Genomic DNA, 72,089 nt, shown 5'->3' on the forward strand with positions numbered 1-72,089 from the left:
CTCAAGGTACAGATTCCAGGCAGTTAAGGGCCAAACTCTCTCAGGTCCGTTGTTTCTGTCTGCTCTTCTTCTTCACATAGATTCCATTCTGGAAACTAATGTCCTCCTCTTTCTCCTCCTCCTCTGATAAAATAACTGCCGTTCTGTCATCAACATCATCCCAAACCTTTGGTCTTTGATTTCTCGCTCAACTTCCACATCTAATCAGTTGCCAGATCCTGCGCACTCTTCACACTTCTTATATTTTTCTTCGATTTCCAATGTATTTTCCCACTTCCATTTACTCTTACCTGGACATGTCAATGGTTTTATAAGAGATTTCTTAATGTACATTGTTTGAGTTTGAGCTTTTGAAAAACAATGATTGGATGATAGATCCATGGCAGATGCTTGCTTCTAAGGCACAAATGATTGGGAGAGTACTAATTGGATAAGGACACTGCATTATAAGGATGGTCTAAGAAGGTATGCTTTCTTGAGTGTATTCTAGTTGGTTAATTTACACTTCATTTTTTTTTAAGTTGATTAAAAAAAAAGCCCACATGGGTTTAGAATCCAGAGAATGTCAGTAATGTCGATGTGGATCAGACTGAAACACCTTGATCAGCGACTTCTGATAGAAATGATATGCCATCCAAAAAAAAGATTCTTCGATTCCAGTTTTTGCTTCAATGTTGTTTGTGGCTTGTTTTCTTTAAGCAAGAAATGGTTACATACACTTGTGTGCTGGTAGGGACCGGTACGTGCACACAGCTGCTTCCAGAGGGAGGATGTTCTTCATGAAAGTCATGATGTATTTTCAGGCAGGGGGGTGCAGGTCATGGGCTGGTTGGTGAGGGTGGCCTTCATGGCCTGCTTCACACAGTAATCAGGCTTCAGACGGGGCAGAAAAGGCTCAATTTCTTTACTGATTCAGCAGCCTCTGAACATGTCCGTGTCTACAGGGTTAGGGCAAACCAACATTGTTTTAATTCCATCTTTTTTAGCAGCCTTTAACTCATGGCGCAGGGATTCATGAATACCCACCACTCCAAATTTACTGGCCCAATAATCCTCAGCTCCAGCAGTGCTGAACAATCCCAAGGAACTTGGCAACTGTCACAATATGACCATATTTCCTGGGTGTCCCTTAGTATAGTTCCTTGGGGTCCCTTTGACCCACTTCGGTGCCTTATAAATAAATTCATATGTTTGACATCATGCTGTTGGTCTGTAGCCCATTTATATCCACTCTGTCCAGACTTTACTTTTATATGCAGCTATTTATAACTCTCACAAATTACAGCATAAAAGGAAACTGTTTGTACTATAGATGCACACAAATACATTTACTTTACTTATGATACAGACTGAAAAGATGTTTATCCCTCTTAAAGGTGCCTCTTAGAAATTAATGTTTTATGTATATAAATGTGCATGGATGTGTGTGCATATATATAAAATACATAATATATACATATATATATGTATGTGTGTGTGTATTATATCTTCACATCTAATCATTCCACACTTTGCTGAACGATGGAAATTCATCAAACACAATTCTGATTGACACTCTTCATTCTTCATGGAATGGTCAAGAAATCCTGTTGCCTGAAGTTCAAGGCCCTACAGTTTTATCCCAATATAATATTCCAATATGCTGCCACAAATGCTTTTTGGAAGAGACAAAATAAATGAACAAATAATTTATCAACATTCTTTGCAAAGACTTCCTTACCATACTTAGATCATGGTAAGCTCCCTTCTATTTCTGTAGCTCTTTTTTTTTTTGTCACAATGCCCACCTCCTTCTTTATGAATTGTCTTTAAGAACTAGGCTGAAATTCATCTCTTTCTTCAAGCATTTTCTGACTGTCCCAGCCCATCATATGACTGTTAAGGTGGTACAAATCTTTATATTGATTGCAACCGTTGTTATCCCTCCTATCATTCCCCAAGTTTTAATGAATCCCTTGTCACTGTGTCCAGAAATTACTGGGCCATAGGGAGTTTTTATTACTTTTACCCAGATGACCCAGAGATTTGAAAGTTAATGGCATACAGCTTATTCATCACTGAAGAGTTTTACCTTGGATCACTTGTATTGAGGTCTTAGTCATCTCAAATCATAAAAGGTCAGCAAAGCAACTAGCCATCACAGGTTCATTCCCCTGCCCTCCATTAGCCAGAACTTTCTTCTCAGAGGTGTAGCTATGATAGGTATCAGAGTTTTTGTATCAATCTCATTGTTGCTACCAGCTGCATAATGTTACTAATAGGCTTAGATTGCTGAAGAGAGCCATACACATATACCACTTGGGATTTAATTATCTCAAGTGAGCATAAGGAAGTGAGTCTAATCAGAATACACAATAGAGAAATCACAGCACTGTTTAATGATGGATGGAGGTGTAGGTCTATAGAACCATCAAATGGAATTTACCAGTAGACACACAGTTGCACATGTTAAGTTCGAATGAGCAAGGATCATGTCAGATCTCGTAAATTTCAAAGTTGCACGGTGTACGATACGATTGCAGAGGCGCAGGGCCCTGTACACTCAGGACACTTAGCCCTGAACATCTATGTATCATTTTCAACCTCCAGAGCTATTCTAGCGTGGGCCAAACACATTCCTAAGTTAATTTCTGTAAAGCTATCACAGAAGTCTACTATCCAGATGTCTTTGGGAATCTGGAATTTGGCAGGCCTTTAGAACGGCCACCGGGTCCATTCCGTGTAAGATTTATGGATCTGTAGCAATTTCTGTTTGTACTTTTTCCTGTGTCACCCAGGTTTTGACACCTGATAGTGTCATTTGTATTTTTATAAGATTTACATGATCAAATCAGTAATACATTTTTATACATGTTGTATCCATAATGCCTAACTCACCGTATTGCACTTAAAAATGTCATTTCATCAAGCGTTTGTTGTGTACTTATTGAGTTTTAGGCACTATAATAAGTGCTGAAAATATAGATAGGTCAGGACATGATCTGTGGCTTGGAAGAATTCAGCATTTTAGCAAGTCAGACTGGGATAGCCATGTTGGTGCACTTCTCAGCAATCCCTTTGAGACAGAACCTGTAGCTCCTTACAGTTACCTAACCATTCCCGTGCTTTTGGGATCTAAAGCAGTATTAGAGTTGAGGTCAAACTCCCCACAACTAGCTCCCAGTCAATGATTGAGAATGGTAGGGGTGTAGTTCCGACCATTTTGCCTAAAGCAGGAATCCTTCAAGGGTAATCTTTATGCCGGATTTCCCCTTTTGCCTGGCCAAGACTTTCTTAGCACTGCCCAGTGGTCTGAAACTCTTCCTACCCAGGCCTGTTTCCCTCTCCTTTCCATTCACAGATGTCAGCCGTGCATCAGGCATAGAAGCTGTCCCTATGGACTCCTGCACCTTCTTTATGTTTCATAAATTTTACCCCCAATAAATTTCTTATATTCCGTCTTGGCACCTGCTTGTCAGAGTGCTTGAACTGATAACACAGACACACACACACACACACAGACACACACACACACAAATTATAAAAAACCTGGCAATTATAATTAGGAAAATGTGTAGACTGTTAATGGGACACTTTTCCTGCCTTCCACAAAGAAAGTAAAATAATTCTTCCCTTATGTTTGCTACTGTACCTTGTTCAAACTCTGCCTTTATTATGGAACATCTCATATTGTATTATAATTGCTTATTTTTATGTTTGTCGGTCTATAAGACTGTGAGCTCCTTGAGAGACATGACATTTTATCTCTGTATACTGAAGGTTTTTTGTTTTTGTTTTTAATCAAGCTCAGTATCAAAAATTCTTATTGAGAAAGGGGTAAGGATGTGAGGAAAGCATCACCAAGGAAGAACCAGTGATCTGTGTGTGGAGAATGGGCTGGCACTTTCCAGGTGAACCAGGAGAAGGATGAGTATTTGGTAGAAGGAACATCGTCTGGAATCATGTGCTACGCACAGAGGCATGAACAAGTATTCAGGAAGTGGCAAGTCGCTTGGAAAGTCTAGAGCTTATTGTGCTTGGGGGTGTTGAGTAATGGGAGACGATGATGGAAAGATAAATTAAGCTTGCACAACACAGTTCCTTGCTAAATGTTTGTATATATAAACCATATATGTCTTTTCTCAAAAAATGTTGTTTGAGGAATTGCATGTGTAGTGAGATGATGTGAGGTGACTGAAACAAAAAGTTCTGGCTATATTTCGTTCTGCATGAAAGGCAAAAGAAAATTATGATGAAAAATGATCTGTGACCCTGAATGTTTCAATTTTCTATAATGAGGTCAAGACAAGAAAGTTTCAATTTTCTGTAATGAGGTCAAAACAAGAAACAATTTCTGGTTGCTTATGCTACTATAACAATGAAAATTCATTCTCCAGTCTCAATCTCAGAGCTATTTCTAACTATTTCTTCTTTGGCAAATGCATCTATTATATGCCAAATACTGGGTTTTCGTTTAGATTAATTTAGGAGTCACCCTTTCTTTCCCCAGCCACAGCATCACTCTTCCACAGGTGCAGTAAGCTTCCTATGAAATCTCTATATTGTGTCTCCATATCTCTCATTCGGGCATTGCAGATCCTTGCTCACTATGGCAAGAAAAACATCCCACAAGAACTGTTTTTATTTCATTGCTTTCCTTGGTCAAGGACTTAAGGTGGTTTTCTGTTATCACCTATGAAATACACAAAGTCCTATGTATTTACTATAGTCAATATAAAGGCCATAGAGTCAATAATTATTTATTGTTGAGTTGAGTAGGTAAATTGAAATGATTTAGGAATTGTATCTCACATTTGTTAGTCAGCATCTTAGATAACTCCGGAATTTGGAAAATCATCTCCTCTGGTTCTTCTAGTTGTTCTCTTCCCATAATTTCCCATTACCTACCTTTTAAAATGATAAGGATATTATATCTTGTCTCAGTTACTCTGATAAGTTTGGGGAATCTATAGGTTGTTTCTGAGATCTTGATATTCGTTAGTTATATAGTAAAACAGCCCTAGATTTATGTTGCTAAACTTTCAGAAAAGTCCCACATTAGAAGTTTAAAGAATACAAAATTAAAATAATGGGAGACTGCTCTGAACTAAATTTGTAAGCTAATATTGTTCATTGGGTTCATTTGCATAATTAGTCTTTGGTTTGAAACATTTCCAGTGCAGTTTGCTCGGGTGTGATAACTGTGATAGACTGTTTTGTTGCCTTTTACAATTTAGTAAGGAAGAGTATTTTCTAGTTTTGTCATTCTGAATTATAATCTATAAATATATATTCTTGGGGCGCCTGGGTGGCACAGCGGTTAAGCGTCTACCTTCGGCTCAGGGCGTGATCCCGGTGTTCTGGGATCGAGCCCCACATCGGGCTCCTCTGCTATGAGCCTGCTTCTTCCTCTCCCACTCCCCCTGCTTGTGTTCCCTCTCTTGCTGGCTGTCTCTCTCTCTGTCAAATAAATAAATAAAATCTTTAAAAAATATATACATATTCTTTAATAACTCTAAGGTAAGCTAGAGTTTAGAAAGGATCAATTCTGGGTACATTTGTACAATTGTGTTCCAAGAAGAATAGAATAGAGAATACAAGAATACAAGAGAGAGGTCTATAATAATTCAAAGAATTTTTCTGTTTCTCTTTTTTTTCCCCTCTATGTCCTCCCTCCTAACCTTTGAGGATACTGAAGTTCCATTTCCTTGGCAAAATAATTTCAAGGAGATCTGGAATGAAAGATCACTTATGTTTTAATGGCTCTGCTGTCATCAGCTGACTTTCTGTTAGCAGAACATGCTGTATTTGCACACAGAAGGGAGTGCAAAACACATTCCATGATTTGTATACCTTTGGGGACATCTGAGTTATTGATTGCCAACTTTAGAGATGTTGACAAGTGTAGACAGAAGTGCAAAAGATTTTTTTCATGAATTTTTTTCTTTGAGTTGTCAAGGAAAACTATGATGTCTACACATTGGGATGGAAAGGATTTTTTTTTTAAAGATTTTATTTATTTATTTGACAGAGAGAGACAGCCAGCGAGAGAAGGAACACAAGCAGGGGGAGTGGGAGAGGAAGAAGCAGGCTCCCAGCGGAGAAACCCGATGTGGGGCTCGATCCCAGAACGCCGGGATCACGCCCTGAGCCAAAGGCAGACGCTTAACGACTGCGCCACCCAGGCGCCCCGGAAAGGATTTCTACTTACTTTTCTTCATGATACTTTTTTTGGTCCGGAATGATTATCTTTCATTATAGAATTATAGAAAAAAAGATGACATGGCAAATACTTTCTCTATTATTTCCTTAAAGGCCATGACCTAAAACTAAGGACTTTTGATATGATTAGTACAGTTGAGCCAAAGAAAGCATTTATAGAAGTTTGTGTGGATAGGGAAAGCCCTGTGAGGAAATAATAATAGTAATAGTAATAGTGATATAATAATAATAATAAAAAATATGAGAGGTGTTTATATTTCAGGTATCATGCTCAGCATTTTATATCTACCCTTGTTTATGCAAAGATAACTATAATCCTTAGTTGCCTGTACTTTCCTTAGGAAACCAGAGTGATGAGAATGGCACCAATAATCTAGGGAAACCATTTAAATTGCCCCTAATTTCATTCTAATAGGGGAAGAAAAGTTTAAAAATTCAAATCTTTAGTCCTTAGGCTTTTCAGTTTGAAGTTTACCTTTCACTGTTTTCATTCCATTATCCCCGCTGAAAATTTTTTTTCGCCAAACTCTGTATTTGAGAGTTTTAAAAATATAGACAACCACAGACTGACAGAGCAACTCTGTTCCGTAGTACTTACATCTTTGTAATGAAGAAATTTGCAGTGGGATGGTGGGGACTTGGTAAAAGAGAAAGTCCTATGGAGAGGGTCAGCTGTTTTCCCTTGTATCTAGGAGGGAAAATGAAAGGAGAGCTCTTCTCCCAAAGTTCTAGAAGAATGAATCATCCAGCCCTTTTTATGTTTTGGCTTTTATTTATTTATTTATTTATTTATTTATTTATTTATTTTTTAAAGATTTTATTTATTTATTTGACAGAGATAGAGACAGCCAGTGAGAGAGGGAACACAAGCAGGGGGAGTGGGAGAGGAAGAAGCAGGCTCATAGTGGAGGAGCCTGATGTGGGGCTCGATCCCATAACGCCGGGATCACGCCCTGAGCTGAAGGCAGACGCTTAACCGCTGTGCCACCCAGGCGCCCCAATATTTTTTGGCTTTTAAATTTAATCTCTGTGGTCCTGGGGAAGGCGATTTGGTTTCATCCTCACATGGTGAGCCACACAGGCTGCCTGCCCCACTTGGGAATTTTGCACAGTGTCATGATGCATGGATGGTATCCAAAGGCAGAAATGAGTTAGTACATTTTATTATAGGATGTTGCTTTTAAAAAGTATTTATTCCTAATGGTTCTTTGTCAAGACAGAGTATGTGTGGAAAAACTGAAGGTTTCAGGGGAAGTGGAAAGACTCAGCACCTGCAGAGTCCGATACTAGCTCTGTGTAACCCTGTGGACATCTGTCACAGGGCTTTAGGAGATAAGATCTGATTCCTGGAAGGGGTAATGAAGAGGGCTATGTGGTTGTTTGTTCTTCATGTTTTTACTTTTTAGAATTCAAAATGTATTGTAAGAATTAAAAGTTATGTGAACAGAATGTATCATTGCATCATCTTCAGGTTCCGAAGATGACATAATGAGGTGCCTTTTTAAGAAGATTTGTCTACAAGGGGGAAGTTGAGACTTGAAGCATGGATGAAGTAACTTTTTAGATGTGGTGTCTTGAATTGCTGGGTTCTAGTACCTTCCTGATATTTCACAGAACATGGAAATAGATTGTGGTTTTTCCTTTAAAAATGAGGCTTCATTCTTTAAGAACATATGAGGAAAAAGTCTGCATTTTGTTTCTGGTGGTGTGACTACAAGGATGTTTGGTAAGATTTAAAGATTCTTGTGGGGGCAGGAAACAACGTGTCCACTGGGATAGATGACAGGCCCAACTCTGTTATTCATAATTGCTGAGGGAGAGAAGGCTGCTCCTGCACGGGGCCACACAGGGGACTGCACCTAGCGACAGGGTCACAGCCAACTTGAACCCTGGGCAGCTTGTGTGGTAAGTTGGGTGGGGTAGCTAGGTTTCCATGGCTCCCCGTGGATTGTCTAATTTAAATAATTTCAGCTGACTCTGGGTACAGCGCTGTCCCTGGTTGTCTGGTGCCTGGCTCTGCGGTGATTAGTGACAGTATATGGTGGGCCTGAGTGTGAGAACTTGTTTGGGGGGGGTGGTTGGGGTATAGACTCAATTGATGTTCAAGAAAGGGGAGTTGGGTGACCAGGGCCTTAAAGCTGGTTCAAGACAGCATTAAAACAAGAAGACCTCTATGTTACAAGAGATGGCAGACTTCCCATTTTATTTTATTTATTTAATTAATTAATTAATTAATTGGAGCCTGCTGTGGGGCTCGATCCCATAACGCCGGGATCACGCCCTGAGCCGAAGGCAGACGCTTAACCGCTGTGCCACCCAGGCGCCCCCAGACTTCCCATTTTAAAGTGGTTTAAATGTTAGTGTGAATTTAAACAAATAGGTTACATTCGAAGCCTAGGTTCTGCCTACGCATGTACCCAACTCTTGTCAGCACCACAGAAATGAGCAGATACAAATCAAGTCCCGGGAGTTGATGGCAACAGTAGAAAGAGTATTAGGCTCCCACATGGTTTCTTCCTTCTGTCATTTGTTTTGTTTTAGTTACTTTTCTAAAGCAGCTTGGAATGGCAGGGAAGGTGGACGGCTCTGTGCATGGGAGTGTCAGGGTAGCTGGCTTCGAAGGTCATGGTGCTGCTGCTGAGTTAGGGATAGAAACTCAGCTCTTCTCGAGAACAGCCTTCCTCTGGTGTAATTGTGGGGACTGAGTCCACCCCCCCCAATTTAGGATTAGAGAGGAATTTGTGAAAACCTAAGAAGTGAGCTGAAGGAATATTAAGTGGCATATATCCATGACCAGGTGAAAAGAATGGGGTTTTCCATCTCTGTTTCTGGTTCTGCTTAGGGCTTTAGTTGGGTCCATTCCGGCCTCAAAGGACCTGTCTGGACTGTGGGTAAATACCTGATTTACCACAAATGTTCAGCATGCTCATTCAGACCCATGAACTATATTCCAAATGCCCTGATAAGAAGGTCGGGCCCAGGCAAGCAACAATATTTTCTTGGACTGTTATAAAATAGGAAGGAATCTAATGGGGAAGCCCAGAGCTAGTGTGATCCTCACAGATTTTCACCAATTCTCATTAAATTTGGCTCTGTACAGAAAATATTATATTGTTGTAAGGGTCCAGGGCCTTACCTCTTAAATTTAGTCCCAGGCAAGCTGCCTACCCAGTGGCAAATCCTTGCACTTAACATTTAAAGCTTTCTCAAGGTCCCTATGAAAGAAGAATTAATTGGACAACTCCAGGTTTAACATCATTCTTCTTCTCCAAATATATTCTCAATTTAGTTCAAGGACTATGGTCTTTACTCTGGTAGTGAGGTATTTGGTGACCCCAACCACTGATTGAGTTATTAGGGATGGCTTAGGGTAGAGCTTCATTCTATGGGTATATGTAGTTTTTGTTGATGACAATCACATTTTTATGTTTCATCCCTTTGAATCATGAAGTTGAAACCAATTTATACACAAATAGTAAAAACAACATGTTTTGCCTTTTCTCAAATTATTTATGAAGCTTTATTGCTACCTGAGAGTACATTCAGCATCTCTAAAAATTGTTACTTGTACAAATGAACTCTGATAAGTACCGTTTATTACCAGATACAAAGGCATGGAGATCTTTTGGATAAAATGCTGCCCTTTGGAAATGCTTCACAGGAACCATTGAAATGTGCCAGAAATTCAAAGTGATGCTAATTGAACCTCCTGATCCATCTATGATGCTGGGTTAAAACTTTAGTAGTAGAAAACCAGAGAAATTATTGGAGGATTTTTCCTGCCCTAATTTAAAACCTGGAGCAAGAGGAGAAGGTAGAGGACAGACGTTTCATTGGCAGGGAAGCTGGAAGGAAGTTCCTCATAGGCTACTTTGTGGCATGCCGGTATGCTGGATGCTTCTTGTGCGCAGTGGTACCTCTTTCCAGTTTCATCCCACAGACTAATCATGGCTGTGGTTGGACTGTCTTTGACTGCCTCTGAGGCTGTATTCTGACGTAGGCTCGCCCCAAGCCCATGTTGTAAGTCTCTCTCTTCCTGCCCTGGAGCTTCGCTGACACTGGGGTTTGGGGACCCAGAGGAACCGTCCAACACTCAGGCATACACAAATGCCAGGAAGTGTGGGAGAGTTCACACTCAGCAAGACAACCCTTGACCAGTCTCCAAGCCTAGAGATAAATGCTTCCTCCTTCCTTCCTGAGACACATTCTGTAAGATTTAGACAATCTGTGGATTTCTTCCAGTTGCAACTTGAAAACTGGTCTTTGTATTGATGCTTCCTTCTTCCACATGTATTCTCCTGTCACTTATCCTTACTTTCTGGGATTACATTCCTGATAAACCATGCCTACATTAACCTTTTTCTCAGGGCTTTGCTTTCTGAGGATCCCAGGGAATGATTATTAAAAATCTCTAAATCAGTGGTAAGTGAAAATTAGAACACTAGAAAGATGGGCAAAGGGCCTAAACTAGCAATTTCACAAAAAATATGTTAATTTTAATTAGCAAGAAATGTAATTTAGAACCAAAATGCAAAGCTTTTGTCTTAATAACATTTTGGGATAAAATTTTACCTTATAAAAATTTATTAAAATAAAATTGATAATGTTGTCGTAGATGTTTGAGGAACCAGTTCCAAACTTAGTGGTAGGGTTGCTGAGTTGGAGATTAATTTGCTAATATCCTTTTGGAAGATAATTCTCCATGTATATTCTCATAGTTCTTCATGGTCTGGTCTTTCTGAACAAGGGACATATTTGAATAGCAAAGGTCTCAGAAGCTAGAGGTCGGGGAGACATTAACTTACCTTCCAGGGTCTTGAAGTTCTCTTTCTCTTTCTTAGCGGAGGGGGATAGGAGCATATGTGCCAGCCACCCTATATAAGCTATGGATCTCATAATTTGAAGGATCCTCTCTTATGGCACGAACCATGATGCATGTGTGGGTGAACATCTGGTACCCACTGTATTACCCTGTGGGAATTGGGTCGAGGGGAACCGATGCATGATGCTACTCTGGATGCTGTTTTTGCTGTGAGTAATAAATGTCCTGTTCTCTGATCCATCTGGTCTTTCTTCCTTTTTCTTTCTCTCTTTCTTTCTTTCTTTCTTTCTTTCTTTCTTTCTTTCTTTCTTTCTTTCTTTCTATCCATCCATCCATCCACATTTACATACACATGTATGTATGTATAACCATGGCAGGCTAACTTGTAAGCTTATAAAGTAGCATAAAATCTCTGACCTTTTGCAGGTTTGGACTTAACATATCACTCAAACCAAAGGTGAACATAACCTTTGGACTTAGTTTTAAACCCCTACAAACTTATTTTATATGAGTATATAGGGGCACATATGTTGGGTGCCTGCCCGGCACCATACCTCCCGTTTGCAACACCACTTAATTTCTTTTGGAGAACTACCCCCTCTAATGAGTAGCAGCTATGCAGTTTGTTTGTTTGTTTTTTGCCGGGGAGGGGGGTTGAGTGGGTGGGGAAGGGTATTGACTTCATCCCAGTTTCTAGAGTGAGTCTTCACAGGTCTAAGCAAATCTGCCTAGTATGATATAGCTGCCATGATGACTGGATCGGTAACTAGTACTTTGACTCCCAGTTCATGTCATTTACTTGGGCATTATTATTGCTTAAGGTGGATTAGGCCAAGCAGGGTGAAATAAGTGAAGTAAAGGACATTTATTCTAAGGTAGAATGAAGAGAAAAACTTTCTCTGAATGATGTGGGGTACAGGTCCAGAACTATTATAGCCATTTGTAAACGTTGAGATAAATTAGGCCAAGGGTTAAACTGTTAATAGAAGACTGTGGAAGAATTAGAGAAAAGTAGATCCAGCATCCTGATTAAACCATGCCTGAACTCCTACTGAATTTTCAAGTTATGTAAATAAATTAAATCCTTTGTTGTTGATGTCAATTTGAGTTGAGTTTTCTGGTATGGATAATGAAAATCTAACTTACTGTTAAAGGCGGTAAAAGGGAAAGGGTATGAGGAGGCCAGTACTCAGCCTACCTCTCAACAGACTTTCTATTACTTGACCTGTCTAAAATTCCTATCATCAAAGATACGCTTCTGTATTACACTATTGATCTAGACCAGTGCCACCTACAAAAACTTTCTGCCGCGATCGAGATATTCTACACTTGCACTGCTCAGTATGGTAGCTGTTAGGCATGTATGACTGTTGGGCACTTGAAATGTTGCTAGTGAGATTGAGGAGGCAAATAGTAAATTTCATTTAATTTTAATTGATTTGAGTTTAAGTTGAAAAAGCTGCATGCAGTTAGGAGCTACTGTATTGGACAGGGCAAATATAGATTGCCTTGTTAAAAGCAGAGTGCCTAGAAGAAAAATAAGTCAGTCTTGTCAAATTTTAGTATGACTTATTAAAAGCTTCTTAGAAAACTTAAACTTGGGCCTGGAACGCAGGAGGTTGGGTGTATTTGATAATTCGATTTTTATTTCTTTTTGGGAGGGGTCATGTGGAAGAGACCCAGAACAGGGAAACACTTGTACCTTTTCTCCTTTTTGGAAGTCTTACCTTTCAAGGATCCAGTATTCTGTAAAATTATTATTATTATTATTATTTTTAAAGATTTTATTTATTTATTTGACAGAGAGAGAGGCAGTGAGAGAGGAAACATAAGCAGGGGCAATGGGAGAGGGAGAAGCAGGCTTCCTGCTGAGCAGGGAGCCCGAAGTGGGGCTTGATCCCAGAACGCTGGGATCATGACCTGAGCCGAAGACAGACGCTTAACGACTGCGCTCTGTAATATTATTTTTAAAAGGGAAAATAGTTGCCAATTTTTCTTGATATGGGTAGTGTATTTTCTTACAGTTTCATTTCACATCAATTGAAATATAAACAAAGGCAGTATAAATAAATATATTAGGAATTCCTTACAAACGAGGTACATAATATGTTCCAGATGTATGAATTTTGAAAACCAACTATATTATATCAATGAAACTTTTTTTTTTTTTTTAAAGATTTTATTTATTTATTCGACAGAGAGAGACAGCCAGCAAGAGAGGGAACACAGCAGGGGGAGTGGGAGAGGAAGAAGCAGGCTCATAGCGAAAGAGCCTGATGTGGGACTTGATCCCGGAACGCCGGGATCACGCCCTGAGCTGAAGGCAGACGATTAACCGCTGTGCCACCCAGGCGCCCCTATCAATGAAACTCTTAATAAAGAGATAAAGGGGAAGTCCTAACATTTTCCCCCTCCTTTTCTCTTTCCTTCCTTTCTTTCCTCCTCCCTATTTGTATTAGTCTGCTAGAGCTGACACACACACCACAGCCTGGGTGGCTTAAACAACAAAGATTAGTTTTCTTACAGCTCTGGAGGAGGGAACTCTGAGATTAAGGTATCCTTAGGTTTAGTTTCTCTCAAGGCCTGTCTCTCGGGTTTGCAGATGGCCACGTGCTTGCTGTGTTCTCACACGGCCCTTTCTCTGTGCACACACATTCCTAGTGTCTCTTCCTCTTCTAAGGACACCAGTTTTAGTGGATTAAGTCTCCCTCCTTTTGACTCACCTAACCTTAATTGCTTTTTTAAAGGCTCTATTTCCCAATACAGTCACATCGAGGGTTAGCACTTCAACCTATGAATTTGGGGTGAACAAAATCATAATACTATCTTCCTGACTTCCACAAGTATTTGTTAGGGACTTATTTTGTGAAAGACACTGAGATTACAATCGGAACAAGTAAAGTAGGGTCTCTGTCTTAATGGAGCTCCAGTCTCTCTCTGGAAGAGAGAAATAACAAGCAACCTCATTAAAAATACAATATGAGTTATAGTGGGGAAGTATAGGGCATTATGAAAGCATATGAAAGGAGCATCAGACTTCTTGGGTGGAATGAGGGAAAGCTTCTGGGAGTTAAGTCATTCAGCTGGCATCTGAATAAAGGGTAGAAAGGAGTCCAGGAAGAGGGTGTGGAGTTGGAGGAGGGAGCTGGAGGGAACAGAACAGGTGAAAGCCCGAAGGTGAGATTGAGCTCAGGGAGGAGAGCATGTAGTGATAGGTGGAGGAAACAGAATTGCTAGACCTTTGTGATTGTTTAGATGAAGATGGGGGAGTGTAAGGGAAAGGGACATGGCGAGGACTGCCATAACTTTCTATAATTCTGGGAGAGAGAGGGTGTGAGCAGGGGAGAGAGAGACAGGAAGGGAGGAGGAGAGAGGCCATGTCAGTCATGTTATGTCATTTGTGGGATCATATGTTGGTAACTCAGTGCTATTTCCCCCTTCACTTCTTTCCCCTATATTCAGGGACTGGAATCCTGAAAATCACATTTTCTAGACTTCCTTTCAGCAAGTTTCCTATTTGGATTCTGTCAACGAGAGGCACTTACATTAGATTTGGAAGTCGAGGAGAAGTAAAGACCCTATTTCAGTGAGAAAGTAATGGGTTTTGTGAAGTTTTGTGTCCTGAGAATGACCCCTTTCACTGCTATCAGCAGTTGAGCTCCTCAGCGCTGTCTCCCTGCAACTCTTACACTTCCTCTGCCTTCCAGTTTACGTCTCTAATTTCTAGATTTAAGTCCCTTCTAAAATGTTCAAAATACTTAAATTGATTCTTGCTTTTCTGATTCCCCGCTGAGCATCCAACTTCCAGCATTCAAGCTGGGCGTTCCATGTCAGCATGCTAGAACTTCCAGATACTTTCAGAACTTCCTCCATTTTTTCTCACATGATTGGCTCAGTTAGAGGTCTAGCGTCCCTGTCAAACAGTATTACCAGACTTTCCTTCCCACCTTTCTCTAGCCATCATCCAACTGAATCCCCTCTGCTTTCCTTTCCTTTTTACTAAACCTGTGTATGTACCTTCTGGAACTCTCCACTTCTGTTTAGCAAACCCCACTGCATCTTCAGCTTCTCCTCTGAATGCTCTTTTTAACCTTGCCAAATTAAAATTTGGATGTCCTTGAGGGCATTGCTTTCCCAGAAGTTATTTGTCTCAGGGCCATGAATTGGGCAGTTTTCCTTGCTTTCCAATGTTTCAGTATTTCATGGCTGTTTCTAAATTATTTCTCTTCGTTTCTTTGAAGCAATTATTATTTTTTATTAAGTTTTTAATTTTAATTCCAGTATAGTTAACATACAGTATTATATTAGTTTCAGGTGTACAATATAATGATCCAACAATTCTGTTCATTGCGCAGTGTTCATCACAATAAGTGTACCTTTTATTCCCTATCATCTATTTCACCCATCTCTCTACCCCCTCCCCTCTGGTAACCACCAGTTTGTTCTCTATAGTTAAGAGTCTGTTTCTTCATTTTTTTTTTCTCTTCCTTCTTTTTTTCCCCTTTGCTTGTTTCTTTTGTTTCTTAAATTCCACATATGAGTGAAATCATACAGTATTTGTATTTCTCTGACTGACTTATTTCGCTTGGCATTATACTTTCTAAATTCATCCATGTTGTTGCAAATGGCAAGATTTCATTCTTTTTTATGACTAATATACCTCTGTGTGTGTGTGTATCACATCTTTGTTTATTCATCTATTGATGGACACATAGGCTGTTTCCGTAATTTGGCTATTGTAAATAATGCTGCAATAAACACAGGGATGCATGTATCCTTTTGATTTAGTATTTTTGTATTTTTCTGGGTAAAAAGCCGGTAATTTGATTGCTGGGTCATAGGGTAGTTCTGTTTTTAGGGTTTTTTTAAAAAAAATTAGTTTCAGAGGTAGAATTTAGTGATTCATCAGTTGCATGTAACACCCAGTGCTTATTACATCAAGTGCCCTCCATAATCCCCATCACCCAATTATCCTTTCCCCCCACCTACCTCCTCTCCAGCAACCCTCAGTTTCTTTTCTAGAGTTCAGCATCTCTTATGGGCTGCCTCCCTCTCAATTTTCATCTTATTTTATTTTTACTTCTCTTCTCCTATGTTCATCTGTTTTGTTTCTTAAATTCCACATATGAGTGAAATCATATGGTATTTGTCTTTCTCTGATTGACTTATCTGGCTGAGCATGATACCCTCTAGTTCCATTCATGTCGTTGCAAGTGGCAAGATTTCATTCTTTTTGATGGCTGAGTGATATTCCATTATATATATCCATTCATCTCTCTCTCTCTCTCTCCATATATATATGTGTGTGTGTGTGTATATTATGTATATATATATATGTATGTATATACATGTCTATATCTTCTTTATCCATTCATCTGTTGATTTTTAGTTTTTTGAGGAATCTGTATACTGTTTTCCAGAGTGGCTGGACCAATCTTCATTCCTACCAACCATGCAGAGGGTTCCTTTTTCTCCACATCCTCACCAACAGTTGTTCTTTCTCTTGTTTTGATTTTAGGCATTTGCACAAGTGTGAGGTGATATCTCATTGTGGTTTTGATTTGCATTTCCCTGATGATTAGTGAGTTGAGCACCTTTTCATGTGTCTGTTGGCCATCTGGATATCTTCTTTGGAGAAATGTCTGTTCATGTCTTCTGCTCCTTTTTTTAATGGGATTGTTTTTTTGGTGTTTGAAGTAATTATTATCTGTTGATACCATACCCCCACCTTCTCACTGCTGATCTACAGTGATAGTCACTTGGTTATATGAGCTATTCACCTCTCTTCTCTGTCTTTGATATTTGATTTGAAATGTTGCCATACAGTGTTAACATTCATTATATGTAAAACATTTAGAAAGGCGATACAAAGTAAGTTCTCAATGAGTATTATTATCATTGTCATTATCTTCATTTTTCCCTGCTTGCACCAGAACAAGTAAACATTGCTGAGAAAATCACACACTGGAATTATTGGTTTTTCTTGAATTCATGGTTACAGCCCTCAAATTGGCCCTCAACCCTGCTCAGCAATCATTATTGTTCTTTATTAAGCTTGCTTTCCCACTCAGGGAGATGACTTATTATACTTTCTTCTTTTTTCCTATATCCCACACCATTTCTCTCTCTCAGCTGATGATCTCAGCTCACACTTCATTAAGACGATACAGATTAATTTGGAAACTCTCTCATCTTCCCTCCACCACATCATTTCTCCTTAGTACATCGGCACCCATCCTCCTCCTCCCTTCCTATTTCCATCAAGTAAGTGGCCTTCTTTTGATCACAGCCTGGTCTTCTAATTGTTCTTTGCACCCCTTTCCCCATTCTTTCTTAGGATCCTGCTCCTCGTGTTGTCCACTCTTCTGTTCGATCATTACCATCAACCAAAAAAGCAAAAAGCTTCAAAAGCAAACAGCTCTCTACAAACATCCTCTCTCTGTTTCCGTTCATGGTAAAACTTCTAGAGTAGTATCCTGCAATTACTGTCACCACTTTTTGACCTCCCATTCACTTTCAGCCCTTGCCAATCTGGTCCCACACCTCTGCAGACACCAAGATGGCTCCTGAAGAGGTCGGTGTCTCCATGTAGTTGAATTCAGTGGCCCCTGCTCTGTCTTTGTGTTTATCAACCTCACAGTAGCAATCAACTCAGTTGAACCATTCTCTTCTCCTTGAAGCATTTTCCTGTTCTACTTAATATGACCCCGCAACTCCTTGGTTTCATTCAAAGTTCTGTTATTTTCTACCCAATCTTTGCACTAGGGCATATTTCTGAGCTATATATTTAGATCTTATCCTTACATCATCTCTTAACATCTTGAGTCTATGAATACTAATATAAAGTAGGGAATAAGAGCCTGGGCTCAGGAGCCATACTGTCTGCTCATATATCCTGGCTCCAGCATTTATAGCTGTGTGACCAGGCAGATTACTTGCCTTTGTTGGATCTCAGTTTCTTTATCCCTGTAATGAGGATAATAGTGCTTTAGTTTCAGGGTTATTGTGAAGATTATATTAATAGTGTGCAGCTTATAGTAAGTACTCAATAAATGTTAGCTGTTATTATTATATGCTGAAAATGCTCAAATTTATATTTCCTGACCAGACCAAAGCGAGGGTTTGGATTCACATGCAGCTGCCTAGTTAAGAACTCCACATGGATGACTAGTAGGATCCCCAAATTAACAGGTTTAAAACAAAATTTAGATCTTGATTAGCCCCCAAACCTGTTCTTCTCCTCAGTCTTCACTCTCTCACTAAATGGCATTGTCTTCATCCATTCAGCAAAAAGTAATTTTTGAAACTGGAGGTGCCTGTCAATGTTTCCTGTAGTTTTTTTCTTTTTCTTTTCTTTCTTTCTTTCTTTCTTTCTTTTTTTTTTTGTGGTCATAGAAACATCTTATTACGAGTGTTCTTTAAAAATTCATTACATGTAGTACAGAATGGGTATAACAAATTCACTGATCTAAAAACTTTGCCTATAGTTCTTAACAATCTGAAATTAGAAAATTGAACTATAAGTAGGTAGAAGAGTTAAAACCATTGTAGTGTTTCTTGTATTAAATAATTTTACTAATAGCCAAAAGCATCTTGTTGAACTCCCATGATACAAAACTCTCCACTCTGAGAGAGAGAGAGAGAGAGAAAGAGAGAGAGAGAGAGAGAGCGCACGTACATGTGTATATTGGCATTGGTGTGTTTGCCTGCTAGAAGTTAGGAGAAAAGTGACATGCAGCCTAGAAAGAGAAGCCCTGGTCCCATGACTCCTATTCCAGAAGATTAGTTTAAATTACCTGGGCAGATAAAAACAGAGTATATACTGAATCACACATATCTTTCAAACACTTATGATAAAACCATATGCTATCAAAATAATTGGTAAATATCTGTCATGTCTTCGTGATTACATTTGTCACTTGTTCCACTTATAGTATTTCTTCCAGTGTTATTATGACATTTTCTTTTAAGTAGTTATTTCTTTTCTATAATACTTAATTCCACTAGTCTATGTTTTTTGACCACTTTTTTTTTTGCTTTCATAATGACTCCAAATATAAATATGATATTCTTTTCTGGTGCAGTTATCAAAGGGAAGGAGGTTTGAGTTCACAAGGAAAATAAATGCCCTAGAATTTCATGGTGTTAGAAATTCAATGATCTTTTAGTGACCTAATGGTCACCAGCTATCACACAATATCATTTACTAAGCACATACTACATTCCAGCCACTTGACTAAATAGTTTTCATGCATTATATCATTTAAGCATCACAATAATTCTATCAGGTAGGAGTATTATTAACTACAAATAGTAGAGCAGAAAATGGGCTAAAAGAGGCTTATTATTTTGCTTGCGGTCATATAGCTAGTAAATGACAAAGCCAGCATTCAAGCCCATGTCCTCCTATCCCCAAAGGCAGTGCTCTTCATCATTAATTTAATTTAAACCTTTTATGTAGCAATTACAAAGAAATAGTTTATTCCTTAGTATGCCCTAATAGTTTATTAAGTGGCTTATTCTTTCTATGTATATTTTGTCTTTCTCCAGTTGATAAGTTCCTAATTTTTTCGAGATTTTTCATGTGAACAGCTTTATTAATTTTTTACATGCTGGATAGAAAACTTCATTACCTCATTCTCCATTATTTACCCAATTGTAAGATTCAGCTTCCAAGTTCCAGCTAAGGGTTTATAAATCAGTTTTTGTTGTATTCACCATTTCTCTTAGTACTGTGGTTTCATTGTGTGATCATTTTGAAGTCTGCATTTACTGCAAAGGTAAGAATTTCCACATATTAGTTGTTTTAAAAATTTAGCTCGATTCCCAGATCTTGTCCTTGGGCTGCCAAAATGACTCTGTGGCAACATTGAAAACTGAATATAAATAGGGAATGTTTAGATTGAGACCCGTGGAACTGGACCGAAGCACTTATCTTTAGATCCAATTTCGGTGATGTATGTATTATAATTCCTGGCAAGGACAAAGCCGTTTCTAGTTGATGGAAACCTTTTTCTGAAGTAGACTCTCACAGAAACTCCCCAGGTAGCAATGAAAAGAAAATGTTACGCCCTCCAACTTTGTTATTAAAGAGCGTAGCAAGCACTGTCTTCAGCAGGAGCTTTGCCGGCCGTGCAGAAAATGTCTTCATGTGGCTGTTTCCACACTGTCAGCTTTCAATGACCATTTAGGGAATAATTTTTACGTTGTAGTACTGACGATGTTCCCATCGGGAGCTGACCTGTGGAAGGCCAAGGAAGTAGCTTTCTTATGACGAGATCAGAGCAGAAATAACGCTGAGGTTATTTAACAGAGTGATTTGGCTAGAATATTTCTTAGATTTTTTTTTCTTCTGTCTGTCTTAATTAATTAATTAATCAATGCCCCAGATCATTCTGTAAAATTCCTAACCATACTAACATATTCAGTTAAAAGATTAAGCAATTGAAGAAATTTGGGCAAGGAGAAGAGCTAGGTAAGGAATTAATGGCAGCAACGTTGACGCCCATAACACAGCCCGTGAAGAGTATGTATGGTGACCAAGAATCGGGCTGGAAGTTTCCGAGAGGCTAAAGAAAAAGTGAAAGATAATTGTAGAAGTCAGTGTCCGTGATAAAGGAACCAACTAATGAGTCATGAAAAGGATGACTGTTTTCTCCCATGACGATGCATAAACAACCTAAACTCCCTAATGATGTCATAATTGATACAGTTACCTATTGTAGTGTTTGAGTATTTCATTTGGTGTAAGGTGAATACATGATTTATCCTCATCATTTAGGGAAAGCAATTCTGTTGCCAGAGTTGAGTGTGGGAACAAAATAATTGGGCCCAGTTGTTAGCTCTGAGATAATATGACTTGTTTCAAGGGAAAAGTTAGACCGTCTAGCTACAGCATATGTGAATAGACTATATATTCTTAGGTCCATAAATATTTTCTAATTAACAGTAATCTTTCATTATTACAAAAGCATTGTATATATATTATATAAAATAAAAAATATAGATAGATAAAAATAAGAAAGAAACCATTTTACCGCTAATGATGTACTATATGGTGACTAACATATCATAAAAAAAAAAGAAACCATTTTACCCTTACTCAGAAAAAAATGATCATAGTGTATGTTTTGCAAAAAAGTCGTATTATGCATAATATTCTAAATTGTTTTTTCCAGCTAAATCATTAATTAAAATACTTTTTCATGCAAATAAAGTTTTTATCTCTTTTAATTACTAGTCCCTATTCCATTTCCCCCTACTGTCTTCCAAACATTTTTTATGTAATTGGTTTGTTTTAACCAGGATCCAGTCCAGGCCTGTGCATCGATTCTTATTATTATGTTGTTTAAGGTTTGTTAATCTGGAGCAGTGCTTTTTATTATGACACTGACTTGCTGAAGACTCCGCTAGTTGTCCTACAAAATATCTTATCTTCTGGATTTATCTGACTATTCTCTTAGAGGAAATCATCTATATTTCCTGATGAATTGGAATGAATTCCAATTAAATAATTTTGTCCAGAATACACCCTGAGTCCTTCATGTTGCATTACATCAGGAACACATTGTATTTGGTTACCCCACTCTTAGCAGTGTTCAGACTGACTTGTGGGTTAGGGTTATGAAAGCCTGATTCCCACTTTGTGCAGATTTGTTTCCTCATTGAATCATGTAAGTAATCAGTAAGGTGTTACTTTGTCACCATATAAAGTACAGTTCTCCATCAACTATTTACTTAATGATTTTAATGAGAATTGATAATCCTTAAATGAATTCATATTTTTTCTATCATTTGATATTTATTTGCTGGTATTCTTCCAGAGCATTGAATAATGGGTCCAACTGAAGTACACTGTTGGAAAATCAGGATACCTACTTAATTCTTTCACTTTAATGATCAATTTTCAAACTACAAAGTTGTCTTAATAGACGCCTTAGAGAATGACAGCTGCATTTTCTGGTATTCTCTTTTTCTGAATATAATTGTGTATTCATGAATTTATAGGAAATCTACATGTTAATTTACTAGACCCACTATATTTTGTGTTGCTCAGATGTTCACAACTTTAGCCAGTGGGAGCCCCTTAACATTACCTCATATCCTTTTGACCAACGCCACTGGTCTTTGAAAGCTTCTTGCTTCCTGGCCATAGATTTCAGACTCACTTTTTATCATCCCTGCCCCAGTCTTGGACTCCGATATTTCTCCAAGTGGAGAACCTGAGAGCTGACATAGCTACAATGGTAATATTTGCTTCTCATGACTATAAATATTTTTTCCTTCACTGGCAGGTGAAATGTCAAAGATGTGTTCACTGATAATTACCTGGAACAGCTAGGTTACTTATTAAGGACATATGTTTATAATGTAACAACCAGTCCAAAGGTGGCATAAGGTCCTCTTTGGAAAATGAAGAAGACTTAATCAAGATTGGTGCCTGAATGAATGATATTCTCACCTTTGCATAAAGGTGAAATTAAAGTCAGCAAGTCTTCAATTCCCAGCCAACTTAGTTATTATGCACTTCAGAATTTAGCAAAGTCTAAGAATAGGAGAGTTGTGCCTAAGTCCAACTTTTTTTCTTATGTACTATTTTTGTTAAAGACACAGTTTGATCTCTAATTTGAGGGACCCATTCATCAAATGGCTAAATCTGTAAGTTGGGCCAAAAGACAGAAAATGGAGCTTTTGCGAGTAGGAGATTTGATCCATAATCATCATTAAATAATGTCTCCAGAACCTCTTACTTATCTTTGTATTGACCCATTTGAAAAAAAAAAAGAATATAAAAGTGTTTAAATTTAATGAATGCTTTCTTTGGATTCTCCATGAATCGCTGCCTTTTTCATTTTACTAGACCATTTTTTTTTAAGCTTCTTAGACTTACTGAAGACTAGTTCCTAGTATCCCCTATCATCAGTGTAGGTTTTATATCATCCGTTCTTTTTCTTTTGTACTTTTGTATTTTTTTGTGGCTTGTGATTGATGGATGTATATTTCCCAGAAATTTTAAGGGTAAAATGATGCAAATTATTTGAAATATAGATTAATCATTGTTTAAAGAAACCCGCACGTGACCTCAGACTTCTGAGCTCTGCCCATCTCCAATCTTTCTTCAGATGTGTGATTAAACTCACAAAGCAGAGTAAAAATAAGTAAAAAATTTATTTATGGAAGAAATGAACACTTTCTACTTTGTCTAAGTTGTCTAATAGAAGGAGATACATCAGAACACTTAATTATTAAATAAGGAATAACTCTGGCCCTTTGACATAAAATTGAATAGTCATAGGTTGGGATTGTAGATTTTTGGCTAAATATTTTTCTCTTTGATAAGGTACCTTAACCACAGGCATCTATAAATCTATGTTGACATCTATATCTACGTATATCTCCGTTATCTATTACCAAGTGCTGAAGATTAAAAACCAAGTTATTAAACTTCTCCAACCCTGAAACTCCCTAATTTATGCAGAGCCTAGGAAGGTGGAATTCCTAACTCTGCCCCCCAGAAAACTATTTGCTTGCTTTTGAAACTGTTTTGTTGCTCTCTAATTCCTGGGTGTCTTCATTTCACTTTTTATTAAGCCTTTGGACACAGCTGTCTTCATATTTCCTTTTGAAACTCTTCTCATGATTTATAGACCACATGCTTGTATTTTAGGCAGGGTTGATGCACAGCCTTTGTAACTGTGCATGGAAGCCTTAGTGTCAAACATACCATAAAACCTCACTGGGAAGTTAGTTTGTTCTAAGTAGCAGAGACTAAAAGAAACTATTCATTATATGCCCTATGATTCTTTAATCTAAACAATAGAAACATGGTTCATTTATAACTACTTTCTATGATTTAAACTACTGAGGGTTTTAACCAAAATATTTATTGAATAATACTGCATAGTTACCAACCTCTTATTTCCACTTTGAGAACATTTACATTTAAGATGAGAAATTATATTACTAAAAAGTTTTATTTTAAAAATATAAATTGCATGAAAAGCATATTAATGAAATATAGAATATTTTCCATGGAGTTAATGTTTTCCAAAAGTTTAATGACTTAGATTTCTCTGTATATTATAATATTGTTAAATGCAGTTCCTCCAGAAGTAATGAAAAATAGAATCTAAATCACAGAATCTAAAACAGAGTTTTAGATATTGTAATTTCTTGCTTTGGCAAGTTTATAATTGTTACAAGGTGCCATGGTAATAAAAGAGTTTAAAAGCTGGAAAAAAAAGTGTCTAAGGTGATATTAGTAGAGATGAACTAAATCTTCATAGATGTGATATAGTTTTTAAGAATTGACAGAAATTTAAATAAGAATTATTAAAGTAATAAGAAAGAAGTATACCCAATAACGCTTACCCTCAAATGTAACACTTGCAAATGTGTTTTATACATTTTGGGAGGAATTTTTAGGAATGTTCCAAACGAACCCAAAAATCAACACCATGTTGAAGATGTTACAGTAAAGTAAACATGTAATTATCATAAAAAATAAGCTCCTTATGAAGTTTTGGAAGAAATTTAAATTCGTAAAAATTTTTTGACTTCCAAAATTATATTTTAAATTTGAACTGGTTTTATATCTTAGTATTAGTATAAATTATAGTCATATAGTGATTCATTTAACATAAGTCCTATGTTCTAGGCACTGTAATAGACCCTGGGGATATGAATTGGTATAAATATGCTATGTTGGAAGTTAAATTCTATAGTAGTTAGAAGTAATTTTGGTTGTAAGTAAGGAAATCTGACTATCAGTAATCTAAATGAATAATTTTCTCTTACTGAGGATTTCTGGAGTTGGGAGGCTACTGGTTTTGGTCTAAGGTATATGAATGATTGGATCACACTTATGGCCGTTATTTCATGCTTGTAAGTTCCAGGAATTGGCATCATGACTACTTTCAAGGTGAGGAAAGGGGAAGGAGCTTTGCTAATGATATCTGATCTATTAGGAAAACAAGTGCTTTCTTAGATGTAACCTAGAAAAATTCCATTTATTTATTATTGGCCAAAACTTTGTTACATGCCCACTTCTAGCTGCAAAGGAAACTATAATTGAGCACTCAGTTTCTCTAACTTTTGTTAATGGAGATGGAATAGATGAAGGAGGATGAATATTGAGTTGAGTTAGCCTGTCAATAGGGTCTACCATAACTTCCCACTTGAGAAGTAATTATTGACGTACGATAAAGAATCCAACTATATTTTTCAGCAACTAGAGAATGATGTGGTTGATAAACTTTTATATTTCTACATAGTGTGGTGTAACAGGAAGAAGGACTCCACTAGGAAATTAGAGTAAACCTTTGAAGTAAGAGTGGAAATTATTGCAGTAGAATGTCAGTATATTTTTTAAGGGGAGAGGTAATTTTCACACATTACTTTTTTAAGGGGAAGAGGTAATTTTCAGAATAATTGCTTTTTTTGTCTTTGACTTTGTGGGAGTTGAATACATCTATTTTAAGTATTTTTCATTAGAAAGTAGGAAACTTGTTTATTACTGTTTTCTACTCCTGTAAGTAGGAGTTGGATATTATTTTATCTTAAACACTGTAATTAGGAAGTTTTGTTTCTAGTAATAGTGAAGCAGCTAGTATTGGACTACCATCATGCAGAAAAGAATAATAAAATTTTGATGAAGTAAAAACCAGCTATTTGAAGGCAGTGGAGAGTGAACAAAAGGGGGCAGAAACTGGAGGAGTGTAGACCCTTGAAAACAGGAACTGGACCGGTGAGTTTTGTGAATTTTTTGCCTGAAGACGTTCTCTACTAGAGTGATACGGAATGGCTGGAACTCAAGCAGAGAGTTGGGGTCTTACTGGCTAATAGAATGAAGGAGAAGCACCACATGATTATCTCAATAAAAAACAATTTGCAAAATTCGATACCTATTCATTATAATAACTTTCAGTAATTATGATAAGAGAACTTCCTCACTCCAATAAAGAGCATCTACAGAAACTCCTTAAAACAGAACCTACAGCTAGCGCGCCACACCTAATGGTATAAATTCTATAATTTTCTCGTAGAATGAGGAAAAAAGCAAGAATGTCTGTGTTCACCACTTCTATTCAACATTTTCCTGGAAGTTCTAGTTAATACAATAAGAGAATGAAATAAAAAGCATAACAATTATAATGAAAGATATAAGATGATCTGTATTCACAGAGGACATAATTGTCTTTCTAGTTATTCCTAAGGAATCTCAAAGCAATTACAAGAAATAGTGAGTGAATTTAGAAATTTCATAGGTATGAGGTCAGTCGACCAAAATCAGAAGTATATCTGTATCCTAGGTATAAATATAAAATAAAACATGACAATTAAAATATCAAAACTTAAAATGTTGTGGAATAAATTTAATAAAATATGTGAATGTCATCTGTACTAAAACATACTAAACAATGCTGGGAGAAATGGAGTAGAAAAATATATACCATATTCATGGTTCAGAAGACTTAAAGTTTTATTAATTTAATTTTTTTGAACTTATTTTGTCAAGTCAATGAAATCTCAATCATAATATCAACAGAATTTTTTATACAGATGATCCGGTTCATTATAAAATTTATATGAAAATATGAAGATCCTGGAATCTTTAAAATAATTTTGAAAAAAATGAAGTTGGAAGATTTACATTACCTTGGTTCAAGATTCATGATAAAGAATTGTTATTCAAGAGAGTGTGATATTGGCATAATAATAGACAAATAGACCAATGAAACCAAATAGAAAATTTAGAAGTAGATTCACATGTATATAGTCAACTGATATTTGATGAGGGTGCTGAAGCAGTTCTATGGGGAATGAGCAGTGTACCTCAAAGGAGAAGCTAAATCGCTTATATTGTTTTTAGAAGAAAATATAGGGGATTATTTTTGGGACCTGAGATTGGCAAATATCCCTTAGAGAGTTAAGTACAGAATAATAAAAACAAAAAATGATTAATTAGGTGTTTTTAAATTAAAACATCTTCTCATCAAAATACACTGAGTAAATTAACAGGCAAACTACACTGGGAGAAAGTATTTACAAAGCGTATATTTGGTAGAGAACTTGTAGTCCAGAACATGTATTGGAATAATACATCATAGTGATAAAAACACAGCCAATTAATAAAAAAAAGGGAAAAAAATTTGAACAGATAATTCATCAAGAAAGATTTATCAAATGACCAATAAGCACATTTGAGAATCTGTTTAACATCCTTAGTCACCAGGGAAATGCAAACTAAAACCATAATAAAATAACACTATGCAATTATGAAATTGACCTATTTCAATTTGTCGTATGACAGATTCTGGCCAATGGGTTGGGAGCAAGAGTGACCTGTGTCACTTCTGGACTGGCACATTTAGAAAAAAAAAGATTTTATTTATCTATTCATGAGAGACACAGAGAGAGAGAGAGGCAGAGTGAGAAGCAGGCTCCCTGCCAAGCAGAGATCCCGACATGGGACTTGATCCCGGGAGCCCGGGATCATGACCTGAGCTAAAGGCAGATGCTTACCTGACTGAGCCAGCCAGGTGCCCCGAGAACTGGCACATTTAACTGTTGATACAAAGCTCTTGGAGCTCTCTTTTCCCCTCTGTTATGACAACTTTTAACTTTTGAGATGGTGGCTGATTCAACCACTCAGCAGATTCCTTGAATGACTAACATTTCTAGAGCCTTTCTTCCAATCTGTAATGGGTATGATGGTTAATTAATTTTATGTGTCAATTGGGCCATGGAGTACCCAGATATTTGGGTAAACATCATTTCCAGTTGTGTTTGTGAGGGTGTTTCTGGCTGAGATTAACATTTAATCAGTAGATTAGTAAGGAAGATTGATTTCACTTTCCAATGTGGGTGAGCCTCATCCAATCTACTGAAGGTCTTCAAAATAGTAAAAGACTGATCCTCTCTGCCTGACTATCTTCGAGCTGGAATATTGGTCTTCTCTTTCCTTTGGGCCCAGACTGAAACTGACACATTGGCTCCCCTGGGTCTCCAGCTTGTCACCTGCAGATCTTGGACTTCTCAGTCTCCACGGTTTTATGAGTCGAATCCAGACTAATACAGATTTTGGTACTGAGAAGTGGGGTGCTGCTGTAACAAATACCAAAAAATATGGAAGCAGCTTTGGAACTGGGTATGAATAGAGACTGGAGGAGTTTTGAGATGCATGCAAGAAATATGGGCATTACGGTTCTTCTGGTGAGATCGCAGAAAGAAAAGAGAACTGAAGAAAAAGTTTCCATCTTAGAGAGTATATTAATAGTCATGAATAGAATGTTGGTAGAATATGGATGTTAAAAGCCATTCTGATGAACTCTTAGACGGAAATAAAGAACATGTTATTGGAAACCAGAGGAAAGGCAGTCCTTGTTATAAGGTGGCAAAGAATTTGGCTGAATTGTATTTGTGCCCTGGTGTTTTTTTGAAGATTGAATTTGTGGGCAATAAAATTGGATATTTAGCTGAGGCTACTTCTAAGCAAAGTGTGCTTGCTTTCTTCTGACTGCTCATAGTAAAACGTGAGAAGAGAGAAATGAATTAAAGAAGGAATTGTTAAGCAAAAAGGAACCAGAACTTAAAGATTTGGAAAATTCTTAGTCTGTCCATATTGCAGAAAATGAGAAAGTGTTGGAAGAGAATGCCAAGGGTGTGCCTGGAGTATCACTTGACAAAAAGATTATGGAATTGTATGAGCAGAAACACTGTCAATTTTAACTGAAGGAGACAGAAATGGAATGAAGTGAAGGAAGGCTCTTGGACTTCTTAGATCCTACAGGATCAGACCAAAGAACTGTTTAGCTGTGAACATGTGCTATTGTTCAAGGCAAGGAAAGTATGACCCTGAAGCCTCAGGGGTAGGGCCCCTGCATGGCCGAGTATTGGGGACTCGACCCCACATGTCAGGGCCTTAGGATGTGACCAACATCCTGAGCCTTGGGATTGTGACCTTTGCCTGGCAGAGCTGTAGAGGTGGGTCTGCTGCTCCAAGTGGGTTCAGGAGGCAGAACATCAAACCAAAGAGGATTCTCAAGCCTTAAGATCTGGTGGAATTTGCCTTGCTAGGTTTTGGACTTGCTTGGGACTCATTACCCCTTTCTTCCTTCTGATTTCTCCTTCTTGGAATGGGAATGTTGATCCTATGCCTGTCCCACCATTGTATTTTGGAAGCGTATAGCTTATCTACTTCCATAGGCTCACAGCTAGAGAGGAATTTTGCCTCAGGACAAGTCATACTTCCGTTCTCATCCATATTCGATCATATTTCAATGAGATTTTGGATTTTGGAGTTGATACTGGAATGAGTTAAGACTTTTGGGGATGTTGGGATTAACTGAATAGATTTTGCGTGCAAGAAGGACTTCAATTTTGGGGGTGCTAAAGTGGAATATTTACATCCTCCCACAATTCATGTTGAAGCCCTAGCCCCCAGTGTGATGGTATTTGGAGGTGGGGCCTTAGGGAGGTTGTTAGGTTTAGATGGGGTCATGAGGGTTGGTCCCTTGTGATAGGATTTGTGTCCTTGTAAGAAGAGGAAGAGAGACCAGTGCTCACTTGTTCTCTCTGCCATGGGAAGACACAGAAAGAAGGCAGCCATCTGCAAGTTAGGAGAACAGCTCTCACCAGGAACCAAATATGCCAGCACCTTGATCTTGGACTTCTCAGCTACCAGAACTATAAGAAATAAATGTCTATTGTATAAGCCACTTAGCCTATGGTAATTTGTTATAGTGGCTCATGCTGACTAAGACAATGTGCATGGAGAGAAGTACCTTTTGTTTTTTAATGCACTGAGATTTTGGGGTGGTTACTTCAGCCTAACCTAGACTGATATAATAAAATGATTATAAAACTTGATTTGACTGTCTACATTCCCTTGGTCTAATATTCAGGTTCAGAGCAGAGTTTTTGACTACACTACCAGTATTATCTTGTTACATGGTTAACAGGTTGTATAATATGACTATTGTCTGTTGGTATATTGCAGCTCCAAAGTAATGACTGCTGTGTGGTCATGGCCATCAGTAGTCTCTGCGATGCCAGGCCTGGGAGAGACTGAGCATCAGTGCGAGCACTGGCCAGCACCTACCACAAAGAATAACCCTTTTATTTCTTACTTCAAAAATAGGTTATCGTACTTCTTATATATTCTGGTAAGACTGTTTCACTAACTCTGGTATTTCTCAAATAAATCATAGATTCAAAGATACCAGTATTTTAGGTAAGGCCAATTCTTATATGTTATTTTCTAATATTACTATTTTTCTCTAAATTGTGTGGTTGTACTTTATGTATTTCCTTTCTTACTCTATAGTTTAGTCATTTTCCCTCAACATAATATAACAAATGGTATCCTAAAAAAGTGGCCACATCTTGCTAATTTTCTGCCTTATTATCAAAATTAATTTAAGTAGGAACAAGTAGAATCTCATTTGTTGGTTTGCATATTTAGTGCAAAAATTAGAATTGAGTGTTTTGACTTTTAGTCTTATATGTGTACTTTAGATGCAGTCTGTTTTGTCTGAAATACTGTTGAAGGTACTTAATTATTTGTAACAGCTGAGATTTCTACTTTGGCCAGAAATTAGGAGAAAAATGTTTTCTACTAAAGCCAAAGTTTGTATCATAAAAAAATTCCCCAATAAAAATATATTTTTTCACATTTATCATATGACTTAATATGACACAATATAATTAAATATAATTTCATTTTCTATTATTTATTTTACCATGTTAAAATATATCATATTAAAGTGATTTCTCTTGGAAGAAAAGTCAACTTCTGAAGTATTTGTGGCACCAATAATTATACAGTGGCACAGGGCTACTTCTGTTCTAAGACTTTAGAATTTTGAAGCACCTTTTTCTGAACTTCAGAGTAGACTAGACAGAATTCTGTCTCAGACAAGGTTAGGAAACCCTCAATGATCAGCCCCATGGGAATTTGTGATGTTCTGTGTGATACCGGGAGTAGAAAAGGGATGGTGCAGGTCACATGAGAGGCAAAATAACTGAGAATACTTCAAGAAAGTTCATGTACATCCAAAGTAGTCTCATGTAATCTGTCCTGGTTCGTAGCCTCAGCAGTATCTTAGGTAGAAAGATTAGAGGTATTTACTTGAGCAGAAGCACGATGAGGTTCTGGGTGTATTTTCCTTTTAACACCTTGGATGTGTTCTTGAAAAGACTGGTATAGCTAACTATTTTAAGCCACTGAGGTTTTGAAATTATTTAGAACTTTTTTTTTTTTTAAAGATTTTATTTATTTATTTGACAGAGATAGAGACAGCCAGGGAGAGAGAGACAAGCAGGGGGAGTGGGAGAGGAAGAAGCAGGCTCATAGCGGAGGAGCCTGATGTGGGGCTCGATCCCATAACGCCGGGATCATGCCCTGAGCCGAAGGCAGACGCTCAACCGCTGTGCCACCCAGGCGCCCCTATTTAGAACTTTTGAGAGTGACAAGGGGACACAATAATTATGCCAAGTGGAATGAATAAACCTGGGCTTTAAAAAGGCCAAGTGGTTATGTGTATGTGTACTTTCTTACCAAGTTTTAAAATAATTGCATAAAGAAAAATAATTATATAAAAAAATACAAAATACAAAAATAATTACATGAATAATTACACAGGCACTTAATTACACTTAGATTTAGCTTTTAGCACATACACAGCTTTCTGTAAGGGTTACTTAAACTCTCTGGTAAGCTGAAGCCAGAAATAGATTGAAGTCTCCTCGTTGTCTTTCTCACTGAGCAGTGCCAAAGTGGATCCTGCTCTAAAAAACTCCATAGTTAAGAATTCCATGGAAAAATCAAGAGGTTAGAAACATGAATACCTAGTGCTAGACTTCATTTCCAAGGTGCTCTGCTTTATGAGATGGGCACCAACTGCCAACTCTTGCTCTCACCGTATAGATGTGAGAGAAGCCACTGTAGGTGCCACAGAAGAAACAAACAAGCAAGCAAATTTTCAGAAAAGCTTTGTGCCCTGATTTCAGAAATCCAGTACACAATTGTAAAAGCACAGCGTCATTCCTTTAACATAAAGCAAGGATTAATTTTCAATGAGCTAGGATAATGGTGGTGAAGGAAGTTATGAATACCCAAATCCATGGTTAGGATAAAACTAGTCAAGTCTGATTATACAGTAGAGTGATTGTAAATTTATTTGGTTGAAATTACATGTTTGAAAACACATTCAATATTCTAGATATTATCTGTATATGAAAATAATAGACATATAATAGTTTAGGATTATGAAACATTATATAATTTTTAATGAAAAATTTTTACGAAATTATCTATCTGTTGAGCTATCTGTTGTTATGTTTTTGTACCCTGACTGATCTCCTTCTGTCTGTCTCTTTCTACTTCTGCCTCTTCTCCCTTTCCCTGCTCTTCCCCTTCCCTTACTTTGTCCCTCCCCGCCCGACTCCGTCTAACAGAATGAGACCTGGGTTGGGCACAGATGTAGAGATATGTGCATGTTCCCTTCCTCTCCTTTTCAGCCCTCGTTTAACGCCTCAGAAGCTTCTGTCTCTGCTGTGTTGCTGTGCAGTGGCTCTCTGCTGCTGGGTAAAGGATGACACATTTTTGCCTGGCAGTGAATGCAGGTTGGTGTCTATCACTGTGATGTAGGGTAAGATGTTAGAGCTAAGTCTCCTCATTTAGGGGTCTCTGTGTGTGGAGGGGACATTCACAGGGAGAGTAGGAGAAGTGAGGGGATGCCTTCCTGGGAATGGAGCAGAGCTGAGCCAGGTGTAGGGTGGGGTCTTTTCTCAGCTACAGTCAGGACGAGCCTCTGCTCATTGTCTTCCTGCAGCCATTCATGCAGTTTTCAATCCATGACCCCAGGCTTCAGAGACATTTTGTGATGTTCTTTATAATGCCAAAGAATTCCCACCAGTTGCTAGGTATTCTCTGACCTTTACCTCTGTCAGATGCTTGAAGGTGCCTGAGGTGCCATGAAATCAGAATTTTAATATTCTTTTTTTTTGTTTTTTGAGAGAGAGAGAGAGAGAGAGAGCACATGTTCAAGAGCAGGTTGGGGGTGGTAGAGTGGGGGACGGGCAGAAGGAAAGGGAGAGAGAGAACATCCCAAGCAGGCCCCATACCCAACACGGAGCCCTACGTGGGGCTCAGTCTCACGACCCTGAGATCATGAGTTCCAGGTGCCCTTGGAATTTTAATATTCTTGATGTTCTTCTTCGCTTGAGTATTACCATGTCTACATCTTTTAATCAGCTGTTACAGATCAAGACAGTTCTCCAGGTCACAAAATGAGTGGCAGGAAGAGAGGGCCATGTGCAGTAGACATGGTCTATAAGGATTGCTTTGGCCGAGGTAGAGTGGGAGAGTACACACTGGTCAAGGGCAATAATGAAACGTGCAGCTGTCACTGGTTGAGAGAGAGTTCTGAGTGCATGGCCAAAGTAGGCTTTAGCAATGCACTGGAATTGATATGATCACAATCACTATTCAGAATAAATACTTTTATACATCTTTTGTCTCATATGCGTGCAAACATACATGGCATTTCTGTAGTAGAGGCTGCCCAAGGACCTCTTTCTCATCTGTGCTTCCTTCTGCCCTGCGCATATAATGATCTGCATTTGTATGTATCCTTAGCACATCCCTATCTCAGTAGAAGAAGCAGACTTTCAGATTAAACTACTTCTTCCTTGCGCCTCTGGGGTAAATCCCTTTCCACACCTCTTCAGGGATCTCACTTGATTAATTATTTTCCAAAGGGTGGGGATTGCTAATGCAAGTACAAATCGTGGAAGTAGCAGCAAATACTCAACTGAAAATTGAAGGCAATGTCTCCATTTTTCTTGTTTGATATTGAGAAATTCTCTTCTCTTTTAAATCTAGATCTCACTATAAATGAATTCTTCCAGAATCCAGACTTTTGGGGGACAGCTGCTAAATGCAACTCTTGTGATGCGTAGTCATGCTGTTGTCAGCTTATGTCGATTTTTTTCCCCAGCAATTCTGAGCTATTGACAGTAGAGAATTGTCTATAGAGGGAGAACCAAAAGCTTCTTAGCTATTTTCTCACGGTCCTAAACACAGTTAAAAAGAAGTATACTTTCTCTAATTCTGAATCTTATTTTGTTTTGGATAAAGAGCATGCTATAGAGAGGGACATTAAAATAAGCAAACAATTAACACAAAACAACCACAAACTCACATAATTTGAATCTTATCCTGGTGATTCAAGAACATGTTTTTAGTATGGGAAAGTAGTAAATGGCTTAAATAGATTTTACTGAAGTTTAAAAATAAGCTGATCCCTAGAAGCTATAATCGAGAAAAGGACTGCAGATCATGCATTGGTCTTTGTAGCTACACACCCACACATGGATATTACTGCCTGCAAGATCATCTTTGCATAAAAAGAAAGAGAATATTTGTATTGTAACTAAATCTAAGAGAGATAATAATCTCAGGAGGGATTTATTATAGTCTACCACTTTTAGTGATCTTTCCTTTTAAGTATTAGTGAAAATAAGGGAATATTTTTTATTAAAATAAGAACAACCTTAAGTAAAACCATATAGCATAGCAGGATGAAGACAGGAGACTGAGCAGGGGCATTAGAAATGTTTGGGAAAAGGGTCATGAGAAATTGAAGAGAAGAAAGAATTATTTTAGTATGAGTTAGAGCTAGAAGCAGGATAGTAGTAACTGCTCATTGATTACCTGGTGTACTGCTCAATTATGCATTTTATATATTGTTTTCTTTAATAATCACATTAACCCTACAAGGTAGATATTATTCTTTTTATATATGAGGAGCTGAGATGCAGAGAGAGCACATAATCCAAATGACATGTGTAGTTCGTGGCAGGATTTGAGTAGGTCTCTGACCTCATAGCCTGTGTCCTACTTTCTCAAAAAGGGTAAAGACTGAACAAAGAATGAAATACAAGGTTGGCTTCCCAGGTGATCTCCAAGCTCCTTCCAGCTCTGACTTTCTCCTTAAAATTTCTATGTACATTTCCTTCCTTCCTTCCTTCCTTCCTTCCTTCCTTCCTTCCTTCCTTCCTTCCTTCCTTCCTTCCTTTCTTTCTTTCTTTCTTTCTTTCTTTCTTTCTTAAGGTTTTATTTACTTGTCAGAGAGAGAGAGAGCGCGCACAAGCAGGGGGATCAGGAGAGGGAGAAGCAGGCCCCCGACTGGGCAGGGAGCCCCGATGCAGGACTCAGATCCCAGGACCCTGGCATCAAGACCTGAGCCAAAGGCAGATGCTTAACCAGACTGAGCCACCTAGGAGCCCCTCTGTGTACATTTTTTTTTTAAGATTATTAAATAAGTAGTTACATGATGTAAAACTGTAAGGGACAATTTTAGATTTTTTTTAATTCATTATATATATAGAGAGAGAGACAGGGCATGAGCAGGGGGAGGGTTAGAGGGAGAGGAGAAGCAGACTTTCCACTGAGCAGGGAGCCTGATGCGGAGCTCAATCCCCGGCCTCCAGGACCATGCATGACCTGAGCCAAAGGCAGATGCTTAAGTGACTGAGCCACCCAGGTAGGCTCCTGTAAGCAATAGTTTTAGATTCGTTGAAAGCATTTAAGCAATGTAATTAAAATCAACAGACAATACTATCAGAAGACCTCATTTTCAAGATAAATTAGTATCATCTTGAACACTGATAAACTGAGAATCTCAACATTAAGGAACTTGCACAGTTTTCTAGTGAGTTAGGGAAGTTGTAGATAGATTTAAGAATCTCTCTCTTTAAAAATATCAACCCCATTTATCAAGCTTAATAACCATCACATTCCTTGCTATGTGTTATGATAACTAATTTATATTTTTAAAAAGTTTTGAGAGCCTGGAAATAACTTGTTGAATACAAAACACTAAGTCACGTTTGTGCTAAAGAAAGTCTGTATAAGCACATGATATTTCATTGCACCAGCTCTTGCAGTGTTACAGCTGAGGGTGGATAAGGGAGACCTAAACGTGTAGTATGAATGCTTGTGGCTCAGGCAGGGTGCATTTCTAGCATGCTTCTGGGCAGAAAAGGGATACTGAAGCCATGAGAACTGGTCCAAACTTCCCATTTCTTAGGCAAGATCTGTGATTTCTAAATAACTGGTTTCTGCTTTAATCTAGCATTCCACCAGGAGCTTATTATGACATCTGTGATTTATCGATCTGTTTATTGCTGAGTTTATATATGGTACCTTTTGTCCAAAGTTCTGGACACTGAATAAGCTTCAGAAAGAGATTGTAAAATAGCTTTTTGAACAAGAAGCATATATAAAATGATGTAAAAAGAACTTCCTGTCATTAGTTTGCCACAATCATCTAAAGCTCAATTATGTGGTTCATTTTTGGGGAATTACATATAAGTATAAATACATGTATTTTAATATATATTTGTATGATGAAAAACTACTAGTTTATTTCTGTGAACACTGGAGGGCTGGGGAATTCATCTTTCTACCACAAACTGGGTGTGTGCCCTGGGCAATTTAATGAAAGTCTTTAAACTTCAGGTTCCCATTCCGGGTTGTTGAAAATACATGAGGCTGGACCCAGATCAATCTCTTGTCCTCCCCTCTTACTTTACCTTTGTCAAATGCTACACACTTTTCCATTCTCTGTTTTGGATATCACTGATCCATCTCTCTGGAATGCCTTCTCTTCTTGTCAGAACCTACCCATGATTTCTTTCAGAGTATTGGTAAGAAAGGAAATGTTTCGATGAGGAAGTAAAAATTGTATGTGGATCATTGTTAGATGATAGTAAGTTAAATAGACATTATGCCCTGAAATGGTGTCATTCAATTATAAATACTTATTGAACAATTACCATTTGCCATACACTGAGCTGAAGATACAAGTAGGAAACCAAACACGACCCCAGCCCTCGTGTTGCTTACAGAGTAGTGTGGAAGACGGTAAGTAAGCCAATGGGAAGTTTATGCAGTTCCCTTTGTGGAGTCTTAAAGGGCGGTATAGATGATATTTTTCTAAAGTGGTAGAAGAGGGAATATCTTCCTGACAGTCAGACGCAAATATTTAATGAAGTCGACTATGTTTTAGGTACTGTGCCATTACAGAGATTAAATGATGAATTAATATTTGTGTCTTTATCCTCATCAGCCAGATGACATTAACTCTGAATTAAAGGGCGTCTTGCTGCATCTAAGGCAGATAGGCCACCTGACCCAATATAAAACTAAAAATTCCTTAAATTGTTATCAAAGGGTTATAAATGTACAGAATTTAAAAGTCAAACAGTACTTCAAGGTTTATAACAAAAAACAGCAGCCTCCCACCAAACCCGACATCTAGTTTCTCTACTAGAAGTGACCACTTGTGAACACTTTCAACTCATAAAGCAGTTTATCCTGGTATTTATCTATATGTCTGAAATAATATGCTTATATTTTTATTTGCTCATTTATTAATTTTAAGTGTCATATGTCAACTACTAATTAAACTAGGTAAGAGTTAACTTTTTCTAATAACACTACCTTATTTCTCCTTCTAAATAGTTGTAAAATAATTATTGTGATTAAATCAATATTCAGTGTTTACATTCTTATGACATTATAGTGATATATTGTTGCTAAGTGGTGTATTCTGAAGACATTTGCTTTTTTATACAACTTTTGTTTTCCTTGAAGTTAATAATGTCTTCATATTTCCATTTGCTTAGTTTTCTATGAATTTATTTCTTCCTATGATATTTAGGACCAGGTTCAGTTATAGTGACAGAAAAAAAAAATAAAGCAGTGGCTTAAATAAGGTAGAAGTTTATTTATCCCTTGGAAAAGAGTCTGTAGGTGAGCAGTTCAGAACTTTTATGACAGAACCGTGATTATCAGTGTTTAAGGCTTCTCTTTTTATCTTCTCTTCTATCTTCAACATATGGTTTCTACCTTATGATTCAAAATAGTTACTCGAGATCCATCTCTTTGCCTACATCACATCCAGAAGCAGGGAGGAGGAAAAAAAGTAAGAGCATACTTCCTTTCTTTGAGGATACTTCCCAGACATTTCAAACATCACTCCCACTTACATTCATTGACCAGAGCTTAGTCGTACAGCTGCCCCTAGCTGCAGAGGAAGCTAGGAAACATTTTCCTTCTTATTCTAAGAAGCCACATGAGTAAAAATCTGAGAATGAAAATTGTGGGGCACTTAGAAATTTCTGCCACACTTCTCAAAGATTCTAACAAAATTATAGAACCTTCATTCTATTTTATAGACTTGAACACATTAGCTGATCTGTTAGTGTCTTTACCTTTGAGGAATTGCCTTTGGGAGCTTTCAGTCTTCCCACTGCACGTTTCCATTGCTCTTTAGGTCTGGTAGGATCTTGGAACTTTCCTCCTGAACTTTCTTTACTAATACCCTATCTGAGATCTCTTGTTTTCAAGATGTTATATATATTCTTCTTTCTGTTTTCTTGTTAGTTTTGGTGAAGCACATCCTTCAGTAGTTTCCTGAGAAGGGCTATGTGAACGATACTTTTTTTTTTTTTTTTGAAATTTGGATAATGTGAAAATGTCATTATTCTAACTTCAAACATGATTGATAGTTGACTGGATACAGTCTTCTAAATTGAAATGTATTGCTAGTCAAAGCTTTGAAGACAGAGATTAGTCAGTGTAATTGAGCTCATGAAGTTTTTGAAGATGGAAGCATAGTTTTTGAATTCCACTGAATCTCCCCATACAACAAACAACTAGAATGGAAAACTAAACTGTAATGAACAACATCTACTACAAAGTAGAATACCAGAAAATACCAAAAAATGAGTAAGTAGGAACAAATCACTAATAGCTACACAACCGATGTGGTATCAGAAGCAATTCAAGAGAGAGAAGAGGGAAGACAATAAGATTTTGATGATCCAGACAGGAGAACACTACTGTCACAATCAGGTAGTCACTGGAAAGCTTTATGGGTAAGTCTGAAGACAGCAGATGAAACTGAGAGAAAACTGTCTAATCTTAAATTGATTATAAGAGGGCTATAGGAAATTATGATGTGGCTGGAGCTTTGGTGGCATAACCTTGCAGAGACGAATTGTTACAAGTGACTTTATAAGACAGTGATTTGACTATATGTTCTTAGTTCTGTAAGGACCAAAGAACTGCAAAAAAAATTAAACTGTTATAGTACTCCTAGAGTTGATGATAGTATTATTACTCTTGGATGGTTTCCTGTGTGTGTAGGATAAAGCAAATAGTAATTACGTCAGTGTCTTTAGAATAGATTTGTTATTGTCTTTCTTATGAGAGAAGGGAAGATTTGACAGGTAAGTAAAAACTCTATATGTTGAATTTTAATTGAAAGTGTCAATGATGTGTCATTGATATATCATGATATATTTTGTTTCAAAACTTAACATATTACATATCTTTTGGCTCTGTCAACTGAAAAAGTCAAGAAACAGTGAGCAACCCAATATCAGTGTATCCACCTAGTACCCAGATTATATCCTTTAGATCCCCCCCCCCCTTTTTTTAAAAAGAATCCAAGATCCTTGGCTGATCCTAGGTATGGATCAGGAAATAGAAAGGATAAGCCTAGGGTGTTTATTATATTGAACAGGAAGGAAGCTGTCAAAAACTATTGACTCATGTCAAAAGGCCTTAGGGGCCAATTTAATTAGGCTTAGGTGGCCAAAGATGGGACAATTTCAGCATCAGTAAGAATAATAACCTCAGTGAATTGAAAGACATGAACACATCAAATATACCTAAATTCTTTAAGTCCATATGAGCTATGAGCCCTCTAATTCATTGTTTATCATTGGAAGATACCAACAAAGTAACTCATTATTTTGAAAATTGATAAATAGAGAAGAATCAAGAATTTATCTGACTTTCCAGTGAGAACTATGTTGGGTAACTAAACAGTTGATAAGAGGACATTTATTTTTCTCTTTATATGAAGATTCTAGTTAACATTAAGAAGAAGGAAAGACAGAATAAGAGTGGTAATGGTTTGCAGTCACAGTGAATGAATGGATGCAGACAATGAACATTGGTGGCTGCTGACATCGTCTTTGTATAGTTCTTGATTGAAATACAGAACACAACGTATGAAGTAGCCTGCCTAAAAAACAAAACAAAACAATACCCCCCCAAAAAACCCCAAGCCCCAACTTGGCCCTAAATCTGTTTAAACCTCAGGATCTAATGACCAATTTATAGGAATTACAAGGGAGAGAGGAGCACATTAACTTACGTCATAGAAAGGTAATCAACAAAATCCAGGTAGTGGGGAACTTTACAGGAAAATGACTCAGTTTCTTCAACAAAAATTTTGCAAGGAATAAAAGAGAGATGGAGAGGGAACCTACTGATGAAAAGAAATCAGAGACATACTAACAATGGCAATTACATGAATCATTCTTAGGTCCAGATTCAAACTGTTAAAAACAAAAAGAAAGAAGAGAACATTTAGAAGATAATCATGGAAATGTGAACACTGACTTCTTGTTTAGTAAAGAATTTTACATAATTAGTTAAGTAAAATAAAAGGGGTATTTTTATTTGTTTTAAAAACTTTATTTGTTTTTGCGAGAGACAGCAAGCATGAGGCGGGGGAGGAGGGGAGGGGCAAGGGAGAAGCAGACTCCCCACTGAGCAGGGAGCCTGATGCGGGACTCGATCCCAGAATCCTGGGATCATGACCTGAGCCGAAGGCAGATGCTTAACCGACTGAGCCACCCAGGCCCCCAAGATGTTTTTTTTTTTTTTTTTAAGATATGTACTAGTGTACTTATAAATAGTATATGTATCTTAGGTTTTTTTTTTGTTGTTGTTTTGTTTTGTTTTTTTGTCTCAAAGCAGAGATTCTATTGGGATTATATCTGGATGGGAGCAAGAAGGTGAAGGGAAAATAAGCAAGCACAATATACGGGTCTCTTAAAACAATGATGGCCTAGATTTTATTCACATATTCAGGGGGGAGGGAGAAATAGGTGGGTGTAAAAAGAAATGAGTTGGCCATGAGTAAATAGTTGTCGAGGCTGGATGATAGGTACACTGAGATCCCTTTACTGTGCTCTTTATTTTGTATATGCTTGAAATTTTCATGATCAGAAGTTAAAGTAAAATTTGTGGCTGTTTTCCATTGTCTTCCAACCTCCAATGATGCTACTGTGAGGTCTCACACTATTCTTAACATCAGTATTTTGTATATGACCTTTTAAATTTCTCTGTAGAAGTCATTAGGATCTTACCTTTACACATGGTGTTTTATAATTTCATAGCAATGTGCCTTGGTCTGGGTTTTTGTTCACCCATTGTGCTGAGCACTTACTGACACTTCAGTCAACAAACTCAATTTTCAGTTCTGAAAATTTTTCTTTTATTATTTATTTGGTAACTTCTTGCCTTCTGTTTTACCTGTTATCTATTTTTGCAACACTTACTAGTTGTTCGTCAGATTCTTGCTGTGAGCTTCTTATATTTATCATTTCTCTCCTATTATTAAACTCATGTTCTTTAATTCTGCTTTCTGGAACAATTTTAACTTGGTTTTCCAATTCTACTATTGAATATTTTTATTTCTTCTACCATTATTGTAATTTTTAAGAGTTTTCTTCTTTTTATCTTGTCCCTTCTGCCCCTCTCCCCCATATGTGCAATAATTTCTCATCTTTCAGAGGTTATTTTTGAAGTTTTCTTCTGTTTTGTATAGTGTCCATAATATTTAAGTATTTTTCCCCTTGGTGGGGGATACTCTTTCACATTGGAAACTTTCTTCAAATATCTGGCAATTTCCATCTACTCATATTTGAGAGTGAGGAACTAAAATTCACAAGATTCACAGGATCCAGAACTTTGCTATTTTAGTGTGTGATCATTGAATATCAGTCTTCGAGCATTTTCTCTTGAATCCATTAATCATTTTTTGGAGAGTCTAGATCTAGCTTCTGCATTTGGGGAGCCAAAGGATGGGAGGCATAGGAGGAAACTAAGCATCTCCCTGTTTTCAATGTTAACTTTAGTTAACCCCCCTGAATTTAATAGGTACACTTTCCTTCAGCTCTTCCTGGTTTTCTAAATACATAGTCCCTATTTTACACACTTTCCAGAGAACAATCATCCTGTCTACTGGCCTAGAGGAAATAATATAGATCTATTGTACCTTTGTGATTTTCAATTAGTTCTGAGATTATTAGCCCCACCCTCTGTGTCTTGAGATGTATCTGAACCTCCAATTCCTGAGATTGTTTGCTCTACCTTCTCTGCTTTTGGATGTCCTGGAATCTTCTAATTCCTGAGCCTTCTTGACCAGGAATAAGAAATAGGTTTCATCATGTGTCTCTTGAAGGGCATCTCGGCTCCTTCCACATTGTGGCTGTTGTGGACATATAGTAATGATTCTTAAATCTTAGTGGTTTAACAAATGTTAGTGATGCTGCAATCCCCTGTGGATTGGTGGGATGTCCTGCTTTATATGGACCTCGGTTGATAGAGGCTACATCATCTTTTCGCCTTTAAACTCATGGAGAGGGTAAGTGGGAGAGGGAGAGAGCTTTGCACATGCAACTAAATGCTTTGGTTTGGGATTGAAGTATACTAGTTTTGCTCATAGGCTACCTAAGTCAGAGCTAGTTACGTGGCCCTTCCTAATAATTAGGAGGCTATGAAATGTATTTTCTATATACTCAGGAAGTAAAAATGGTTTATCACATTGCTTAAGAAACAGCTAAAGACTAATTATACTGGTAGAGTAATATTTCAACTATTTTTACATTTCTTAAGTACTGAGCTGTGTTTTTTATTGATATCCAATTCTCATGGATTGTTGTTCTTATTAAAACCTCAGTCTTAGCTTTTACAGGGTGACATTCTTAAGAACTCTTTACTTTTCATCTCCCATCGATGAAGACATAAGGATGATAACAGAGTTGTTACTTACTCGTTTTTAATAACTCTGTCCTCACTAGGCTGAGGAATGAGATATTTTGCAACAACTGGAAAGGTCGCACATGAAAAGAACAGTGAAATGTATATTGCAAAGTATCCAAGCTTGGTTTGGTCTCAGAGGAATCTCCTATCTCCATCTCTCACACTAAATATGTTTTTCTTTTCTTTTCTTTTTTTTTTTTTTAAAGATTTTATTTATTTATTTGACAGAGATAGAGACAGCCAGCGAGAGAGGGAACACAAGCAGGGGGAGTGGGAGAGGAAGCAGCAGGCTCCTAGCGGAGGAGCCTGATGTGGGGCTCGATCCCATAACACCGGGATCACGCCCTGAGCCGAAGGCAGGCGCTTAACCGCTGTGCCACCCAGGCGCCCCTAAATATGTTTTTCTTATGGTATTTCCTCCACTAGACTAGTAAATGTCTTTACTTCCATCTGGACTCAATTCTGAGCTATGTCAATGATGACACTGTCCAGACTATAATGCAGATGGGATTAGAGAAAAGGAATGTCTGTAATCACACACACAAGTACTCTTATTCAACAGAAGACCTATAATCCAATATAGTCTTATGTAATACACTCCATGTGTTTGAGTGGGGCACAGTGTGATATGGGTATTATTGGAGATGTACCTACTTGTTTTTGGAACAGTATAAACTTTGCATGCTGTTGGTTAACAGTATATATTTTTGGAATTACATTGTATTATGTTTCAATATCCATTCTCCTGGATAAAAATGCAAAATCATTTTCCTTTTAGAGCAGAGCTAACAGCTAAAACTTCTGGAGCTCTTGTTAGGTGCCAGAGAGAATACTAAGTGCTTTATATGGGTAATTCATTTAATTCTCAAAACAGCCTGTGATGTTGGTACTGACTCAGGGAGGCTGAGTAACCTACCTTGGCCACATAGTTTTAGTAGGGGTTCTGACTCTGGCATCTGACTCCAGAATCAGTATTCTTAGCCATAGCCATGGCTCCTCTAGCATCTAAACTTCTTCATATACATTCTCAGCAGCTGGGCGTCCCTTTGGAATTTTATGAAAAGGGGGATTAATATAGATGATGGTATTTAAACATAATTGTAGGGAACATTTAATGTTTAATATTTTCCTAAGCCCTATAATTCCAAGGTCCCAGAGGAAGCCTAAGATGAATTTTTTTTATACCCAATCTTATTTAAAGTAAAAGAGTTAAAAAAGAAGATGTTATCTGGGGCATCTGGGTAGCTCAGTCAGTTAAGCCTCCTACTCTTGATTTCGGCTCAGGTCATGATCTCAGGGTGGTGAGATTGAGCCCTGTGTGGGGCTCCAAGCTGAGTGTGGAGCCCGCCTAAGAATCTTTCCCCCTCTCCCACCCCTCCCCCTAACTCGCGTACACACGAGTGTGCTCTCTCTCTCTCTCTCTCTCAAAAAAAAAAAAAAAAAAGGAGTTGTTAGACTAGATGTTAAAAATTAGGATTGAGGTTTAAAGTCCAAATGCTATTTTCTTAAAATAGCATTTGACCCAGCTTCTCAATTGATACCATCAAATCACTGTTTACTCTCCAAGACTCTCTTTGAAACTCTTGCCTCAAAACCTTGCCATGCCCACCAGTCCTAGACTACCATATCATGAACCTTACCCAAACAGAATCTATATCAACACAGTTTTGGAGAGAAATGCTATTTGACTTGCCTGGTTTTTAATTCTCTCTCTCTTTTTTTTCCTTTTCTGTAGTCTTTGGGAAGTTAATTCATTCGTTCAGTTTTAGTGTCCCTGTCTGAAAAATAAGGTTCTCACTACCTTAAAAACCTCACTGAATTGTTGAAATAATCCAATGCTGGTAACATAGGTATATGAAAGCACACATGTTAATTATTCTCCTCTTCCCTGCCTCATTCCTTCTTCTCATTTTCCTCCTTTTCCTCCCTTCCTTCATCATCATTCTTACATTTTTTTTTCTAGTAGTTCTAAACACTGGTGTGTTACTGGTGTGTAACACTGGTGTTTCTAACACTCAGAAATACCTTTTGACTGAATTAATGTTGTGTTAAAGTGAACATTTGGATGAGATCTATGGAATTCTTACATGTTATTTTTTTTCTTACATATTATTAAAAAAATAGCAGAGAATTAATTTCACGTACTTTTCAGAATTGACAGTTGTTGCATTGACATATTTAGATATTTAGATTCTGTGTAAACATAGCCTAAAGCAGCATAGAATTGAGGCAAAAACTGAACTGTCTAGGGATCATAAAAATCTCTTTATTATACTCTTAATAAGCTGAAAATCAATTAGCTTAAAATAAATTTGAAGGAACTCAATTCACAAAATTTACTAAATCTATTCATTTTAGTCAAAATTTGTTTCTTCTGAACTATTTTAAAAGTTTATGTAAATTGTGGAATGACATTAACACCTTCCTGCAATATTTTAATCAACTGTTTTGTAACAGCAATAGAGAACAATTTACCAAAATCTAGGATTACAGTGTTTTATCTACTATGAGTGTGTTTAATATTCAGAACTGTATATTTTAAAGTCAATAATAAATTTTCAAAGCTTTACATGGATTTTTGCAGTTTATACTGATTTTTTAGATATTTTCAATAACTTTTTATTTTGTCAAAATGTTAGCATTTTTTATGATTTTATCTTCAATTGCTTAAGTAGAATATCATTCTTTATGACTTATAGCAGTTAGCAGCTAAAGTTTATTATTAATTTCTAATACATTTCTTATTTTCTATATTTGGGGATTTTTAAACAATTTCCATTTTCTGAAAATTTCTTTTTTTTTTTTTAAAGATTTTATTTATTTATTTGACAGAGAGAGACAGCCAGCGAGAGAGGGAACACAAGCAGGGGGAGTGGGAGAGGAAGAAGCAGGCTCCCAGCGGAGGAGCCTGATGTGGGGCTCGATTCCAGAACTCTGGGATCACGCCCTGAGCCGAAGGCAGACGCTTAACGACTGTGCCACCCAGGCGCCCCTGAAAATTTCTTTATCATTTTATTCATGGTTATCAGATACAAAATTTTAGGTACCAATCGTATGATTAATTCTAATAATCTCTTCCTACCTTTCTTCCTCACTTCTTTCCTGTTGGGTTAAACGTTTTCGTGACTTTTTTAAATATTTTCACGTTTCCTGTTTCTGCAAGCTGCTGCCAAGCAGATCTACTGGAATTGCTCCTTGTAAAGAAAAGAAAAGTTGACTTATTTTACTATATGGGTATTGTTTTAGTTAATTTGGATGCTTTTGAACATTTCCATTGTTTCATTTCTATTGTTTCAAACTCCAGCCACTTTCAGTTTTGTTTTCATCAGTTCTTCATATCGCATATGTGTCAGAATGTCTGGAAGTAGATCCTAAGCGTTGCTATTTTTTAAAAGTTCTTTAGGTGAGTTTTGTTTGCAGCCAGGGTTGAAGACCATTGGCTGGGATGATGATTTACGTTATACCCATTTGCAAGGTCCTTTCTCAGTGGAACCTGGTCTCCTTATTCAAGTGGCTCTGTGAACTGGTACAAGCTTAACAACTTGTTAAGAGGCTGAGAATTCCGATAAGGGTGACTAGAGTCAGGTTACTGCCTACCAGGCCTTGAACTCCCTGTTTATAAATATTAAGCTGCACCTGCAATGATTTTATTCTGAGGTACCCCATGATCAATTAGCCATTGCCACAGATACCTGTGGGTCAGAACACTCTGATTGTTGTCCTATCTCTGCATCTGATATGGTTCTGGCATGTGGACCCTCCCACCTGGCTCCTGCCATGGCAGGATCCCATGATTGCCATTAAAATCAGAGAGCCTGATTCCTTTGCAGCATCCTTCCTCATCACCTATGATTTATAGGAGACAGACTTTGCAAGAATGTTGTTGCCTCCTCGCCAATGCATTCCTTAGTGCCCTTGTGAAAGGGTGTCCTCAGAGCCCTCCCAGGGGTTAAGATTAGGAAGTGGCTGAGCAAGATGTGCACAAATTGATCTAGCCAAACATTCTCATCCTCATGGAATTTTGGATTCCTTCCTCCACAGAATGTCAGGGGTTTAAGTTCTGGCATTTCAGTCTCACTCATTATAAGCCACAGTTGAGTCTAAGCTCAAATGATCAACCTAGCAGACTATTATTGTTACCCACATATATTAAGTCCCAAATCCTGGGTGATTTATTCATCTTTCTATATGTGCCATTGTAATATAATATTAGAATCCATCTGCTTGGACATACTCCCCAGATTCCTGCTAGTTTATGTTGCCAGTATCCTACAATTCTTTAGGTGCATAAGTATCTCTATCTGGGCCAGGTCTTATTCTACTGTGACTAGGCTATGCTGGGATCTTAACTTTTGTATGCAGCTGGAGACAATGAGGGTTGTTGGGGATAGGTCCTCAGAGGAAACGGCATTTTCTTGTCGCTCAGCTGCCCCTGGTGATAGCAGGAGAATGTTGATTCCTCTCTGCCAGAAGGCCCTGACCTGCTTCTGTTGGTAGGAAAAGTCCAGGGAGATTTCGGGACTCAAAGTTCTCAGCCTTATCTTGTCTTCTCAGTGTTTTCATCGCGTGTCTCAGGGTTCTGCTCCTTCCCGACAATTTCCTTGCCTAGGAATAGGAGACATGTCAAGGTTACTCAATTATCTGGTGTTGCAACTCTTAAACCCTTACACTCAGGTTTTGTACTTGATCTTTGGCCATATCTACTCTGTGGATACAGATAAGGGATTCCTTTAAAGCGGCTACAGGGGCTTTCTGATTTTAGATCTATGCCCTTTTGTGCATTTGTAACTTTTAATTTGTCTTTTTTCCTGTGATGTTCTCTAGGATTATCAGGAGAAGCCATCATATATGATACCAGTTTTATAATAGCCATCATCATCACAGCAACTAAATGCTCAATTCATTTGATTTCTCTCTCTCTTTTTAAAAGATTTTATTTATTTGAGGGAGGGAGAGTACAGAGGGAGAGTGAGAGGGAGAAGCAGACTCCCTGCTGAGCAGAGAGCCCAGTGTGGGACTCGATCTTAGGACCCTGAGATCATGACCCGAGCTGAAGGCAGACACTTAACCAACTGAGCCACCTGGGTGGCCCTCATTTGATTTCCCAATGCCTTTCCTCTACTTGCATTCTCTTCCATACCACCACTGATAATTTGAGTCATCATGAGGCTATTTCATGCCATGGACTACTAATGTCCTGTGCTCCTCCCCCACCAAGTAGGAAGGTTATCCATATGCCGAGTAAACATGTAAGCAAACTGATTCTAAAATCCAATTTTGAGGTTTTATTTCTTTGGGCCTGTCATGGTACCAATTATTTAAAATTTTAGGATCCTGGAAGAGAATAGATACTATGTGTAAAGAGTAATTATGCAATGTGTGTTCCTGGATTCAAACCTCAACCAGAGTTTTTTTCTATAGGGGACATTACTAGATCAACTGGAAAAATTTGAATAAGATCTATAGGTTAGAAAATAATATTGCATTAATGTTAAAGTTTTCCTTATTTTTAGAATCATTCTATGGATATGTAAAGACAATGTCCCTGGTCTTTGTTTTTAGGAGATACACACCAAATTATTACACACACATGTGCACACGCACACGCACACACAGAGAACACCAATGTATTCAACATTGAGAAATCTGAGTGGAAGGCATACAGGGATTTTTAAGATTATTTTTGTTGTTTTTCTATACATTTAAAAATACTTCACAATAAAAAGAAAAGGAAGGGTTGATTGAAGAGTATTTAGTAAAGGGGAAAAGACATGGGCAAGGTTAAAGGTGACTAACAAGGGATGGTGAAGCATCCAGAGTTGGCAACTGGAATGGAGTTGCTACCCACCCTACGTCTGAAAAAACAAGTTGACTGAGCAATTACCACAACCCAGAAAAACCTGCAGCTGTCAGAGAACTAACTTAGTAAGAGTTTCCAACCTATGACCCAACAGTGTAGAATTCAGGGAAATGAATATTCTTCTCTTCTCTTCTTATCCTCTATATTAGTTTAGGTCCTCCAAGAAGGAGACACTAAGATGAAATTAGTCATGCAGTAGATTTATTGGAGGAGATGCCTGTGAGAGAAAATGGAGAGGGAGCAGGAGGAGGCTGTGAGAGTTGTCAGACTACTTTCTAACACCTATAGAGAGAGGGGAGGAAGGACTATTTGGTAGGACAAGTCAGACAGATGCAGTTCAAATACAGTTTTAAAAAAGCCATTGGGAAGTCCTAAGCCAAAGCCAACCATCAGAGAAGTCTTAAGTCTTGTAGGAATGGACCTGTCTTAGTTTCTATGCTATCCCAATAACTGCCTGGAGGTAGCCCATGGGAAAATGCAGTGATGCATTTCAAAATGCAGCAACTGGGGCTGTCAGTTAACTTCTGTTCTGCATTTGGAGATCTGAGAGGTGCATTTTTATAAAAGGCTCTCATTGTCTCCATTGCCCAACCAGTTGAGAGCTAGAGGGCAAAGGGGTCAGGCTAATATGGTTTATAAAGGTCTAATCTCCTAAAGAAGGTTGGGGAAAGTTGGAATAGGATGAAACTGAAGTCCAGCAGAGCCCACGAGTCACAAAATTTCCAGGTACATATAGGGCCCCTGAAGACAGTCTAGGTAGCTGTTCTTAGAGGTTGAATGCAATTAAGAGGTCAGGCAAGGTACAACTAACCAGGGAACTGAGATTTGAAAAGGAAAGAAGAGAAATTGCCCAATTCCTGGCAGTGATGAAGTTTACGAGGAAGGAAAGAGGACAAAGATTCCAAGTGTGATATGGCTGGCCTTTAGGAAAATGGCTACATATGAAAAATTTTAAAGTAATACGAGAGCTAAGATTTGTGACACTAGGAACCCAAGTGAGGTCAGCTTACTTGAATAAGCCAGACTACAAAGCAATGGATTGTCCTCCCTCAGAGAACTGTGGAAACTGTGGTGGAAGATGGGCCAGTGAGCCTTCATCATTGAGCATATTCTAAGCCTATTAGCATTTATTTTGCTAAAGGGACTAGCTTAAGACACTGGCATCTTTGAGGTAAGAAGAAGAAATAGCAATAGTGAATTGTTTATAATCCAAGTGCTCCCTGACCCTGTGGTTCTTGGTTCCTTCACCAACTCTGGACAGCTTGTCTGAAGTGGGAACAATTCAAGACCAAGGCTGAGCCCTTCAAAAATTTCTTTAAAGATTTTTGACAGTGATTGACTAATTTACGTACAAAAATGTTTATATCTTGTATTCTCAAATACAAACAATAGTCTCAACCTCCAGTGATAGACAGGCAGGGACTTTTTAGGACTTTTTCCATTTTTCATACAGGAGTCTGAAGGAGAAGGAAAATGAGCAGGTAAAGTAAATGGCAAAGGAGCTGGTAAACTAAGTTTTTTGAATCTTACACCACTACTTATTTAGGAAGGTCATGAAGGGTTGCTGAGAGACAGAATACAATAGTTGGAGAAAGACTAAAGGAGAGAAAGGGAAGTAATTGATTTGTGCAATAAATATACCTAAATAGTGTTGGGGAAGAACATTTTTGCTTTATTCTTCTAGGTTCTTTGGCTGGTAAATTGATAATAAGATAGATTAACAGGAATAAAACAAGTTAATTACATATGCATAGGATCTCATGAGAATATAAGACCCAAGGACAAGTCAGGCAATTGAGATTTATGTGTCTTCCTGAGCTAAAGAACAGGATAGGGGCCTGGGGCTTCGAAGGGAAGGAGGGGGTGATTCACAGGACAATAAGAAAGAGCAGATATTTTGCCATTTGTGACACCAAGGGTGGAACTAGAGGGTATTATGCTAAGTGAAATAAGTCAGACAGAGAAAGACAAATACAATATGATTTCACTTGTATGTGGAATCTAAAAAACAAACAAACAAAACGCAGAAACAGACCCATAAATACAAAGAATAAACTGATAGTTACCAGAGTGGGAAGGAGTGGGAGGATGGGCAAAATGGGTGAAGGGGAGGGGGAGATACAGTCTTCCAATTATGAAATGAGAAAGTCAGGGGACAAGAGGTACAGCGTAGGGAATATAGTCAATGATATTGTAATAGTTTTGTATGGGGACAGATGGTAGCTACACGTATGGTAGGCATAGGATCATGGATAGACTTGTTGAATCGCTATGTTATATACCTGAAGCTAATGTAACATTGTGTGTCAACTATACTTTAATTAGAAAAGTAAAAAAGATCAGATGTTTGGTAATGAGATGTTTGCCCTGTCGGGCAGATAGGTCATTTAGATCAAAGTTATCTCTGGTAATAGCTCCCTCTCTGAGCCAGGCCCCCTAACTATATTCTTTTAGGTAGTTAAGGGAGAGGTCAAAGTTTTCTTGACTCTGCTGGGTTTTGATTTGCCTTCAGCTCAAAATCATCCATCTGCCGAAGTGGCATATTTGGGGATCAGGTATTTTGCTCCCCTTTAATACCAGGAGGAGCAGGTTGAAAAGAGAAAAAAAACAAAAACAAAAACAAAACACATCAGATGCTGAAAGCTCTTTTCTTCTATGGTAGAAACTGTAAAATAGTGTTCCCAAATTCAGCTCCTTCCTATAAAAAAAAAAATACAAATGTAAACCCTCTAGTCACTTCAGTCTTGCTACCACTATAGTGATGTATTATCTAGTTTCTAAGGTTTTCTATTTGTGATTTTGGGGGAAAGGTAGGGAAGTAAGCATTTCTTTTATAACAAATTTTGTGATATTTCAATAATTAATACCAGTGTGAGAATTAGTACCATTTTGGCAGCCCTTTCATTAATGACAAAGGATTATCCAGTGAATAATCTCTAAGATTTATAACAGATGGGAGTTGCGAAATACTAAAATAATTTAGTGTCCTAACAAAAATACCTATGAAAATTTACAGCTTTGATGTTCTGTGACACTTTTTTGGAGGACAGAGTGTAATATAACACATGCTTCTTATTATAATACTTATTTTAGATTTGCTTAGCAAAATTCCTAACCATAATTTCTCCTATTGAGGACTTCACTGAACTCAATTATATACACAGATGGCTTTTCTAATAGGTTGCCTTTTCATTCTAGATGTTGCAATATTTTGGTGGTTATCTTCTGGTTTACCAATCAATCAAGGTTTTCTAACAGTGGCACTCAGAGCATAGTGGCTGGCAAGCAATGATTTTTGTTGAATTAATGACAGTGTAAGTGATTATAGAGAGTAAATAATATGATGGAATCTATTGTATTATTAGGAAATAAAAGTTTAAAAATAGTTTATATGACTGGATTGTGATCTCTTTAAGGCATTTACTATATACATAGTGTTTCATTATAATTACAATTCCATTTTTATTTGTTGCATTTTTTGGTATTTATACATTTTTTAGTATTTTATTACAACAGTTTTTAGTATTTATACAGTTGCAATGTTTACTTGAATATTTCAACCCATTAAATAATGCTGAAAGGTCCAGAATCAAGGAGTTTCTGTCATTTAATATTTTAATGACAAATAATGATGTTTTAACTATAATTATAGTTTTATATTGTTGTGTATACCTTATCAAATAAAACAGATGGGGTTTCATAGGAGCCAGGATCATGGTAGTTATTATTTAAATGGTAAATGTTCGAGTTTTTTCCTTTAGGATTTTGAGTCAGGTTAGTTTCATCAGCCAAACAAATGGTCTAGTGTGTAAAAATAAAGTTCTAATTTGTCCTTTGTCTTTATTGATGAATTAATCATCTGTTGATTCTTTGACATTTGAAGTTGACCTTTGTAGTTCTGTGCGGTCTTAAAATCTCCATTTCTGGCACAATCCAGTGATTAAAATATTGTGAAATTCTTGGGTACAGAACATTCAGCTCTTTTGAACTATTATATTAGGAAGAAATCTAAAATGTTAATAATATCATACCTATTAATATAGTAGTATGACTACTATAACTCAAGGTATTATTTAATGTTGATATCACTATCATTGCCATTTGAAAAATATTGTGTATGAACTATTCCCAAGGTTTATTACCATGCTTGTATCTACACAAACTATTTTAAACAGATATATTTATTTCCTGTGGTTTTTATGACCTTTAAGCCAAAACTGATGAAATTGACCAGTAGGGCAATCTGAAATATATGAAAATATTGATTTGGCAGAATGAAGCATATTGATGTACAAATATATATATAACAGGGAAAAAAACCTCCAGGAAAAAATTGGTAGTAGACTTTTTTTTTTCCTGTAAAATGAACTAACTTTTGGTGACTTTGGGAACAAAAATTAAAAAAAAAAATCATTGATTCAATATAAGAAAAGCTTCTTAAGCTGGTCTGTACATCTCTAAGCTGACATGAATTAACCTTTCCTTAGCCCCTGCTCTGTGACATAAATTATACTGAGTTGTTTGCCTACGTTATGGAATCTTTCTGTTTGAGCTCAATTTTGGTGAGCATTTGAAGGTAATTCATAGCTCTAAGACATTGTCCAGAAGTTATATCCTCTGTTTTATACAGATAAAATAATTTCATATTTTACTTAGCTATAAAGTGTAAACTAGGGGCGCCTGGGTGGCGCAGTCGTTAAGCGTCTGCCTTCGGCCCAGGGCGTGATCCCAGAGTCCTGGGATCGAGCCCCACATCAGGCTCCTCCGCTGGGAGCCTGCTTCTTCCTCTCCCACTCCCCCTGCTTGTGTTCCCTCTCTTGCTGGCTGTCTCTATCCTGTCGAATAAATAAATAAAATCTTTAAAAAAAAAAAAACTAAAGTATATACTAAACTTAGATGGAATAAGCCACTTGAACAAATAATTTTATGTAAAGACAAAGACTTTTTTTAAATTTAAGGTTTTTTTTTCTTTCTTTCTTTGTCTGGAGTGTGTGAAAACTAGAGGGCTACAGATAACATTTTTGAGGTCACCTTTCCTGCATCTGTTTAACTTTAAACTGAAGTAGATTAAAAAGAAAGGGATGCTAATATTTACAAATAGAATTACATCTTCTAGACTTCCAACAATGAATAGGAAGGGCACATTGCACTTCATAAGAACTAGGTTTATGATTATTTATATAAACATGGCAACATTCGGAGAGAATTTTGTTAATTAATGTTAAACCATTTGAAATGTGAATGTATCTAGTGTAGTAAATTTGTCTAATCTACTTTTTTGTATTTCTCAAGAAAACGTATATTTACTTTTAGATGCTGCCATCAATAAATTTCTCTTGAGACTGTTTGACTCCGTCAGCAGAGGTTTAATGTGGCACCATAAGTGAATGTACTGGTCGTAGAGCCTGGTCCATAACAGACAGCCTATGTTAATTAAAAACTTTGTTACACATTGCATCTTTTTATAAAAAGGGTATGAGGTAGCTTCCATGTTTACCTCTTGTGGTATGTCACTCTAGCCATGAATCTTCATCTCCAGTATGGTAAGCCAGTCTCTTACTTTCTCTCTTCTCAACTTAAAAATGTGCTTATGTCTCCCCTACTCTTAATACACAGACTGTAGTCTTTCTTTCTCTAACCCTGCCTTTCTCTTGAATAGATACATATATATGTATATATATATATATATATATATATATTTGCATTTATATATATATTTAAGATTTTATTTATTTATTTTAGAGAAAGAAACAGAGTGAGAGAGTGTTGGGGGGGGAGGGACAGAGCGAGAGGAAGAAATAGTCTTTTTTTTTTTTTTTTTAGATTTTTTATTTATTTATTTGACAGAGCTAGACAGCCAGCGAGAGAGGGAACACAAACAGGGGGAGTGGGAGAGGAAGAAGCAGGCTCCCAGCGGAGGAGCCCGATGTGGGGCTCGATCCCATAATGCCGGGATCACGCCCTGAGCCGAAGGCAGACACCTAATGACTGCGCTACCCAGGTGCCCCTGGAAGAAAGAGTTTTAAGCAGACTCTATGCTGAACACGAAGCCCCATGCAAGGCTCCATCTCGACCCTGAGGTCACGACCTGAGCCAAAACCAAGAGTCAGACGCTTAACCAACTGCACCATCCAGGCACCCCTAATATTTGTTTCTTTTCTGTAATTTGTGACTTCTTCATCATCAACCTCTTCTTTGTCAACCATTTCTTTTTTAAGTCTACAAATTGGCTTTGGCTACCACTGCTTGATTGAGATGCTCTCCTTTTTCCATCTTCTTACTCTTGACTTCTTTTAGGTCTTTGACGCTAATGAGAATTTACTTCTGAATGTTCTAGACCTAGTCAGTCTTTGTGACACCATGCTCCATGCTTTGACTCTCTATTTGCTCTTCATTGTCTTTTGCTGGCTCTTGTTTTGCCACTTATAGGGTAACTAGTCGTTCCATTTTTTTTTTTTTTCTGGGCACTATCCCACATTTAGTACCAAAAGTCTCTTGTCCCAGGAAACCCCTTAGTCCTAAGCAAACCAAGGTTGGTCACCCAGAACTTGGCCCTTAAATGTTGTCATTTCCCTAGACATCTGTCCTTAGTTCTCATCTCTTCTTAGTAGGAATCTTTGCTTTTTTTGGGAAAATTTCAATTATTTACTGTGTATCAGTGATGACCAATTCTGTGTCCCAGCCGTAAGTGCTCTGCCAAACCCCGACACTGTTTCTGAGAAAAAGACATGGGCTCTGGGCTGGACTTCAAATATCCAAACCATACCAGCTCTAAGTGTGGAGCCTTACATAATTTGCTTAACCTCTCCATATCATAGCTTATAGCTCGAGAATGAGGAGAATGCTCAATTTAGGGGGTTATTATAGGGATTAAAGCTAAAAATTTTAAAAGTTCTCAGTGCAATAACGAGGCATGAGATAATTTGCGGCTATTTTTACTTATTATCATTGGAGTTATATTTGAATCTAGTGTTTTTCAGCATTTTTTCTACCCCAATTCTTCTGAAAGATATAAAAATACTCCAGTCGGGGTGCCTGGGTGGCTCAGTCAGTTAAGCATCTGCCTTCAGCTCAGGTCATGATCCCAGGGTCCTGGGATCCAGCCCCGTGTTGGGCTCCCTGCTCAGCCAAGACCCTGCTTCTCCCTGTCCCTCTGCCAGTCTCCCTGCTTGTGTGCTCTCCTGATCTCGCTGTCAAATAAGTAAATAAAATATTTTAAACAAGTAAAAATACTCCAGTCAGTACACTGGCTCACTGTGGGCAGGGATTTCCAATGCGTAAAAGGGAAAGACATGTCTAGCTTAGAAAAAAGGCACCAGGTGACCCTGGCATTCGAGCTCTGAGGAGGTCAGTGTCTCTATCGCCTCTCTCCATATGCCTTTGTTCTAACAAGTTCAAAAGACTTTGTTATTTACAAATGTAAATTTAAATAACATAACTCAAAGTAAAATAACATTTTATTGTATCTTCCTTACATTTCTGAATTTTAAAAAATTTTTATTATGTTCAGTTAGCCAACATATACTACACCATTAGTTTTTGATGTAGTGTTCAACGATTCATTACTTTTTATCCCATTCAGACAATGTGCTAATCAATCACCTACCACCCATTAATTAAATCCAGCCTGTTTTAGCTAGAGTAGTAGTGTTAGTGCTAGTTATTAAAACTTAAAACTTGGTTGTAGCTCTTAAAGTTTGGAGTGCTTCAGAATCACCTGGAGGTTGTGTTAAAATGCAGGGTCCCCTGACCGGGATTTCTGATTCAGTAGGTCCGGGGTGAAGCCTGAAGATGAACGTTTCTGACGTATATCCTGGTGTTGCTTATACCTTGAAAACTATTTTTCTAGTGGATAGCATGATGGTTTAACTTAATTTTAACTTCAAGTATTTGGGGATTCCCCCCCCCCCTTTTCCTCCTCTTCCTTCTTCTTTTGGCTTTTTTTTTTTAACCTGGAAATCTGATTTCTCTCCCTCATATATATTTCGGTCATTGTTAGAGTAATGACAGTCCTAAAGCTATCTATAGATTTCTATATTACCTAAGATTATTGACTATGTCTTCCTGGTATAAAGACATCCAGCCAGGTAAAATAAAATGAAACATTGCAATTTTTCCTATGATCCAAATGGTTGATTTTTGGAAGATCAGTGTTACTAATGGGAATTTTTGCTTTTCTCCTTGCTTTTCTGCCTGTGAACATAGCATTGTTTTTTAAAAAAACACTTCACAGCAGAACAGTGTGTGGAACGTGTGTGATCATCAGATGTGGAACACAGAGCATTTTAACCTAATGAGAGCTTTCACTTCCCAGGGTGACCTGTTTGTACTGTGTGCCAAAAGACCCTTAAGAGGCCCACAGCTGCTTTCATTTTGTCATTTCAGACTTGAAGTGCAGCCCCTGCAGCAGCTGCAGAGCCCCCCACCACCTGCTCTGCATATACTCAGGAAAGGGGCTCTTTAATCTCTGGGCTTGAGAAAAAAGTTTATTAAGGAAAGAAATGGGGCCACAGAATTCCTGGGGTGAGCCTCAGGAACACAGCAGGTGGTGGCCAAAAAGCCATGACAAAATTAAGGAAAAGAATTCAGATTCTTTTCAAGGCTATGCGTGATTAGCAAAGTACATGTGTGTTACAGCTGTCCCTTAGAGAAGACCACATTTTTTCATCTCCAGGAATGAAGGGCAGCTTTCCATCTAATGAACTTGGAAGGTTCTCTTGGCTGGTTGTTTTGTTATAAGTAGGTATCTCCAGTTATACTTTGTTTTTATTCTTTTCTAAAACCAACTCCATTCGGGCAAGCAATTCTGAAAGCTCTTTTAAAGTTTGCAATAGGAAATGAGATTTCTTTTCTTTCTTTCTTTCTTTTTTTAATTAAATGTGGTCTTTATTAACTCTTGGACAAGGCCTCTCTCTCTGTTGCATCAATTTCAAGAAGCCCTGCTGGTGGTGATGGCTGTCTGTCATTCTGCTTCCAAAGTAAACTCATTAGGTATTGAAGCAGAGGAGGAAAGGCAGGAACAAAGGTCGATACTAAAGACAGATGAGAGCAGCAATAGTAGGTTCTTTAAAGACTTTAAAAAATACCAACAATACTGGAAGTTTTTAGGGACGGTTGGCTAGAGAAAAGTCAACTAACAGTCTCTTTTCAGTATGGACTTATCCTGGACCCCCAGCAACTATAGAATTTCAGTGACGTGCATGACTTCCCATGTATCATATCTAATGAGAGGTTAGGGGAGCTTGATTTCTTTCTTCTAAATCAGGATCCTATTTTTTTCCCTCCTCCCTGTCGGTATTTTATGTGTTTGTACCCTGTGCATGTTATCTTCGGGGTACCAGATAATTGAAGTGGAATAAACATATCCAGTTCCTCTAACCATAAAATGCTCTCATGTTCACTTTTCACTGCACATGCTCTCCAAATGTTCTTAACATTGATTTGTTTGCATCCATATATCTGCCAATGGAAACAACTCAGTGGCAAAATTCTTTCTTTCTTTCACTTCTTTTAGCAAATGAAGGCACAGATCAAAATAATTGCTCCGATATGTTATCCAAAAATTAAGAAAAGAAAGAACTAAACAAAAACGAAGCTGGCTTTTGCAGGTAATGTTTATATTGCCTGCTATATTTTTGCCTTGACAAGAAGGTATACGGAAATTATATGTTAAGTACTTCAAAACATTTGGTCAGGTATTGGAACCTCCTTGCTCAGTGTAACCTGTTTATAGCCAGTACCAAATGCCTCTCTGGAGGACTACAGTACTTGGATTTTGCCATTTCAGACAAACTATAGATGCTGCAGCAGCTTTGGGTATCCCCTTCCATAACTGCGTGTTTCCTTCTCTTCCACTTCACGGTCCCCTCTCCACACCACATGCCCGGGGCCTACATAATGATTGACAGCTCTCCAAACCCATTATGCACCAAACTGATTGGAACCTTGGCCCAAAATACCCTTCCCCTCTTTCTTCACTTGATTAACTTTTACCGAGCCTTCAAAATGTAGCTTAAATATCACCTGCTCCGCGTTCCTTGATCTGTTACCTCCCCAGCTCTCAAATTGCATGGTTCCTCCTATATGCTAGCATAGCTCACAAGATTGTGTTTTGCAATAGCCTGTACTATCTGTTTGCCTAGTTCCTTTTCTAACCAGTTTGGGAATTCTTTGGTGAGAAAAAAGTATGTTTTACTGATTTCCCTGTTCTTCATTACCATAGTGATGAGTAGCTGAATGAAAGTGCTGTCAAATGAGAACTGAATGAATAACTTTAGGCAGATATGTAAGGTATATTTGAAGAGTGGTGTATTGTGCTAGTGCCAGGAGCTCTTTCAAATAAACTCAAAATGTGTGTGGCTCAAACACGATAGAAGTCTATTTCTTATTCACATAACAGTTTGAGGTGGTATTTGTGGTCAGTGGGACCAGAAATTCTCTATGGGATCAGTCAGTAAGTGAGGCTGACAGAGGCTCCACCATCTTTGATACACGACTTCCAACCACTGTGGTTGTCTCTGGCCCAGTTGGCCAAGAGAGTGAAAGAGCTCTGAGAAGTGCTCCAAAGAGCAGACTGCACACATGTGAGAGGAACTTCTGGGCCAGGCCAGAAGGGGCACACGTCACTTTCACACACATTCCACTGCCTAGAGCTCAGTCACTTGGGAGCACAGACCTCTTCCAGGGCTAACATTCTAGTACATGAATTTAGCAAAATGTCAGTGTGACTCCTTTTCATACTGGGCCAACCATTAATTAAATTTCTATAAAACCATGAAATTGCTAGTTTCTAAATGTTTTACTTTACGTCTTCAAAAATAAAACTGCTTTTGGTCAATTACAGAACGCTTTTCAAACACTTAAATCATAATGAAAGATAACTCAAAATGCATTTTATTTGCCTGAGTCCCACCATATGTCTCCCTGTTCTGTTCTGAATTTTATTGTCCAGTGTGTGTGTGTGTGTGTGTGTGTGTGTGTGTGTGTGTAGAGAGAGAGAGAGAAAGAAAGTATATTCATTAACCTATCCATTCCTATTAGGTAATTAGGTACCAGGTGCCATGTTCAGTGGTCAGAATGCAAAATGAGTTAGACATAGTATCTACTTTCAAGATTCTTATAGTTGTGGCATTCACATAAACAGAAAATTATGAATCCATGTAGTAGGCAAACTTCTCTTTCTGTTTTTCATTTTACTTAATATTTTGACTTCTTTTCTCATATCCATTTTTTCCCCAAATTGAACTTCAAAGCCTCTAATCTTGTGCAATTATAGATCTTTTAAAATTTTCTGTTTATATCATGTGCAAAGAAAGAGTTTTCATTTGTACAGCCAATACTAGTGATTTGGGAGAACCACTATCAGACCATAGATATTTTCATATTACATGTTCTTTGGAGAGAAAAAAAAAAAGACTTATTTGATGCATCATTTTAGAAGCCTAGAATGTTAGATAATTAGACAACATAAACATCACTAACCGTCAGAGAAATGTCAATGAGATATCACCTCACACCTCTTCGATTGGTATTATCAAGAAGACAAGAGATAAAAAGTACTGGTGAGATGTGGAGAAAATGGAAGCCATGTACACTGTTGGTGGGAATGGAAATTGGTTCATCCACTATGCAAAACATGTGGAGGTTCTTCAAAAAATTAAAAATAGGACTACCATATGATCTAGCAGTCCCACTCCTGGGTATATATCCAAAGGAAATGAAAACAGGATTTCAAAGGGATCCCTGCACTTCTATGTTTATTGCAGCATTATTCACAATAGCCAAGATTTGAAAACAACCTAAGTGGCCATCAGTGGATGAATGGATAAAGAAGATATGGTGTATATACTTATATAAAGGAATATTATTCAGTCATGAGAAAGGAGGACATCCCGTCATTTGTGACAACGTGGATGGACCTTGAGCACATTATGTTAAGTGAGATAAGTCAGACAGAGAAAGACAAGTACTCTATGATATCACTTTGTGTGGAGTCTAAAAAAGCCAAACTCATAAAAACAGAGACTAAAATGGTGATTATGATGGGCATCGGACAAATGTTGTTTAAAGGTACAAATTTACAAGGAGTGGTAAATAGGCCTTAGAGATCTAATGCACCACGTGGTTAATATAGACAGCAGTATTGTAGTATGATCAACAGACTTGCTAATAGACTACTAATTATTCTAACCACTTAAAAAAGGATAATTATGTAATGTGACAGAGGTGCTATTATCTCAACAATGGCAATAATATTACGCTATGTGAACGTAACAAATTAACATGTTGTACACCTTAAATTTCCATGTTATGTGTCAAATATATTCAATAAAAAAGAATGTATTCATTATATTCACACAAACATCATAGAATTTTTAAGTAATTTTGAGAAAATAAAAACTTTTTGCCTTAAATTTGAAAGGAATCACTTTAAAAAGAAACTCCTTTCATATACTTTTTTCTTGTATCACAAGATAATAATTCTTTTATTTTTTTTAAAGATTTTATTTATTTATTTGACAGAGATAGAGACATCCAGCGAGAGAGGAAACACAAGCAGGGGGAGTGGGAGAGGAAGAAGCAGGCTCATAGCAGAGGAGCCTGATGTGGGGCTTGATCCCATAACGCTGGGATCACGCCCTGAGCCGAAGGCAGACGCTTAACCGCTGTGCCACCCAGGCGCTCCACAAGATAATAATTCTTTTAGAAAAACTTTCTATACGTATCTTTTTCTATGCCAGTTTCAGTAGACGGGTCTAGGTAGAAAAAAAAACTTAACAGTAACTTGTTGGGAAAGAGCAGGTGAAACATTTTTTCCCCCAGGTATGTGCATATAGTGTAAATTCAAATTATGTAATGTAAAATAAAATATTATACTAAATGTTGACAAAATATTTTATGCAATTATGTTTTGTCTCTGCACTGAGATTGTAAGCTTCTTGAGAATTGAGATCAACATTTTTTTTTCTTTTTTACTCTATCATTATAGTATGTGTTATAATTACTGATTATTGGATCATGCATTCATTCTCTCCTATGATATATGCCACTAGCAATTTTGCTTTTTACTTTCTGCTTATATTTGTATTTTTAAAATTTTTGCTAATAATTGTAACTTAGTATTTATTTATCATATAGTTATGTTTACCCTATATTCAAAGAAGTCAGTAAGAAGGTAGAGTGAATTTGAATTTTCTTTACCTTTCTCAGAAGATTCTAGGATAAGTTAAAAATAATACATTGCAAGAATAGCTGTCAAAATAATAGACAAATCATTTAAAATATTGTAAATGGAAATATGCATATAAAGAAGTAAACCATTCTTAATCCTCACAAAAATGGAGGGAAAAAAGTTAGCCTTTGCAAAGGGTCTATGAGTCAGAAGTTCCAAACTTCATCAAAGACTTAAAAAACAAAACAAGAGAAAGAAAGAAACCAGATGTACATTTGGGGCCCATCTATGGAAAGTATTATATTTTGTATGGTGCCAAAAAAGGTACTAGAATAATACAATGATTATTATGTTCAGTAGGACTCACAATGAAAGTGAGAAGTTACAGAGCTGCTTAAGAAAGTACTTGTTCATTTTAAAACTATCAGTTGAGGATACTTTTGCAGACATCCCTTTAATACTAAATGAATTCTATTAGATACCCTTGAAAAGTTGCATTTTGTCAAGTTGTGTCCACCTGATAGAGAGTGGACACTAACCAAACAGCTGGATGTATGAACTAAGTGTCATGGTGAATTACAGGGAGAGTGCTGGCAAAAGTTTCCAAATTTGAGTAAACCACTAAAACAGGTAAGTTATAGCAGCAGAAGACCATTTTGAGGGACACTGCTGCTGGTTACCTCTGTCTATCATTATCTGTCTGTCTGTCTATCTATCATCTATCTCAGCTTAATTGAAATATAGTTTACATACATTAAAATTTACTTATTTTAAATGCACAGTTGGCTGAATTTTGTTAATGATATAGAGTTTTGTAATCACCACCAAAATCACCCTAAAAAGTTTCCTCATGTACATCTACAGTGTTCCCCTCCTGTGATCTTTGGCCACAGGCAACCACTGCTCTGATTTCTGCCATTTCAATTTTTTCTTCTTCTAGAATTTCATATAACTGGACTTAAATAGTATTAACATTTTGAGTTTGACTTCTTTGCTTTAGCATAATGGTTTTGGGGTTCATCCATGTTGTTGTATACATTAATATTTTGTTTTTTCTGTTGTCAAGTAGTATTCTATTAATACGGATATATCACAAATTGTTTTCTCCATTCACCAGTTGACAGGCATTTAGATTATTTCTAGTTTCTGGCTATTATGAGTAATGCTTCAGTGAACATTTGTGTATAAGTCTTCATGTAGATGTGCTTTCATTTATCTTGGGTAAATATCCAGAAATAGAATTGCTGGGTCCTGGGGCACCTGGGTGGCTCAGCTGGTTAAACATCTGCCTTTGGCTCAGGTCATGATCCCAGGATCCTGGGATCAAGCCCTGCATCAGGCTCCCTGCTCAGGGGGGAGTCTGCTTCTCCCTCTCCTTCTGCACCCTCCCCACCCTGCTCGTGCTCTATCTCTCACTTTCTCTCAGATAAATAAATAAAATCTTTTTTTAAAAAAAGAATTGCTGGGTCCTATGATAAAAGTATATAAAACTTTGTAGGGCACTCATACAAATTTTCTAAAAATGACATTTTCCACTTTATTAACATATGAGGATTACAGTAGCTCCTCATCCTCACCCACACTTGATACAGGCGGTCTTTTGTATTTTAGCTGTTTTAGGGAATGGATAGTGATGTATCATTGTGATTTTAGTTTTATTTATTTTTTTATTATGTTATGTTAGTCACCATACAGTACTTCATTAGTTTTTGATGCAGTGTTCCATGCTTCACTGTTTGCGTCTAACACCCAGTGCTCATTGCAATACATGCCCTTCTTAATACCCATCACCGGCCTATCCCAATCCCCCACCCCCCTCCCCTCTGAAACCCTCGGTTTGTTTCCCAGAGTCCAGAGTCTTTCATGGTTTGTGTCCCCCTTTGACTCCCCCCCTTCATTTTTCCCTTCCTTCTCCTAATGTCCTCCATGTTATTCCTTATGTTCCACATGTAAGTGAAATCATATGATAATTGTCTTTCTCTGCTTAACTTTAATTTGCATTTCCCTGATATCTAGCAGTGCTGAACATCTTTTCATATACTTATTTCACATTTGTATATTTTCTGCTCAAATCTTTTGACTGTTTTGTAATTGGGTTTTTTTCTTATAATGTGCTGTAATATTTCATTATCGATTCACTATATATAGGCCCCAATGTCAGATGTATGTTTGCAAACACTTTCTCCTAATCTAGGCCTTATCTTTTCATTTTCTTAAGTATGTCTTTCAAAAAAAAATGATTTTAATTTTGATGTTAAAAACTATGTTTCATAATATTTGATACTATTATAAATCTTTTTTAAATTTCAAATTCCAATTGTTTGTTATTAGTATGTAGAAATCCATTTTTTTCTGTTATTTATCTTTATCCTGCAAACTTACTAAATTAACTTACAGTGTTTAGTAGCTGTGTATATTTCCTCAGATTTTCTACATAGATGATCATGTTGCCTGTAAATAAATACAGTTTTTCTTTCTTTTTTTTTTTTTCCTAATCTGGATTCCTTTTGTTTCTTCTTCTCATTTTATTGCTCCAGTGCAATGTTGAATAGAAATGGCCAAAGCAAACATCTGGATCTTAAGAGACATCATTCAGGCTCCACTGTTAAATATATCAGTTGTTGGTCTTCTTAGATGCCTTATTATGTTTAGGAGGTTCCTTTTTATTCCTAGTTTGCTGAGAGTTTTTTTTTTTTTTCCTCACATATGAATGCTAAATTTTGTCAAATGCTTTTTCTGCACCTATTGAGACAATCATGTAGTTCTTCTTTTCAAATGATTATTAAACCAACTTTGCATTTCTGGGATAAACCTAAATTGGTCATGCTGTATTATGTAATGTATATTTCTGGATGGGATTTGCTAAAATTTTGTTAACATTATTTGCATCTGCATTCATGAGGAATATTTGTCTGTAATTTTCTCTTCTTGTGATGACTTTCTCTGGTTTTGTATCAGAGTAGAGGTGGCTTCATAGAATAAATTGGGAAGTATTTCCTTCTCTTCAACTTCCTCAAAGAGTTTATATGGAATTGGCATTATTTCTTACCTGAATATTGGTAGGATTTCCCAGTGATATAATCTAGGCCCGGAGATTTCTTTGTAGAAAAGTATTGACTACAAATTCAATTTTTTTAGAATTGAATTTTTTACAATTTTATGGAACTATTAAATTTATCTACTTCTTCTTGACTGAGTTTTATGTGTGTCCTCCAAGAAGTTTGTTCATTTTATCTAATTGTCAAATTTATTGTCATAAAGTTGTTCTTAATATTCCATTCATATCTCCTATTTTTAATTAAACTTCTTTTGACATGATTATAGTTCACATGCAGTTGTAAGAAATAACACAGAGAGATCCCATGCACCCTTCGTGTAGCTTCCCCTGATGGTAACATCTTGTAAAACTATAGTACCAGGATATAGTACCAGGATATATACCAGATAACCAGGAAGTGGACATTGATATAATGGAGATATAGAACATTTCTATCACCACAAGGATTCCTCCTGTTGCCTTTTTTTTTTTTTTAAAGATTTTATTTATTTATTCGACAGAGATAGAGACAGCCAGCGAGAGAGGGAACACAAGCAGGGGGAGTGGGAGAGGAAGAAGCAGGCTCCTAGCGGAGGAGCCTGATGTGGGGCTCGATCCCATAACGCCGGGATCACGCCCTGAGCCAAAGGCAGACGTTTAACCGCTGTGCCACCCAGGCGCCCCTGCCCTTTTGTACCCCAATTCACTTTCCTTCCCTAATTCTTGACCCCTGAAAACCACTAATCTGTTCTTCATTTCTGTAGTTTTGATATTTCAAGATTGTATATAAATAGAATCATTCTGTAGGTAATTTATTGAGATTGGCTTTTTTCATTCAGCATCATTCTCTGGAGATTCATACAGATTGTTGCCTGTATCAATAGGTTGTTCTTTTTTATTGCTAAGTAGTATATTATGGTATAGATGTACCACATTTTAATCCTTCATCCTTTCAAGATATCTGGATTGTTTCCATTGTTGTCTATTATGAATAAAGCTGCTACAAACATTTGTGCACCTGTTCTTGTGTGAGCATAAGTTTTCATTTTTCTGATGTGAATAATGAGGTTGTATGGTAGTTGCATGTTTAGTTTTTTTTTTAAAGATTTATTTATTTTTTTTTAAGGAAAAGACAGAGAGAGAGAGACCCCAGAGGAACAAAAGGAGAGGGTGAAGGAGAATCAGGCTCCCTGCTGAGCACAGAGCTCGATATTGGGCTCTGTCCCATGACCCATGAGATCATGACCTGAGCCAAAATCAAGAGTCAGACACTTAACTGACTGAGCCATCCAGGTGCCCCACATATTTAATTTTTTAAGAAATGCCTGTTTTTCAGAAGAGCTGTATCATTTTACATTCCCACCAGCAGTGTATGAGTGATCTGGTTTCTCTACATGTTTGACAACATTTGGCATCGTCGTTATTTTTTATTTTAGCAATTCCGATAGGTGTGTAGTGATATCTCATTATGGTTTTAATTTGCATTTCCGTAATGGCTGATGATGTTGAACATTTTTTCATGTGCTTATTTGCATCTGTATTTCATCTTCAGTGAAATGTCTGTTCAGGTCTTTTGCCCATTTCTAATTATATATATTTTTTTAAACTGCTGAGTCTTTGAGAATTTATTATATATTCTAGCTATTAGTCCTTTGTTGGATATGCATTTTGCAAACAGTTTCTCCTTGTCCATAGCTTGCATTTTCATTTTCTGGTTAGGGATTTTTGCAGAGGAAAAGCATTTCATTTTGATGAAGTCCAGTTTATCAATTTTTTCTTCTGTGGACAGTGCTTTTGGTGTGAAGTCTAAAAACTCTTTAATCCTAAATCTCAAATATTTTTTTTAATTCAAGTTTCATTCTTTTACATTTTATATTTAAGTCAGTGATTCATTTTGACTTAATTTTTGTCCTAGGCGTGAGACATAGATCTATGCATATCTAGTTGATCCAGCACTATTTGCTATTCTTCCTCCATTGAGGAAGGCATATTTGTGTATGTCTATATCTGAGTTCTCTATTCTAGAGCATTGATCTATGTATCTCTCCTTCTGTCAATACCATATAGTTTTGATTATAATAGCTATCTAATTAATTTTAAAATTGGGTAGATTGATTCTACCCACTTTATTCTTCTTTTTCAAAGTTGTTTTAGTGATTCTAGATTTTTTGCTCTCCCATGTAAACTTTTGAATTATCTTGTGTATATATACAAAAAAAATCTTGCTGTTACTTTGATAAATATGTGTTAAAACTTTATGTCAATTTGAAGAGAACTGTCAAATTTACTATATTGTGTGTTCCAAACCACAAACACACCATATATCTCTACTTATTTAGATCTTTAATTTTACCAGCATTTCGTAGTTTTTAGCATACAAGTCCTTTATGTGTCTTGTTAGATTTATACCTAAATATTTTATTTTTGAGGAATTTAACATGGTATTACATATTTAATTTTAGTGTCCATTGCTAGTATATAGAAACACAATTGATTTTTAATTTTTATGTTGTATTCTGCAAACTTCTGAATCCATTTATTAGTTCTACATGTTTTTTAGTAGATTTATTGGGATTTTCTACAGAGATAATAATGTTATCTGCAACTCAGGAGTGTGTTATTTCTTCTTTACTGGTCTCTGTGCCTGTTATATTCCTTTATCTTCTTACTTCATTGGCTAAAACTTCCAACCCTGAGTTGAATAAGAGTCATAGGAGCAAGTCATCCTTGGGTGTTCTCAGTCTTATGGGAAAGTATCCAATCTTTTATCCTTAACTATAATGTTAGCTGTGTACTTTTTATAGATATTCTTTATCAAGTGGAAGTCCAGGAGTCCAGTTGAGAAGATCCAGCACAATGTTAGAGGGGGAAAAAAAAGCAAGATTGGACACCTTAAAGAGGGAAGAGGAACAGTTTTACTTTACCTGTATCATCTGTCACCAAGGCAGCATAGTTCAGTCACAAAAGAGTTCTTCTTGGCCCATGACTTCTCTCCTAGGGGAAAGGGAGAGCATGGGAGTGAGCTGCCAGGTTCCCATTTGTGCAGGATGCCAGGAAAGAGACCTACTTCTTTCTTGCCCCATCCAGAATACAAAGGGTGCTATAAGAGTGGGGGCCAGGGAATGGCTGGGAGAATAGCAGCCAGGGCTCTGGGAGGGCATCAAAGAACATGGATCCTGCTGTTTCACAGATTCCATCAGGAAGACCACCCTAGAGCTGTTGCGGATGTCTCACCTGCAGATCTCTCCAGTTGGTTCACAGGCACCCTCAGTGCTATGTGTGCCTCATGCATATCTCCCCCTCACCCCATGGATATCTCCCTGTATGCTCTCCCAGGGCAGCAAGAGAGATCCTTTACAGAAAAAACAATCCTAAAATTTATATGGAACCACAAAAGACCCTGAATAGCCAAAGCAACTCTGAGAAGGAACAAAACCAGAGACATCATACTTCGTGATTTCAAGCTATAATATAAAGCTATAGGAATCAATACGGCATGGTACTGGCATAAAAATAGACACATACATCAATGAAATAGAATCAAAAGCCCAGATATAAACCTATGAATATATAGTTAACTAATGTTTTACAAGGGATCCAAGAAGACTAAATGGGGAAATGATAGTCGCCTTACTAAATGATGGAAAAACTGGATATCACATGCAACAAAATGAAATTGGAATCCTATCTTAATACCACTCACAAAAGTCAACGTGAAATGGATTAAGGTCTTAAATATAAGGCCTGAAACCATAATTCTCCAAGAAGAAAATGCAGGGAAAAACTCCTTGATATTGGTCCCTTGCAATGATTTTTTTGGATATGACAACAAAAGCACAAAACCCAAAATAAATGGGGTTACATCAAACTAAGAAGCTTCTGCACAGCAAAATAATCAACACAATGAAAACATAACTTACAGAATAGGAGAAAATATATGCAAACCACGTAGGCAATAATGGGTTAATATTCAGGGGCGCCTGGGTGGCACAGCGGTTGAGCGTCTGCCTTCGGCTCAGGGCGTGATCCCGGCATTACGGGATCGAGCCCCACATCAGGCTCTTCTGCTATGAGCCTGCTTCTTCCTCTCCCACTCCCCCTGCTTGTGTTCCCTCTCTCGCTGGCTATCTCTATCTCTGTCGAATAAATAAATAAAATCTTTAAAAAATATATTCAAAATATACAAGGAATTCATACAACTCCATAACAAAAAATAATCCAATTAAAAAATGTACAGAGGGCACAAATAGACATTTTTCTAAAGTAGATGTACAAATGGCCAACAGGCACATGAAAAGATGATCAACTAAAAATCATCAGAGAAATGCAAATCAAAACTGCAGTGAGATATCTCACATTTGTTAGAATGGTTATTATCAAAAAGACAAGGGATAGAAAGTGTTGATGAGAATGTGGAGAAGAGGGAACTCTTGTGCACTGTTGGTGGGAATATAAATTGACTCAGCCACTATGGAGAACAGTATGGATATTCTTCAGAAATTAAAAACTACCGTATAATCCTGTAATCCCACTTCTTGGTATATATATATGGAGGCAATGAAGTCACTATCTCTAAGAGATGTCTGCACCGCCCCTCCCCCCACCTTTATAGCATTATTACTCACAGTAGGAAATGTATGGAGACAACCTGGGTGATCATCAATGAATAAAACTGTCCATATTTATAAGATGGAATGTTATTCAGCCATAAAAAATAAGGTAACTCTGCCATTTGTGACACATGGATGAACCTTGAGAGCATTATGCTAAGTGAAATAAGTCAGAGAAAGAAGTATACTAGATAATCTCAATTACATATGGAATCTAGAAAAGCCGAACTCATGGAATATATGAATATTCTCATAATGAATATTCTCATACAGTAGAATAGTGGTTGCTAGAGGCTGAAGTGTGGGGGAAGTAAGGAAATATTGATTAAAGAGTGCATACGTCCAGTTATAAGATGAATAAATTCTGAGGATTTAACATACAGCATGGTATTATTTATTGAAAGTTTCTAAGAGAGTACATCTTAAATGTTCTCACGCAAAAAGAAAGAATTATGTGAGGTGATGATGTGTTAACTAACCCTACTGTGGTAATCATTTCACAACACACACGTGTGTGTGTGTGTGTGTGTGTGTGTGTGTGTGTGTGTGTGTATAAAATCATCACATCTTCAACTTAGACAATATTATATGTCAGTTATATCTCATACAGCTGAAAAATAATGTTATCTTCCTCCACACTTTTAGCTATGTGAAGAAAATAAAGCATGGTTGTTTAAGTTACTGTTTCTCAAATTTCAGTGTGAATATGAATCTCCTGGGCATTTTGCTAAAATAAAGATTTGAATTCAGAAGTTCTGAGCTAAGGCCTGAGAGTCTGCATTTATAACAAGTATTCTGATGATCCCAGTGCTGTTGTTTATGGGCCATGCTTTGTGTAGTTAGGGATTAAGCCATTTTGATCAGCAGTATTCATAACCAAAGCATCCTAAGTGATTCCCTAAAACTTGATGATGAGAACCACTAAATTTACTATAGCAAAAAATTTCTGGCAAAGAAGAGCAGAATAAATTTTAAGAAATTTGATGATAGAATATAGAGTTTAATGAATTTGACTCAGGCTGCATACAACAGGGTGCTGATAAATGTTTAACCACAGGCTCTGGGGCTAAGAGAAGGCCTGAATTTAAAAAAAAAAAAAAAGGCTCTCTAGGGAGAAAAATGCCATGCTAATTTCCTTCATATAAATAGTCCTGCCATGGCTCATTTCAAGGTGCTAATGTGACAGCATTGAAAGTGGTGTTGGGAAAGGATTTGCACAATAGGCTCTTGTGTTCTGGTACCAGTCACCTCCACTGCACCACTAGCTCCATAAACCAAATTCTAATTAAATTAACTATACATTGAAGAAGCTCTGGTTTAAAAAAATAATATTCCTTTCTCTAAGTATAAAATAACATATATTTACATGAGTATTAAGCTTGAGTATAAAGAAGAAAGGAAAAACAATTCAGAAACCTTTCAGATAACTTACACTTGACTTTTCAGTAACTATTAGTCTGACTCAGAGTTCTTAGTTGTAAGCAATAGAGGCTGATTCTGGTTTAATTAAGCAGCATAGGAACTCATTAAGTGAACACTTGGGAGCCTAGAGAATTGCTGGAAGTTTGTGAGTGTTAGATTTACTAAACAGCCAGAGCAAATAGCCCAAACCTAGAACTCGTTCTTTTGGAGGAACTCTTCTTGCTGCTGCCAGATAGAATACTTTGTCTCTTATATCTTAGGATGGTAGCTCTTGAACCAAAGTCTGTTATAGTTGCACCAGAAAATTTACATATCTATGCCTTAATTTCAGAGGAATGTGGAAAAATAGTATTGGCTCCTAAATTTTGGAGGTCACCCTTGCCTCTGCCAAGACTTAAAAGGCAGAACATTTCCCAAATACTGGGTGGATATTGCAAAGTCAAAAAGAATAACACATTTTCGCTATTATATTAAAATTGGGACCATAAAAATAAAGTTATATATTTTGATTTTAAAATTAGCATTTCATCATGGACTTTTCTTATCTTTCAGTGTCCTTTGAGAGCATGGTTTTAATGATTGCATAATATTCCAGCATACGCTACTTCCCAATTGCACAAATCCCATTTTTTTTCTGAAAATACCAGTCTTTTTAAATTTCTTTAAACTTTTGTAATTTTTAATTTCAGTGACTTATCAAATATTTGATTTCATACAATTTTTTTATGATATGTTAGTGGACATACAGTACATCATTAGTTTTTGATGTAGTGTTCCATGATTCATTGTTTGCATATAATATACAATTTATCAGATCTGGGAATCAGCTTTTTTGGTTTCTTAGTCTTAGTCTAATATTTTGTAACTTAAAAAATTTCAACCATCTTTAGTTTTTGGCATATAGATTGGAAGAGTGTCTGTTTCCAAGAAGAAAATACTTTGTGGCATTTAGCACACAAATGATTCTGAAATGTCACTTTATAGGTATGTATGAGCTGGCTCATGGCAAACTTCTGCTAAACTCCAGATTTCTTCACCTATTATTAAG

The sequence above is a fragment of the Ursus maritimus genome, unplaced genomic scaffold (assembly GCF_017311325.1).
Source record: "Ursus maritimus isolate PB19 unplaced genomic scaffold, ASM1731132v1 scaffold_29, whole genome shotgun sequence".
NCBI lineage: Eukaryota > Metazoa > Chordata > Mammalia > Carnivora > Ursidae > Ursus > Ursus maritimus.